Source organism: Procambarus clarkii, unplaced genomic scaffold (assembly GCF_040958095.1).
Source record: "Procambarus clarkii isolate CNS0578487 unplaced genomic scaffold, FALCON_Pclarkii_2.0 HiC_scaffold_124, whole genome shotgun sequence".
NCBI classification, from domain to species: domain Eukaryota; kingdom Metazoa; phylum Arthropoda; class Malacostraca; order Decapoda; family Cambaridae; genus Procambarus; species Procambarus clarkii.
Window position 1 is genome coordinate 9,445 of NW_027189157.1, and position 72,089 is coordinate 81,533.

Below are 72,089 nucleotides of genomic sequence, written 5' to 3' on the forward strand. Positions count from 1 at the left end.
TGTGGTAAATGGTATACAGTCTGTTTTATTTATCTCCCCACAAATGCCCCGCTTTCCCTTCCTGATCTTAAGCACCTCCTGGACTCCTTGCCAGAGCCGGTGCTCCTTCTGGGTGATTTCAACTGTCCGACATTCCCTCTGGGGTGATGTTCTGACAAACACCCGAGGCCGTCTTCTCGAACCGTTCGTCCTCGCTTCTTCTCTATCTCTTCTGAATTCTGGTGAGCTCACTCATGTGGACTCTCGAACTCGCACCCTTTCCCGTCTTGATCTTTCTCTCTGCTCCCCTACCCGCTCAGCTCGTTGTTGCCGTGGCGGGGCTTCGTGGGCGGCTGCCGGAGTGTGATGCTCCTTGGGACAGTCCTCTGTCCTTTTCTAGCCTTGTGCTCCTGCTGCCGTCCTCTCCCAATTATGCTGAGCACCTTTTCCTTTTCCTTCTGTTCGTTTTTCTCCCCCCTCTTCTCCTATCTGCTTGCCGTTTCCTGCCAACCTTTTGCTTGTATTGGTATTTCCTTTGGACTTCTTCTGTTTTGACACCCGGGTGCTTGAGGAGGCATACTCTTGCACCCGTAGAACTGTAGTACCCAACGTCCGAGAGCGAGGGGAACCTTTTATTGTCAATCCCCCTTTCGTCACTGAACCTGATCTCGACGGACTGTCGGTTCTTAAGGTGGCGTTTGTGTGGCGTATACTCACGATGCACCCCTAGGAGGCCCCGGCATGATCGGCAATAGCTTCTTGTTGGGTGTCCTGCCTCTAATTGTGGCTCCGTGGTGGGTGTGGGGGCACATTCGTGAATGAATATTTTTTCTCGTAGCAATGATGTTTACTGGTTCTACTGTTTCTCCTTTACCTTCTCAGGCTCGTGGGGTGAGCGACCAAGCCCCCGAGTCGGTCCGTGTTGGAAGACCGGGCTCTGTAGCCTCCGCTGCATTGGGCCCCGACCTTGCTCCTCCTTTGGCCTCACTGACTCCTCCCCTCGGCTCCCCTCCCTCCTCTGTGGTTGGGTCGAGCCCCAAGCCCCCATTGGTGACTACCTCGTCCCCTGGCGCAGCTCCATCTCTAGTTGTAACTACTGCGCCTCTCTCTGGGGGTTCTCATCGCCGTCCTCGTCACGGCCACCCTCGCTCGATTCCTTCCCGTTCTGATACCTATCAAGCCTTGTTTGGTCCTGCTTCGTGGGCCAAATATTTTGATCTCCTCCCTCTTGATTCTGCACCTCCTGACGGTTGCTCCCTCCATCGACATCTCGTTGATTCCGTGGATGCCTCTGTTACTTTCAACCCCACTCGTCTCGGTACACGTGTCGTTGCTGCTCCTTCTCAGGATGCTGCTTCCCGCTTGGCTGCCTTATCCTGCCTTGGCGAGACCCCTGTTCGGGTCTCGAAGAACGCTCAGTTGAATGCCAGTGTTGGCACTATTCTGCTCCCGCCCCATATTGCGACCGGTGTTCGAGTTCTGTGAGACTGCCACGACGATATTCGACATATCCTTGCTGCCCAGGGCCATTCTATTCTCCAGGTGGACACGTTCACTCGTCCCCTTGTGGTAGTCGCTGCCAACCCCTCCGGGTTGTGAAGATTACCTTTGATGGTAGGACCCTTCCTCCCTCTGTCATTCTTGCTGGTGCCAGGTGCTCTGTCCAGGAGTACATTCCTTCTCCTCGGCTCTGTAACAAGTGCTGGACGTTTGGACATGGTGCCCTCCGCTGCTCCGGGACTGTCTCTCTCTGTCCTTTGTGTGGTGGCGAAGGTCCCTTAAAGTCGGAGTGCACTTCTCCTCAGGCACGTTGCCTCAACTGCGGTGAGGCCCATCCTACCTTCTCCCGTGCGTGTGTCCATTACAAGCTTGAGGCAGCCATCCTCAACTTGAAGCACCAGGAGCGTTTATCTTTTCCTGAGGCGAGACACCAGGTTCACCGGCTCCCGCCTTATGCTCATGTCTCTTATTCTCGCATGTTGCGCTCTTCCTCTCCTCGTCCTTCCCACCTTCCTCAGACTCACAACCGTTTCCGGGCCTTGGACCCTGATACGCCCACTGCCTCCTCCTCTGTTCCTTTGGGTTCTCTCCCGAAGGATCCACCTCCTGGTCCTCTGTCTGGGGTTCCCCTTCTTTCTATCCGGTCTGTCTTGTCTCCTGTGTCTTCTTCCTCGTCTCCCTCCGTTCCTCCTTCCCATCCTTCCCCTCCGTCTCTTGACTCTCCCTGCCGCCTGTCGGTGCAGGCTGATGTCCATCGCTCTCCAAACGGCCATCATGTGTGCTCTCGTTCAGCTTAACCTGTTGAGACGCTAGAATCCGTTGCCCAGTACGTAGTTGCTGGGACATCTGTCTCTTTAAGTCAGAAGCGTAAGCCTGGCTCCTCTCCTGCCTCCTCCCCGGCGGGTAAGAAGGTTTCGCTTTCTTCCTCGAACCCTACTTCTGTCTCTCTCGCTCCTCCCCTCTCATTTCGGTGGTTGCGCCCCCTGTTCCTGCTATGGAGGTTTCTTTAGCCCCCGCTTCCCTCTCGGTTGCTGCCCTTGCTGAGGTGCGCTCCCCTCTTTCTACTCCCCCTCTTCCTGCTGCTGTCCTTAACTGCTCCCCTCCGTTGTCTCCTCCTCTTCCTCCTCCGGTCCCCGCCCGCCCACCTCTGGTCTGTTCTCCCATTTCCTTCCCTCCATCTTTGCTCAGTTTACCCATGCCCCCTAACCCTGACTTTGCTGATCCTGATCCCGACCCTGATATTCTTTAACGTGCTATATTGCTCTTTCACCTTTGTTTCTTCCTTGTTTTCTGTTGTTGTCCTTTCTCTTCTCGTTGATGTCTATTCTTCAATGGAACCTTCGAGGTTATTACGCCAATTTCCTTGAACTCCAACTTCTGATTTCACGGTTTTCGCCCCTTTGTGTCTGTCTCCAGGAGCCGATGCTTGGTGCTCGTCCTGGTCGTTTTCGTGGCTATTCCTTTCTCTCTCCCCCCCCTCTTGATTCGCGCTGATGTTCTCTTTGTTCCTTTACTTTTTCCTTCGCCTCCATTGTTCTGCTGCTCGTATCTTTGTGGGGAAATGGTACACAGTTTGTTCCATTTATCTCCCCCCCGAGTGTCCCGCTTTCTCTTCCTGATTTGAAACACCTCCTAGACTCCCTGCCGGAGCCTGTGCTCCTGCTGGGTGACTTCAATTGTAGTCATTCTCTTTGGAATGACGTTCTGACGAATACCAGGGGCCGCCTTCTTGAGCCGTTTCTCCTCTCTTCTTCCCTGTCTCTTCTGAATTCTGGTGAGCCCACTCACTTGGACTCTCGGACTCGCACCCTTTCCTGTCTTGATCTTTCTCTCAGCTCTTCTTCTCTTTACTTAGATTTCACGTGGCAGGGTCTTGATGACCTCCATGGAAGTGACCATTTCCCCATCCTTGTTTCCTTTTTCTCTTTTCGCCCTTCCCTCTCCTTCCCTAGGTGGCAGTTTGCTAAGGCGGACTGGAACCTATTTACCCTCAGTGCTGCTCTCTCTGACCTCTCCCTTCTGCCTCTCCCTCGTGCTCTCCTTCTTTTTCATGACACTGTCTTCAACGCTGCCCTCCACTCTATTCCTCGCTCCTCCTCTCGGGGTCCGCGGAAGTGCGTTCCCTGGTGGAATGCGGATTGTGCTCGGGCTGTCCGCTGTAAGCGTGCAGCCTGGAAGAGGCACCGCCGTCAGCAGATGGCCGATTCTTTTCTTTTCTTTCAGAAAGCGAGTGCGGTGGCCCATAGGGCCATCCGTACGGCTAAACGTGAATGTTGGGCATCTTATGTCTCAACAATTACGTCCGAAACTCCTCTGCCCCAGATCTGGAAGCGTATCCGCAAGGTAGCGGGTAAGTTTGTTCCCGATGTTTCACCGGTCCTTCACCTCCATGATACTCTTGTGGCGGACCCGTTGCAGGTCGCTTCCGAACTGGGTTCCCACTTTTCTTTTGTTAGCTCTGGTCTCTATCTTCCCCAATCTTTCCTTCTTCGTAAACCCGCCCTTGAGTCTCGTCCTTTAGATTTCTGCACTCGTCTTCAGCTTCCCTATAAAGATCCCTTCTCTCTCTCTGAACTTCGTTCTGCCCTGGCCCTCTGCGGTTCTACGGCGGCGGGCTCCGATGGTATTCATTATGAGATGCTTCGCCATCTCCCTCCGTGCACGTCTCAGTATTTACTGAGTCTGTATAATCGGATTTGGGAGTCGTCGTCAGTCCCTGAGGACTGGCTCGATGCCGTTGTCCTCCCTGTTCGCAAACCGGGGGTCTCTGGGTACTTCCCCTAAGGACTTTCGCCATATTGCCCTCACAAGTTGTGTCTGCAAACTTTTTGAACGTATGGTTAACGTTCGTCTGATGTGGTTCCTGGAACACCATCACCTCCCCTCCCCTTCTCAATTTGGTTTCCGCAAGTGCCGCAGCACGACAGATGTCCTGGTGAACTTGGAGGTCTATATTCGTACTGCTTTTGCTGCGAAGACCTCCGTTGTTGCCGTCCTTTTTGACCTGGAAAAGGCTTACGACACCACTTGGCGATATCATATTCTATCTCAACTTCATTCTTTTGGGCTTCGTGGTCATCTCCCTCTCTTTCTCCACAGCTTCCTCTCTCGTCGTTCCTTTCAGGTGCTCCTTGGTACCGCTCTCTCTGCCTCTTTTCAGCAATACGAAGGTGTGCCCCAGGGTAGTGTTCTGAGCACTACTCTTTTTTCTGATTGCCCTCAATGGTCTTCTTTCCTCTCTTCCTTCAGGTGTCTTCTCTGCTCTCTATGTCGATGATCTTACCCTTTGCTGTCAGGGTGATGATTCGCCTCTCCTTCAGCGCCGGCTTCAACTTGCAATTGATGCTGTGTCGTCTTGGGCCACCGATCATGGCTTCTAGTTCTCTACTTCTAAGACTTGTGCCATGAATTTTACGTGGAAACGGGTCGTTCTTCGTCCCTCTTTGTCACTTTATGGTCATCCCCTTGAATACAAAGATTCCGCGGAGCTTTTGGGGTTATTCCTTGACACTCGTTTGTCTTGGTCTTCCCGTATCTCTTACCTCCGTGTTGAGTGCTCTAAGGCCCTTACCCTCCTTCGGGTCTTGTCCCATACTTCTTGGGGGGCAGATAGGCGCACTCTTCTTGCTTTACATTCCTCTCTCGTCCTGTCTAAGCTCTATTATGGTTGCCCTGCTTACTCGTCTGCTTCTCCTACTCTTCGCTGTCTTGATGCTTTGCACCATACTGGGTTGCGCCTCATTTCTGGTGCCTTTCGTTCGACTCCCGTCCTTAGCTTGTATGTTGACACCGGCTTCCTGTCTCTCCAGGACTGCCGTGATCGCTACTGTCTTCGCTATCTTGCGCGGTCCTTACAACATCCTTCCTCTCGCCTCTGTCGTGCTTTAACTTTTACCCCTACTGCGGTTCCTGTTCCTCTTCACCACCTCCCTCTTTCTGTCCGGTTATCTCGCCTACAGGATTCTCTTTCCGTTCGTATTCCTAATGTTTCTCCTCGTGTTGTTCCTTCTTAGCCCCCATGGAGAGTCCCTCTTCCGCGGTTTTGTACTTCCTTGACCCGTATCACTAAAGCTTTTACCCCTCCTACGGTTCTAAAACGCCTTTTTCTTGAGCACTTTTCTTCTCACTCCCGCTCCGTTTCTGTCTTCACCGATGGGTCTAAGTCTGAGGACGGTGTTGGCTACTCTGTTGTTTTTCCTGATCGCACTTATATGTGTCGCTTACCTCCGGAGACTAGCATCTTTACAGCGGAACTTTATGCTATTCTCTATGCTCTTCGTCTCCTGCTTTCTCGTTGTCAGTCTTCCTTTGTAGTTGTTGTTGACTCTCGTAGTGCCCTCATGGCTCTCGGGTCCTTTAATCTGGTTCATCCAGTAGTTGTCGAGATCCAGCATTGGCTGTTTCTTGTTCACAGTAAATTTGTCGGTTGAGTTTTGTTGGGTTCCCAGCCATATTGGTGTGTCTTTAAATGAGCGTGTGGATGCTGCCGCCAAGGAAGCTGTCTGCTCTTGTCCCATCTCTCGTAAAGGTATTCCATATTCCGACTTTTACCCGGTTATCCATTCCTCCGTCCTTTCCCGTTGGCAGGCTTCTTGGTCGTCTGTTACTGGTAACAAACTACGTACTCTTAAATGTTGTGTTTCCTCGTGGCCGCCGTCCTACCACTGTAACCGGCGATGGGAAACAGCTCTGGCGAGGTTGCGTATTGGCCATACTCGGTTAACCCATGGTCACTTGATGGAGCGCCGCCCTGCTCCTTATTGTCCTAGTTGTATTGTCCCTCTTACGGTCGTGCATGTCCTTCTTGAATGTCCTGACTTCCAGGACGAGCGTGTGTCTTGCTTTCCGACCGCCCCTCGCGGTCACTTGTCCCTCAATAGAATTCTTGGTGACTCGGATACTTTTGATATCGTTTGCCTTATGCGTTTATGTTCTCGTATTGGCATCCTTGGTGATATTTAGTGCCCTTTGATTATTCTGCGCATTTGATGGTGCTACATAGCCTTCCCAGTTTGGTGCCTTCTTTTGATAATTACTTACTTACTTTTTTGGGGTCTGAATCCATATTGACAAGAGCTAATTAAGTATATTGTGTTTGGCTAGATAAGAGTAAAGCTGCTTGTAGATAAGTTTTTCCAATATTTTTGACAAGTTTTGCAGAATTGATATAGGTCTGAAATTGTTAACTTCAGTGGGATCACCACATTTGTGGACAGGGGTTACTCTCGCTTTTTTTTAGAATATCTGGAAAGGTTTGGAGTTCAAGTGACTTGTTGAAAAGCAATGCAATAGCAGGAGCTAATAATCTGGAGGCTTTTTTTGTAAATAAGAGTTGGTATCTCCTCAAGGGCACTAGACTTTGTTTTAAGGGAAAGGATTATGTCAGTAACATCAGTGGAATTAGTAGGCATTAGGTACATAGACTGTGGATAGTTACCTGTAAGATAGTCCTGAATATTAGTACTGGAAGATGGAATATCATTTGCAAGGGATGACCCAATGGAAGAGAAGAACCTATTGAACTCAAAAGCAGTGTCAGAGGCTGAAAGCAGACCATCATTATTTGACAGGAGTATTGGTTTGTTATTTAAAATCTTTGATCCCAATATTTGTGAAATTGTGCTCCATGTTTTCTTAATGTTGCCCTTTGTGTGGGTAAATTTATCTTCGTAGTATTTAATTTTGGCTCTCCTAATTATTTTAGATAGAAATGATGAGTAATTCTTTGAAAATTCTTTGGAGACGATTCCTAACCTATACTTCTTCTCAAGGTCATGTTTTTTATTAATGGATTTAAATATTCCCTTTGTAAGCCAAGGATTGTTGAGCCTTTAAGTTGTGACTTGTTTCATTAGCATAGGACAGTGGGTGATATAAAGGCTGAGAGTTTTTTGAAGAAAAGATTGCACTGCTAGGTTGATGTTCCCTATGTTACCTAATTCGGACTCCCAGTTGACATTAGCAGCAGCAGCTATAAAATTGCCTATGGCAGTTTCATTGTGCAGCCTAAAGCTTATCTCCCTTGTCTCTAGAGGTGGATTGTTAATGTTAGTTAGGAGAAATGTGGGGTAATGGTCTGTAGTGCTATCGATGATTATCCCTGAAGTAAGTGGAGAGGTTATGTTGGTCCAGATGTGATCAAGAGCTGAGGCAGTACTATCAGTGATTCTAGTAGGGTTCGTGATTAAGGGTATGAGGAAGCATGAATTCATACAGTTGAGGATGCTGGCAGCAGTAGGGTTTTCAGGCTCGCAGAGGCCAATATTAAAGTCCCCTGCGATAATTAGATGGTTTTTGCTCAGTCTATTATCTAGTATTAGATTTCTAAGATTAGAGTTGAATTTGGACACATCAGTGTTAGGAATTCTATAGATTGCACCCACAGACAGGACAGACTCGGCACCCTTGATTCTGAAACTGGCGAAGATATACTCCCCACAGTAGTCTCTAGTTCTAATTACTTTTAAGCATGTTAGTTCTTGGTGGTAGTAAAAAGCCGTACCACCACCTCTCTGAATTGGTCGACAGTTGTGAATTGCTGAGTAGTTTGGCATGTTAAAGAGTTGAGTAATATCCTCTTTTAGCCACGTCTCAGTAAGTATAATAAAAAAGAATTTGTTGTCAATAGTTTCAATCAAGGCACTAACATCATCGAAGTGTTCGAAATGTTTGCTAAGTGATCTTACATTCAAGTTAAGTACAGAGATATTGTGATTATGTGTTAATACATTGTTTACATCATGAGCTGCAAAATGTCTGCAATTTTGATCATTAAAGTGATGATAGGTCATAGATAGTGGATAAGAGGTTTAGTTCTGGGTCTATACTTGCTTGCATAAGAAGGCTGGTTGTAGGAAAACAAGGCAAGAATGGCAATTACAAAACAAAATTTTGATATAAAAGGGGGGAAAATAAAAATATAAACAAGACTATACAAGACAAACACAAAATGAACAGAAAAGAAAAGAAAAAGAAAAATGAGGTAGATTGCTTACAAGTACTCTCAAGAACACTAAGTAATAATTTGCATTTTGAGACACAGGCAAAGCCAGGGGTACAATGGAGTAAGGGAGTATGGCGAGGCTAGACAACCTAGATAATAAATGAAAGCAAAGAAAAGTTGAATAATAAACATAGGCAAATTTAATGTAATGATTATTAACCATAAATAGTTTAGTTATGATCCTATAATTAATAAGAACTAGAGAAAATATTAATGCACTCAATTAAGTCCAATAACTGAATAATATAAATTAAGCTAAAATTTACTTTAAAAAAAGGTGTAACAAAGAGACTTTGGATACCTAACCCGCACTAGGTGACAAATGGGGTTAATTATGTTGACTCAATGAGAGGGATACTAAGGTGGGACAAACCACATTGGGAGAGGAAAGTGTTGAGGTTATCTTCATTAGCAATTGTAAACATTTTACCTTCTGAGGTCTTTCTCACTTTAATCACGTCATCTCTAACGAAGCACTGATGTATCGCAGCTGGGTTTTGTTTACGGATTTGACGCAGGCGGTGGAGATGCAGTCTTTTCCTAGTCAAGCACTTGTTGATGTAGATTTCTTTCGTTGGGATGCAGCTGTCCGGACAAGATGCGATTTTGTGGACTGGGAAGCGAGTTTGAGGCAAATTTTTCGCTGGTTTGGATCTGACGAATTCTTTTTGCCCACTCTGTAGGCAGCAATAATGTCTGTTTTCTTTAGAGTGACACTCAACTCATCTTTTATGAGAGCATGAGCTATTTCAATACACTTTTCACCTTCACGTTCCACAGGAATAACTTGGGACAACACAATAACAGAGTCGAGCAGCTTTTGCTGGTCCTGTTCATCCTGGGAGATGGAATGTTGGGCGGATAACGTACCGATACATGCAGTCATTTTGTTGAGAGCTTCCCCCCTCCCCGCTCAGCTCGTTGTTGCCGTGAGGGGGGCTTAGTGGGCGGCTGCCGGAGTGTTTACTAGTGGTGTTTTTACGGGGGTTGAGCTTTGCTCTATCGGCCCGCCTCTCAACTGTCAATCTACTGTTTACTAACTATTTTTTTTTTTTTTTTTTTTTTTCCCACACCACACACACACACACACACCCCAGGAAGCAGCCCAAGACAGCTGACTAACTCCCAGGTCCCTATTTACTGCTAGGTAACAGGGGCACTTAGGGTGAAAGAAACTTTGCCCATTTGTTTCTGCCTCGTGCGGGAATCGAACCCGCGCCACAGAATTACGAGTCCTGCGCGCTATCCACCAGGCTACGAGGCCCCTTCCACCAGGCTACGAGGTCCCGAGGAGTGTGATGCTCCTTGGGACAGTCCTCTGTCCTTTTCTAGCCTTGTGTTCCTGCTGCCGTCCTCTCCAATTATGCTGAGCACCTTTTCCTTTTCCTTCTTTTTCGTTTTTCTCCCCCCTCTTCTCCTATCTGCTTGCCGTTTCCTGCCGACCTTTTGCTTGTTCTGGTTCTTCCCTTGGACTTCTTCTATTTTGACGCCCGGGTGCTTGAGGAGGCATCCTCTTGCACCCATAGAACTGTAGTACCCGACGTCGAGAGCGAGGGGAACCTTTTATTGTCAATCCCCCTTTCGTCACTGAACCCGATCTCGACGGACTGTCGGTTCTAAAGGTGGCGTTTGTGGGGCGTATACTCACGACGCACTCCTAGGAGGCTCCGGCAAGATCGGCGATAGCTTCTTGTTGGGTGTCCTGCCTCTAATTGTGGCTCCATGGTGGGTGTGGGGGCACATTCGTGAATGAATGTTCCTTTTCGTAGTGATGATAACCCCTGTTTCGACTGTTTCTGCTTTACCTTCTCAGGCTCGTGGGGTGGGCGACCAAGCCCCCGAGTCGGTCCGTGTTGGAAGACCAGGCTCTGTAGCTTCCGCTGCATTGGGCCCCGACCTTGCTCATCCTTTGGCCTCTCTGACTCCTTCCCCTGGCTCCCCTCCCTCCTCTGTGGTTGGGTCGAGCCCCAAGCCCCCAGTGGTGACTACCTCGTCCCCTGGCGCGGCTCCATCTCTAGGTGTAACTACTGCGCCTTTTAACCCCTCTCTCTCTGGGGGTTCTCACCGCCGTCCTCACTCGATTCCTTCCAGTTCTGCTACCTATCAAGCCTTGTTTGGTCCCGCTTCGTGGGCCAAATATTTTGATCTCCTCCCTCTTGATTCTGCGCCTCCTGACGATTTCTCCCTCCATCGACATCTCGTTGATTCCGTGGATGCCTCCGTTACTTTCAACCCCACTCGTCTCGGTACACGTGTTGTTGCTGCTCCTTCTCAGGATGCTGCTTCCCACTTGGCTACCTTATCCTGCCTTGGCGAGACCCCTGTTCAGGTCTCGAAGAACACTCAGTTGAATGCCAGTGTTGGCACTATTCTGCTCCCGCCCCATGTTGTGACCGGTGTTCGGGACCTGTGCGACTGCCACGACGATATTCGACATATCCTTGCTGCCCAGGGCCATTCTATTCTCCAGGTGGACACGTTTACTCGTCCCCCTCGTGGTAGTTGCCGTCAACCCCTCCGGGTTGTGAAGATTACCTTTGATGGTAGGACCCTTCCACCCTCTGTCATTCTTGCTGGTGCCAGGTGCTCTGTCCAGGAGTACATTCCTTCTCCTCGGCTGTGTAACAAGTGCTGGAGGTTTGGGCATGGTGCCCTCCGCTGCTCCGGGACTGTCTCCCTCTGTCCTTTGTGTGGTGGCGAAGGTCACTCTAAGTCGGAGTGCACTTCTCCCCAGGCTCGTTGCCTCAACTGCGGTGAGACCCATCCTACCTTCTCCCGTGCGTGTGTCCATTACGAGCTTGAGGCAGCCGTCCTCAACTTGAAGCACCGGGAGCGTTTATCTTTTCCTGAGGCGAGACGCCAGGTTCACCGGCTCCCGCCTTATGCTAATATCTCTTATACTCTCGTGTTGCGCTCTTCCTCTCCTCGTCCTTCCCACCTTCCTCAGACTCTCAACCGTTTCCGGGCCTTGGACCCTGATACGCCCACTGCTCCCTCCTCTGTTCCTTTGGGTTCTCTCCCGAAGGATCCTCCTCCTGGTCCTCTGTCTGGGGTTCCCCTTCTTTCTACCCAGTTTGTCTTGTCTCCTGTGTCTTCTTCCTCGTCTCCCTCCGTTCTTCCTTCCCATCCTTCCCCTCCGTCTCTTGACTCTCCCCACCGCCTGTCGGTGCGGGCTGATGTCCATCGCTCTCCAAACGGCCGTCATGTATGTTCTCGTTCAGCTTCTCCTGTTGAGACGCAAGAATCCGTTGCCCAGTACTTGGTTGCTGGGACACCTGTCTCTTTAAGTCAGAAGCGTAAGCCTGGCTCCTCTCCTCCCTCCTCCCCGGCGGGTAAGAAGGTTTCGCTTTCTTCTTCTGCCCCTACTTCTGCCTCTCTCGCTCCTTCCCCTCCCATTTCGGTGGTTGCGCCCCCTGTTCCTGCTATGGAGGTTTCTTTAGCCCCCGCTTCCCTCTCGGTTGCTGCCCTTGCTGAGGTGCGCTCCCCTCTTTCTACCCCCCCCTCTTGTGGCTTTAGCTTTAAGCTCTTAGTGGCTTTATAAGAGTGTAAATACTGTACTATCCAATATATTCTCACAAACCCAATGTACCTTCTTTTATATATATATATATATATATATATATATATATATATATATATATATATATATATATATATATATATATATATATATATATATATATATATATATATATATATATATATATATATATATTAGTATATTAGTATATTTTGGTAGCAGTCTTTCCTGTAGACATATATTATTAAATATGACCGAAAAAGTAAGATTAATAATTCTAACACGAATTTTCTCAATCTTTCGTACATTACGCTTCACTGTTGGAGGTAAATCAAAAATCACTTCTCCAAAATTCATTTTTATTTCTAGTCTGACGCGACACAGGCACGTTTCGTAAAACTTATTACATTTTCAAAGACTTCACAAATACACAACTGATTAGAATGTATCTCTGATTTTATATCTACATTTGAGTGAGGTGGGAGGGGTGATGTGGCATTAGAACAAGAGGGGATATTAATAGGGTATTAAAAGTATCAACACAAGACAGAACAGAAACAATGGGTATTGAATAGGAGTGTTTGTATAAAGCCTATTGGTCCATATTTCTTGATGCTTCTATATTGGAGCGGAGTCTTGAGGTGGGTAGAATATAGTTGTGCAATAATTGGCTGTTGATTGCTGGTGTTGACTTCTTGATGTGTAGTGCCTCGCAAACGTCAAGCCGCCTGCTATCGCTGTATCTATCGATGATTTCTGTGTTGTTTACTAGGATTTCTCTGGCGATGGTTTGGTTATGGGAAGAGATTATATGTTCCTTAATGGAGCCCTGTTGCTTATGCATCGTTAAACGCCTAGAAAGAGATGTTGTTGTCTTGCCTATATACTGGGTTTTTTGGAGCTTACAGTCCCCAAGTGGGCATTTGAAGGCATAGACGACATTAGTCTCTTTTAAAGCGTTCTGTTTTGTGTCTGGAGAGTTTCTCATGAGTAGGCTGGCCGTTTTTCTGGTTTTATAGTAAATCGTCAGTTGTATCCTCTGATTTTTGTCTGTAGGGATAACGTTTCTATTAACAATATCTTTCAGGACCCTTTCCTCCGTTTTATGAGCTGTGGAAAAGAAGTTCCTGTAAAATAGTCTAATAGGGGGTATAGGTGTTGTGTTAGTTGTCTCTTCAGAGGTTGCATGGCTTTTCACTTTCCTTCTTATGATGTCTTCGATGAAACCATTGGAGAAGCCGTTATTGACTAGGACCTGCCTTACCCTACAGAGTTCTTCGTCGACTTGCTTCCATTCTGAGCTGTGGCTGAGAGCACGGTCGACGTATGCGTTAACAACACTCCTCTTGTACCTGTCAGGGCAGTCGCTGTTGGCATTTAGGCACATTCCTATGTTTGTTTCCTTAGTGTAGACTGCAGTGTGGAAACCTCCGCCCTTTTCCATGACTGTTACATCTAGAAAAGGCAGCTTCCCATCCTTTTCCGTCTCGTAAGTGAAACGCAGCACGGAACTCTGCTCAAATGCCTCCTTCAGCTCCTGCAGATGTCTGACATCAGGTACCTGTGTAAAAATGTCGTCAACATACCTGCAGTATATGGCCGGTTTCAAGTTCATGTCGACTAAGACTTTTTGCTCGATGGTACCCATGTAGAAGTTTGCAAACAGGACACCTAGGGGAGAACCCATGGCGACCCCATCTACTTGCTTATACATGTGCCCATCCGGGCTCAAGAAGGGTGCCTCTTTAGTACAAGCTTGGAGTAGTTTCCTCAGAATACTTTCTGGCATGTCAAGAGGAGTACAGGCTGGATCACGATACACTCTGTCGGCTATCATTCCGATTGTCTCGTCCACAGGTACGTTGGTAAACAGCGATTCTACGTCCAACGAGGTGTTACGGCCCTCTCGGGACGCAACGGGGTTCTTACTCTGATGTAGTTAGAGGAAGATATATATCCGGCCCCAAGCCAGTAGAGGCTATCAAGGGATGCGATCCGTGACGCAAGTAACTTAAAGGGAGTAGGGAAAGAAGGCTAAGAACTTAATATAGTATAATTTTCACCATCACCATTTAAATATATAGAAATAAAACGTACACAAGGGGGAGGGGTATTAACACTTTACAAAGGGGATCAACACTGTAGTCTTCTGCTGGAGACTATGGATCCTCGAAACTAGGTGCAGAGTCCGCGGTGCTTTCTTCGTGGCCTCAAGACGTGTCCTCTGAGAACGCCGAGTCTACCCTGGCCACAGGTCAGCCACAACACAGGTCCACTGGGGGCACCGTCGTGGAGGCCGTCAACCACACGTCCAGCAGGTCTGCTGGCAGGTACTGAGCCACCAAGGCTGGTACGGCCACTCCACGAACGATATAAGGGGTACGCCCTAGACAGGAGTCTCGTGTGATATCACCAATCACCCTCCTGTCCTCAATACCCCAGTGGATTATCGTCTCCAACCGTCGGTCCCGGGTAAATCCTTTCACTGCCACTCCATTGGCAGGCTTAACACACCACAGTGTTCTTCCGGGGGGACGACGTCACAACAGCTGCAGCAAACTTCACAGTATGGAGACTGGCTGCCTCGGGTAGACTGACTCCACCTTCAACACAGTGGTCCCAGGTCGGCTCTGTAAGCAGACACGTCATCAATAACAGGGACACTAAAACACCACACTTACAGCCTCAGACACAATCACCTGACGTATCCAGTCCATAGATGGCGCTGTCGTCGGAGCACCACCTCACCAGAGGTCAGGAGCGGCGGTGTTGAGCGCTGAACCAGACTGGAAACTGGTCCTCGAGGCCAGTACACGCTGTCCTCACTAGGTGTCGTCGTTCGTTTGGCGGGGGTTTCGGGAGCTGACCCACAGATGGCGTGTTTGTCACTGCTCCAGGCTTGGACGCTGGATCCGGGTTCGTAACACCTCCCCACCAAAAAGAATTTGGTTTGGGGTTCTATAAAAAGAAACACAAACCAAATTAGTACGACGACACAACTCCAAATGGACACGCATGCTTTATGATCTGGAATTGCGATACTGTCTCGTCTACAGAATTGTCCTACTGGGCAATTCCGGCTCAATGGGAACTTGCAGATTGAAGGCGATGTCCTGCCTGGCGTAACCTTCCACGTCTTCCACGTCTCCACTGCGATGTCAAGCAGGGGCTTCATCTCACCTCTCTCGAGTACGGATTGGTTTCGACACGATCTGGGGTAACTCGACACTTCCCTATGTCGTGGCACCGATGATGGCTGTCCACAGACGGCATTTCTGGTGCCGGTCCGATGGTCCTTCAGGGAGACAGGAACCTGGAATACAGAGGTCTGATAATTCAGAGTGATAGCGACAGTGGGCAAGGCAGTACTTACTACAGACTCGTCTACTAGGCCCGCACCTAGTTCCAACAGGGCTGCTTGCACACCGAAGATGGCATTCGCTCTGCCTCCGTCAGGTCGACCAACGTTCCGTATAACGCTGTATTGAGGCTCAGCAATCACGCGGGGGGTGTCAACCTGTCGGAAACAGTCACTCATATTATCATTTGTCGTACCTCCTGTATCAACCATCACCTTCCAGGTCCCTCCTTCAACTGCAACACTTGCAGTGCAAATCTCTAATCCCAGGGACCTCTTCTCGATGTTCACGGGAGCCATCATCCTTCGGGTCGTCCACTGATCCTTACTGAGAACACAGAGAGCACATAGGAGAACAAAACAAAATACTGCTAAGAAACATGGGGTCAATTGAGAGATAAGCTTCCCGAGCCAGTCATGTCCATAGCCGGCAACATCCACTAGCCTGGCTTGGACCGAAGAGGGCACTAGACCTGTTGAACACACCGCACATACCTCTGACGTCTGGGGAATCTCTGGCTGGTTCAATACACGCCGTAACTTGCCATACCGCAAGCACACATCCGCCTTCGCTCCAGACTCGTTGGTATCCGTGGGTGCCTGCACACGAGGCCCCTCTTCTAGCTCAGGTACCTCTGCCTTCTTAACCTCATGTTCCTTGTCGAGAGATGAATTAGAAGTCTCTGCTAGAATATCATCGATCTGCGGGTGAGAGGACAAATTAAATATGTTTACATCCGGGTTTGTCTTTACCTGGACATTACCATTGCCTGTTACCTCCGACCTTGCTGTTCTGGTAGACTCGTCCACAACCTTGGGAAGATTGATGCTCCAATCTGTCACCAAGTCGTTGGCTAGTACCACGTCAATCCCAGCCACAGGGAGGGTATCGACTACTGCCAACGCACATGTGCCGCTGAAGTAAGGCGAGTCGAGATGTACCGGCACAAAGGGGGCGATATACTGTGTTCTCGGAAACCCAACCAGGATAACCTCTGGTCTCCCATCCACACTTACTCCCTCGGGTAACGAGCTCTTCACGATCAGGGACTGGGCTGCTCCACTATCTCTGAGCACTACAACTGATCTACCAGTATGATCACTCGTTACATACCCGGTTGAAGTGTGAGGGGCCAACAAACTTGGTCCTTCCTGCTTCGTCGTAGACTGGTTTCCTGCTGGTGGTGTAACACAGCTCATCAACATCACCTCCCTTCGTGCGCTGCCACCTCTTCTACCTCGGCACCTAGCAGCTATGTGCCCTTTCTGCCCACAAGTCCAGCACACCATATTCCTCCTTGGACTACGGTGTTTCGGACTACTGGGACTTGTTCTTCGGGGGCTACTTGGGGGCGTCTTCTTAGCGCTTCGTGGGACGGGAGTCTCTTCATCGTCCTGAGGTCTGTCAAACCGGCGCTGGTAATTCCTCGGGACGTACTTAGCAGACGGCCTATGAGTCAGGATATACTCTTCAGCCATGGTGGCTGCTGCACTCAAGGACTCCACCTGCTGCTCTTCTAAGTATGTCTTGAGGTCTCCAGACAAACAATCCTTGAAGTCTTCGAGCAGAATCAGCTGTTCGAGGTCTTCCCTGGTCTCCACCTTCCGAGAGGCACACCATTCTTGAAAAAGTCGCTCCTTGATCGTGGCGAACTCTGTGAAAGTGTGCTCTGAGGTCTTCTTCAGGTTTCTGAACTTTTGCCTATACGCCTCAGGTACCAATTGGTACGCCATGAGCACAACCTTCTTCACCTTGTCATAATCGCTGGAGTCGTCAAGGGATAACGTAGAGTAGGCGATTTGGGCCTTCCCAGTCAAGACCGACTGTATCATGATGGCCCAATTCTCCCTTGGCCACTCCAAAGAGGCAGCGACTTTCTCGAAGGCTGCAAAGAATTTTGACACTTCCTTCTCATGGAATTTGGGGACCATTTTGATGTTGCGTACCGGATCGAAGCTACTGGTGTCCGTTGTTTGCCTCCGACCACCGCCTAATCGCAAAACTTCTAGTTCATGTTGTCTCTCTCTTTCCTCTTTGTCTCGTTCTCGTTCTTCTCTCTCTCGTCTCTCTTCTCTTTCTCGTTCTTCTCTCTCTCGTTCTCGTTCTTCTCTTTCTCGTCTCTCTTCTCTTTCTCGTTCTTCTCTTTCTCTTTCTCGTTTCTCTTCTCTTTCTCTCTCTGCTTTCCTTTCTTCTAATTCTAAACGTCTCATCTCTAATTCTTTATCTTGTCTCTCTCGTTCCATTTCTAATTTCTTCCATTCTATTTCACGATTGATCTCTAGGGCACGCATCTTGACTGTTAGGAAGCTGATATTAAGCTCGCCTGCATCACTGTCAACGTCGCTGCCCTTATCTTCCTTTTCCATGGAAGCTATGTCTGCACTTTCCTTTGTACTAGGAGTCTCGCCTTCCTGTTTCTCTTCTGCCTTCAGGTGCCGGTGTACCTTGGACAAGATCTCCACACGGGAGTCACTGGCACGGATCTTGATCTCCAGGTAGGCGCTCACTAGTACAAGCTCTGGTTTACTCAGATATTTTAATCTGGCAAGACAATCTTCTCTGTTCAGAAAAGCCTGAACCTTGTCCAGATCATCGATGGTAGCTTTGTCTGCCATTGTCACAGATGGAACACTTTGCACTTAACACACTGCTTACACGTTAGCACTTAACACACCGAGCACTGTTCTACGCCAATATTGCACTTTATCGCACCAAACACTGCACTTGCCAATATTGCACGTAATCACTTCGGGCACCACACTACCCAATATTGCACTGAGTCCAAGCGAACACTTCGCTCTACAATATTGCACTAAATCACTGAGCACCGCACTAGTCAATATTGCACTTAATCGCTTAATCACAGCGAGCACCGCACTGCACAATATCGCGCTTAGTCACTCTGAGCACCGCACAGGACGTATAACGTCGCAATCGTCACACAGGGGGAATTATATACAGGGATTACGCCACTTCACCACCCCTGTCAAACATACTTAACAAGGGGACGGATCCCGCTGGGGATGCCAATTATGTTACGGCCCTCTCGGGACGCAACGGGGTTCTTACTCTGATGTAGTTAGAGGAAGATATATATCCGGCCCCAAGCCAGTAGAGGCTATCAAGGGATGCGATCCGTGACGCAAGTAACTTAAAGGGAGTAGGGAAAGAAGGCTAAGAACTTAATATAGTATAATTTTCACCATCACCATTTAAATATATAGAAATAAAACGTACACAAGGGGGAGGGGTATTAACACTTTACAAAGGGGATCAACACTGTAGTCTTCTGCTGGAGACTATGGATCCTCGAAACTAGGTGCAGAGTCCGCGGTGCTTTCTTCGTGGCCTCAAGACGTGTCCTCTGAGAACGCCGAGTCTACCCTGGCCACAGGTCAGCCACAACACAGGTCCACTGGGGGCACCGTCGTGGAGGCCGTCAACCACACGTCCAGCAGGTCTGCTGGCAGGTACTGAGCCACCAAGGCTGGTACGGCCACTCCACGAACGATATAAGGGGTACGCCCTAGACAGGAGTCTCGTGTGATATCACCAATCACCCTCCTGTCCTCAATACCCCAGTGGATTATCGTCTCCAACCGTCGGTCCCGGGTAAATCCTTTCACTGCCACTCCATTGGCAGGCTTAACACACCACAGTGTTCTTCCGGGGGGACGACGTCACAACAGCTGCAGCAAACTTCACAGTATGGAGACTGGCTGCCTCGGGTAGACTGACTCCACCTTCAACACAGTGGTCCCAGGTCGGCTCTGTAAGCAGACACGTCATCAATAACAGGGACACTAAAACACCACACTTACAGCCTCAGACACAAACACCTGACGTATCCAGTCCATAGATGGCGCTGTCGTCGGAGCACCACCTCACCAGAGGTCAGGAGCGGCGGTGTTGAGCGCTGAACCAGACTGGAAACTGGTCCTCGAGGCCAGTACACGCTGTCCTCACTAGGTGTCGTCGTTCGTTTGGCGGGGGTTTCGGGAGCTGACCCACAGATGGCGTGTTTGTCACTGCTCCAGGCTTGGACGCTGGATCCGGGTTCGTAACACGAGGCTCTTATCCCTGTGGCCCGTGTGCCCCGCAGTAAGTCCACAAATTCCTTTGGAGACTTCAGGCTGAAGGCGCAAGGAACATAAGGAGTCAGCAGGCCGTTGAGTCGCTTTGCCAGTCTGTACGTGGGTGTGGGTATCTGGCAATTATTGCACAACTATATTCTACCCACCTCAAGACTCCGCTCCAATATAGAAGCATCAAGAAATATGGACCAATAGGCTTTCTACAAACACTCCTATTCAATACCCATTGTTTCTGTTCTGTCTTGTGTTGATACTTTTAATACCCTATTAATATCCCCTCTTGTTCTAATGCCACATCACCCCTCCCACCTCACTCAAATGTAGATATAAAATCAGAGATACGTTCTAATCAGTTGTGTATTTGTGAAGTCTTTGAAAATGTAATAAGTTTTACGAAACGCGCCAGTGTCGCGTCAGACTAGAAATAAAAATGAATTTTGGAGAAGTGATTTTTGATTTACCTCCAACAGTGAAGTGTAATGTACGAAAGATTGAGAAAATTCGTGTTAGAATTATTAATCTTACTTTTTCGGTCATATTTAATAATATATATATATATATATATATATATATATATATATATATATATATATATATAATAAATAAATAAATAAATTAAAGGGTAAAACAACTACCCCAAATAAACATCAATCAATTACTCTAACAACAAGTTGCAGAAAATCTGACAATGCAGCAGAATCCTCCAAGCCTACTGTTACTAGTTCACCCAAACCAGTAACTTCCAAACGTGCAGTAGGCTGGGGGACATGTATGTTCTGCAAAAAGAAACATTCAACATACTGTTGTGCTAATTATCCAACCAGAGACACTCGTATGGAGCGACTCCAGGAATTAGGGAGATGTGCAAGGTGTCTCAAGTCACACAACATAGACTATTGTGATACCCAATTCAATACCTGCAACAGGTGTAGAAGAGGTAGGCACTATGCAGCACTGTGCAAACATACGAAATTAACGTATTCAAGACCCAAGGTGTAAGATAGCATTCCCACCACAGCACAGTACTGCAAGGTGCAACAAACGAAGAGTGTCCAATCGGCAAAGTCTAAAGGTAATACGACTTTGCCTACTGCCAAAATTACCATCCTGAATAAGAGGGCCAAGGTCCATACCCGTGGGTTGTTTGACCAAGGGTCCCAGAGAACATATGTCACTAAAAAGTTGGCAGATGAACTACAATTAAGGCCTGTAGCCCAGACGTCATCCAACATCTCAGGGTTTGTAACAGATACAGGACCTCAAGTCTACCAGGTGGTACAACCATCAGTACGTTTAGGCAGGTACGTCTGTCGAGTACAAGCCATTGTGGTGGACAAAATGCCAGTAGACCTACAAGTTCAAGGTCTGAGAACAACAGCCAAATTCCTGAGAAATAGAGGAATAAAATTGGCAGATAATATTAAGTCTGATCACCTCACCGACTTCGGTCTCCTTGTAGGGACAGACTATTGCCATCGATTCATCGGTAGCCCTACTAAATATCAGGGCATAACCATGCTAAATTCTGCAGGAGGCAAATTACTCTCAGGCCCAGTATTAAGCCTGAGGAGACCTATGGCTGCAGATAAACAATACCAGTAGAAATCTAAATTTGTCAGCTGATTATATTTCTCCAGTAGCATTATACTAAGGAGATTACAGCTGACTATAGTAACAGAGGTTGATGTTAATATCATTTAAAGCTGAAGATGAGTTCATGAGGCCTCAGTGGCAAATCAGTGAACAGTAGCCTAAACCAGCTACAAATCACTGCGACCAATGTCACTGAACCCACTGCAGTCTCGGAACCATTCTTTACTTTAATGATGGGCTATTCAATCCTCTGAATCAATTAACTGAATTAAACCCCAATAAATCTGATGACTGATTTTTATACATTTATTATTTAATCAAGATGAATTCCATGGGCCTCAGTGTTTATATATCAGTGACCAGTTACCTGAACAAGCTTCAAGTTATATCTAATGTCACTGATCTCACTGCAGTCCCTGAATCATACTTGACTGTAGTACTTGATCACATCCAGTCTTCTGGGTTAAATAATATGTAATTAGGCTTGAATTTTAGCCTTTCAAGAGTTAACAGGGAAACGAAATCGCATTAGACTTCTAACCCCTGTAACTTGGGTATGGGACATCCGTCCTGTATGAACAGACGCACAAATGTGTGATTACTAACTACTAACATCAAATTAATCTAATAATTCGAAGGAGGAGTATCGGTGTTCGTCTGTTCTAAATAAGACTGCGACTCGTGAGCAGCCCCCAGGGAATTATGTCGGAAAATCTGACACCATTTAATAATATCAGTGCAATTGCAGATAATATTGCTGCCATTGTATAAACAAGTTACCCATAGAAATGTAACTTGTAGTGGAACTTTCTGTCTATAGAAAACGGGATATCATTGCCACATACTATTATAAATTCACCACCTATTATGGTGGGAATTATTCTTAAATACATTAGTCTTTGGACTTTACCATCATAAAAACATCTCATATAAATTAACTTAATTATCAATATTAATATAGAGTAAATGTGACCCTTCTATCACTTTCTGATATCTGGACAATGTAGGCCAGTGGCGTCAGTAGTGAGGGAGTGGTCAGCCATTGTTGTTAGACCAGAGTCGTGGAGCAAATTACGGCTCCTATAAATTCTCTTGGACGAAGTGTTATGGAAGATCAGAGTAGTGATCTGCCATCATCAACACGCTGTCAACAATCTCAAGGGAAGTGTTTTCCGTAACCCGTTTATCTAATAATTTTTGGCCATTAATGTTAGGTAGATATTGGGGAACCGGTTAGAACACGAATGATCGACTCAAAAAAGGTAATTAAGCCTTGGTCCTTATTTGATCTATTGTACAGTGTTTTCTCTGATATACCTGTCATATATTAGGATTCTGGCTTTATAGCTAGCGTTCATTGACAGGTCAAGAAGAGGAAGCAATCTTGGTATATCAGTTACTGGGTGTTGGAAACAGCCTCAAATGAGGATAATTTGGTATCTACATCCTAGTTATACCTGGTGGACTAAGGCCTGCTGTACCATAAGATAAGGAACCTCCTCAATGTTTACTAATATATGTAGTTTATTACTGTAGTTTGATTGGCTGCATATGTGGGATATTTGGGGCTTGAATCTGATTATTTAAATATTAATGTAGTAAATTAAATTACGAAGGACCACCCGCTTTTATAGTAAAGAGGGAAACTGAGAATTTCTGATCATTAGATAATTCCTAGATGAAACCAGTAACTATGGATAAAATACTAGAAATGTGATCATAGAAATAATTAATGGGCTGTATTATTAAATGAATCAAACCCTCAAGCACCTACATTGGGGGTTATTACTGGAGGTAAGTACGTCCAGGAATTAGTGTGGTTCGTTCACTAACTCAATTAAAAATAATCTAATCCTATAAAAATTATATTGAAACTGATATCATTACTATAAATGGGAACATAGATTATGAGTATAGTAATGAGAGTTACAGTAAATCACATATTAATCCTGAGGAATTCTGCACATAAGAAATTGCAATAGAATCATGAAAGAAAATAAAGTCTTAGCTTAATGACAATTCCTTTAGACAAGCCATGGAAGTTCCTCTTATTCTCTGGACTCGGTCGACTGACGAATGGGACGGATTAACATGGGAGAAGGCGGCATGGAGAGTTCTTCTCTCGTGCTGCAAGACAAATATTTACAGTAGCAACTAATTTAACTACTAAATCTATATTCAAGAAATTGAGAGTTACAGGTGACAAAATTTAATCACCTGTTATTAGATGTTATCGTGCGTCATAACGGACAATCACCCAGCTACCAATAAACTCTTTACCTGATGCATCACATAAAGGAATATACTTAGCTGTGGGCACTGTATAAGTATTAAGATTGCCGTGCTTCGCGTCCCAGGCTCCGGTTAGACCTATCCTGGATAGTGACGCGCTTCGCTGGCCGGTCACGTGTCGTCAAGAACCAGGTTAAAAGGTTCCTTATTTGACACCAGCACTAGCTGAAGATATTATCTGCAAGGTTATTCACGCCTCACAGTGGCGACTTTCATCTGAGGATGGATAACGTCTGCCCTAGTGGCTAGGCAATGGCGTCTCCTTGTGAGTACGGTATGCGCAGGTCTGCCTCTGAGCGGCTCTACACGTGTACTGGGTTGGCCTTCCTCTACCCACGCCGCGTCCGCGTTCATAAAACAAATTATTGTCATGAACATTAATATTTCTCGCATTTACGCTTGAAACGTTGAAGACTGGACGGGTTTATTATTTAGAGGAGGAAAATATTGTTATTTACCAATTTAAGAATAGTAAATATATAAGGGAGAGGAATTAATGTCTCCCCATGGCATTCACTGGTGACGTTAACTTTATTACGAGATAGACACTATGACTCCAACGCTCTATTCAGCTTTTAGTTGGAGGTCAATTCATCTGCAATTAGTTATCATACAGAATGCCTTAGTTATAGAGAATCGAATTTAATTCTCACATACATTGGATATAATGTGTTTACTGTAAGGAAATCTGACGCAATACTGGCGTCAGGTGACGTGAGAATTCTAGCCTACTGCACAGATGAAATTATTAGTACATGAGAATTCTACGTGTTGTTAATTTTACTTACTACAATAATTAGTATAGTTAGTAATAAGTAATGAGAATACAACAGTGTTGTATTCGGTGTTGGAAATATCCAACATAACTCCGGGGGGAGGATTCTAGGGTCGTAGTGTACTGTGTTGTACTGACCCAACCCGAAGTGATATTAAGATTAGTACATTAGTATGTTAATATGTTAGTATGTTAGTACACACATAACGAACGTCCCGGATTTATCAAGGACTTACAAGAACTTGAGTCTTGCTATTTACATGTCAAATGAAACATGTGGTTTGTAGCCTACACAATATTTATAGAATTTAACTCTCCCAATTTAAACTAACAGAATCTACGGTGATGCGATATCCTGGGTCATAGTGACGTGTAATGTTTCGTTACGTGATATCACATCGTAGTTTCATCATAGTTATCTCAGGGGGAAGTGAATAAAATTACTCTTCTTCAGAGTTGTAATAGGCTTGCAAATTCCGCCTACATTGTTGAGCTGCAGCTCTAGTGGGGCGGTTGCTTGGAGGAACAAATTCATTGTCCTCTGAAATTACTGGGGAAACTGGATCTGGCTGATATTCTTGTTCAGTCAGTTCAAGGGGAACCAGCTTCTCTAAAGTTTTTAGAGTAGTGTTGCCTCTGCATAAGACTTTAACCACTCTTAGGACACCTTGTCGATCTGGATGAATGGTGATAATTTTACCTATGGGCCATTCGGACCTTGGTCCATCACTGTCGACTAGTACTAGGTCTCCTGGCTTTAATTGCACCTTATTGTAAGGACTTGAAGCTCCGTAGTGGTACTCTCGTAGAGCTGTGAGGTACTCTCGAGTCCACACCTCATTCCACCTGTTAATAACTCTAAAAAGATGCTGGTAGCTTTCCACCAAGTCTCCTCCGGTCACATGGGACGGGTCTACAGGGTCCTCTTCGGCTAAAGGGATGAGAGGGCTCAGTAGACCTCCATGGATCAAGTGCGAGGGGCTCAGTGGTTCTCTCTGGGTGTAATCATCAGACAGGTAGGTGATTGGGCGGTTATTGACTCGCGCCTCGATTTCCACAACAATAGTTTGGAGTTCTGAGTAACTGACCTTTTGTCGGTGTAAAGTTTTCCTTAGACACTTCTTGACTGTGCCTACCATTCGCTCATAGAACCCACCTTGCCAAGGGGCTCTCGGTGCTATGAATTTCCAGTGACATTGTCTTCTTTGTAAGACTGACTGTACTTCAGGGTGGTTCCAGACTTCTCGCAAACAACTTTCTCCTGCCACAAAATTAGATCCGTTGTCTGATATCATTAATCTAGGACATGATCGGCGGGCAGCAAATCTGCGGAAAGCTTGAATGAAAGCTTCAGCACTCATGTCTGGGGTGACCTCTAAGTGCACGCCTCTGGTTGTAGCACATGTAAAGAGACAAATGTACGCCTTCACTGGTATATTATCTGGGTTACCAGTGAGGAGTAGGGCTCCTGTATAATCAACTCCAGTGGTTTCGAAAGGACGAAGATGAACCACTCGCTCTTCTGGGAGTGGGGGAGGTCCTGGGTAAGGACAGACTCTAGCGTCGTATCTCTTACAGATTACACAAGATTTAATAATGGTCTTAACAGTCTGACGACCTTGAGGAAGCCAGTACTTTTGTCTAAGGTCGGTGAGAGTATCTAAAACTCCACCATGCAGTGTACCATATTGATTTTGATGTAAGACAAGAAGTTTAGTTATGATGTGGTGACGAGGTAAAAGAATGGGATTCTTAGTGTCTAAGTCAATCTTTGCATGTAGCAAACGTCCTCCACATCGTAGTATGTTATGAGTGTTGACATCGTACCAGATGCCCAGAGACTTAGTGAGTTTATCCGGAAGATTCTCAAATTCGCTTCCGTAAGTCTCTTTCTGTGCACGCTTGATCCAATAGTGGACAGGTTTGGGAAATTTATGTCGAATTCCTACTTTAGCAAGGAAATCAAACACGTGCGCAGTCACTCGTAACAATTTGCTTAAGTTAGAATAATGATGAGGATCAATGGCTAATATTCGCTGAGGTTCTGGTTCCTTCATGGGAGTGGTGATATTGGTCACTATGACTTGTGGCTTTTGTTTGGGCCACTGACCACCAACAAGCCATGAAGGTCCATTGAACCACAGCGAAGACTTGACAAGTTGTTTTAATGTCAATCCTCTTGATAAATAATCTGCAGGATTGTCCTTAGTAGGGACATGTCTAAACTTATATCCTGCGGATAAATCATGAATCTCCCTGACGCGATTACTGACGTAAGGAGTTTTGTTGTTATTGTTTCTTACCCATTGTAAGACTGCCTCGTTGTCTGACCACACTACAATCTCACCAAAGTGGATATTACTGAGTGTCTTTGCCAGGCAATGGGCCAATAATACTCCCACTAGCAATGCAGTCAACTCCATCTGAGGTAAGGATCTCTTCTTGATGGGAGCAACTCTTGCTTTAGATGTGAGTAAAATTGATTGAGCACTGTTAACTAAATAGGCTACTGCGCCATATGCTTTGCCAGAGGCATCGCAAAAAACGTGCAAATTGGTGGGTAAGTTTGGTCCTGAAGCATTGCGAGGAAATTTCAAAACGCCTAACTGATTAAGATCCGTTGAGAGTATTTGCCATTTGGCTTGTAACTCACTTGATAACGGATCATCCCATCCCATATGTTTCTGCCAGCACTCCTGCAATAGGAGTTTGCCCCTTATTAATATAGGACTAAGTAGGCCTAAAGGGTCAAATGGTTGACTGACAAATGAGAGCAGTGTTCTCATGGTAAGGGTTGAATTATCAGTTTGCACTGACTTGACATTCATCTCGTCAGTGCTGGTGTTCCATTCCACGCCTAGAACCTTTAATTTACTGGGTACCTGATAATCTGGAAATTCTTTCTCGATTAACTGGTTAAGCGGTTTATTATTTGAGGCCCATGACTGTAGAGGCATATTGGCTCCTAACAGTTCTCGGTTAGCCTCATGGTAGATTTCTACCAGATCAGCTTGATTATTAGTTGTCCCCTGGAAATTGTCGACATACAAGTTGTCGCTAATGGTTGCCTTATAAGGGCTGTCTGATTTCCTCAAATGAGTGTCTAATGTTGCTTGCAAAAGAAACGGTGAGGACGTAGCTCCAAATAATACGGAGGCAAACCGATAGGTGATTAATTCACTATTAGGATCCAGTGGATCCTTGAACCAGAGGAATTTTGTGTAGTCACGATCTTCCTCCTGTAATCCTACTCGGAGAAAGGCTTTGCTGATGTCAGCTGTATAGGCAAAAATGCCTGTGCGAAATCGTAACAACACGTCATGTAGCCTTTGTGTTAGGCTAGGTCCCGTTTGGAGACATTCATTTAAAGACACACTGCTCGGTTTTACTTTAGCACTGCAGTTAAAGACAATATGAATAGGTGTTGTCAATGAGTCTTTCACCACAGCATGGTGAGGTAAATAATGACCTGTTTTCCGGTCATCGTGTTCAACAATTTCAATGAACTTATTGTTAAGTTGTTGTTGGATAAGTTGGTGATACATGGTTAATTTGTCTGGCTGCTTCTGCAGTCGTGTTAATTGAGACTGCAATTGTGAGGCTGCCATAAAATAATTCACTGGAAGTTGTGGATGATCTAACTTCCATGGGAGTCTTACCCAGTATTGTTTATTTGAGTAGACAACTGTATCCAGATATTGCTGGTAAGTTCACGTATCATCAGGACTTGGTTGCTCAGGGATGATGCCTAACGTATCTAAATCCCACAAACGATGTATTGGTGGGTCAGACTCAATGTCCTCGGCTATTTCCCTGAAGCGTAGGGGTGACTGCTCTAAGCCTAGTCACGCCACAATTACATTATTGGTTTGTTGGTTTGTGGACGCTGGACCTTGTCTGAAAAGCACGGGTCCTGTGAGCAATTTGCCCCCTGCGGACGACAACAAATTCATACCATGTTGTCTAGTGCATCCAGTTATAAACTTGTAATAATGATTCGCGCCTATTAATATTCCAATATCTGTGAGGCAATCGGAATTTATTTTATGATCCGCTAGCCTCATGCGGTTTCGCTTAAGGTGTCTCGCAGTGCGAGCTAATCCTGTGACCTGCAGGTCCGTAGGAATCTTATCCACTAACACCGCATGGATTGGGCTAGTAGAAGATCCTAATCTAACTAGTAATTTAAGTACCTTGTAGTCACGAGGTCCACTATTTGACAGGAAACCAGAAATGTTTAACTTCACACTTTTGGTAGGTTTTAAATTTAACTCATCTACCAACTGTTGTGTAATGAAGGTTTTCTGTGAACCTTGGTCAAAAAGACCCCTAGTGTTAATTCTAGATCTTCGGTTTATTAATTTAAGTTGAGCTGTAGGCAAAGTAGTATTATTGCCTGACTCAGTAGCAAGTACATTTACTTTGTGATGTACTTTACAATATTGCACTGCAGTAGAATTAGTAAAATTCTCTCCAGTGGTCATGGTTGGTGTAGAAGATTTCCTACATAAGGTGTAGTGGTGTACACCTTGGTTACAACGGTTGCAGGTACGTAGTGGTACTGCCCATTTCTTGGGATCATGAGAACCCATGCATTTGGTGCATTTGTGCAATTCCTGTAACCTTTTAACTCTAGCATTATACGTAGGATAAGCAGAGCATTGGTAAGTGGTGTGTTCCTGATTGCAGAACAGACACTTTCTCTGGTTAATAGACTTAGTCTCTTTAGTAGATAAGTCATTGGTTATCTCTGAAGGAGATACTGAATATGTACCTACATTTCCACTTCTTTTCCTAGTGGATGGAGTAGGTTTGGATTTATATTTATTAGACTTACTTGGAGTCTGTTTAGGTTTGACTGAAATATCAGCACTAATTGGTTTAGACTCAGGTTTAATTTTGTCATGAGTCTTTAACCTATTAACTGTGATCCTCAACCCCTCGAAAATTTGATCGAGAGTAAGAAACTCAGTATTATAATGTGAGCAGAGCTCTGTCAAGACATTTCGAGGTAATTTCCTCTATAACAATAGCTTGATAGACCATTCAGAACTAGGTATATTGACCTTGGTACCTAAGGCCTTTACTAGAGACTCTACTTCTAGTCTGAAGCTTTGAAGTGACTCTGGTCTACTGTTTGGTGCATTCAGATCTAGCAATTGATAATAAAGGGTAGCTATACTTAACTCTTTGTTGCAATAGTTCAACTTCAGGAGTTTTATAGCTTCCTCATAATTACTCTCATTAAGAGTAAGGTTATGGATGATCTTTTTAGCCTCTCCTGTGAGAAGACTAAGTAGGTATGAAAATTTAGAAACCTTGTCTAGAGACTGTTTCTTATGGATGTAAACTTCAAAGGAAGTCCAAAAATTGTCCCAATTTTCTGTATCTAATCCTGAAAATGTAGGCAAGTCTAGAGTTGGTAAACGAACCTCGGGTAAGTGATTATTGAAGTGAGACCCATTGTTACTGGTATTGGATCCAGATTGTTTGGCTAATTTAGATAGCCTGATAATTTTATCGTGAGTCTCATTCTTCATATTGGGAGATGTCGTCTACAAGTTTGACTTGCTTCTTCAGGATCAGTTTCTACAGTATTTAGCAGATCAAGGTAAGATTGACCTGCAGATCTGACTTGATCAAATTTCAGATCAGCCAATCTAACTGATGCCTCTAAGTGATAAGAGTCAATGGGATTATCTTTAGTTAAGCCCTCAGCCTTATTAATTAATCTGGTCAAGTGACCTTTAAGGCCAATGTAGGTTCTCCTCAATTGCTCGGGAGTAGCCATGTTGGGCTTAGGTTCAAACTTCACAGTGTTAGTATATGTATTACTAATGAAGCTTGGTTACTTGTTCATTAGTGAACAGGTAACATTAATTGTAGCCTAATTTAAGGTGACTACTTTATATTTTACCTCACTTGAGGTTGAATGTACCTACCTACCTAACAACAAATAGCTAGATATTTTGTGCACTGTCTGAACTTCACCATTAGTTCTCGTCCGGTTAGCTCATCCATATCACCATCAGAGTTAATGGAGATTATCCAGCAATACACAAAATAGATACACAAAATAATGCATACAAGAGAAATATTATGGAGACACTCCAATCAGAGTTATCTCAAATTTAATCCCACCCTGTATAGGGTCAGCACAAATAATATAATACATACAACACTGACTAGCTTAGATCTAGTCGTAATAATTCCTAACTAAGAACTATAAAATTATTTAGTCTGGGCTTGTACCAAATTCAGCACAATCTCAGCCTAAATTCTACCTAATAACATGGGTAAAGATTATTGTGGTGCAGTAAGGTGAATATAGTTGTGCTGTATTTTTGGGTTTTTTGTTTTATAAGAGTGCTCTTGCACATACAGGTGAACAATTATGTACAGTTAAGTTTGGCTTGCTAGCCACAGCCTTTTGTGATGGTTGATGGTGTTAATTAACTTGTCAACCACATGCAACCTAAATTCCCCTGACAAATGTACACCATCTCTGGTCAGGTTCTGTCTGTAAGGCCTGGCTGTAAATTGGATATATGTGGCATCCAATCTCACTCGTTTTTTCAGCCTGAAATTTATGTACTTAGCAGCTCTCAGGTAGTATTCTGGGGTTACTCCCCAACGATTATCTTGACTTGGTTGGCGAGGTTCCACTAATGTGAATACTACCGATTCACTGATGAGCTTGAAAGAAGAAATTATGGCTTTGAGGTGTTTGATCACCTCGGCTGGATGACGAGTGGGGTGGATGTCATTACCACCTAAGTATATAATGGTTAGATGGTGAGGCCACTCTAACGCAGGTGTTAGGGTGGGGTTATTGTAAAAGTTATGAGCTGTTGCTCCTGGTGACCTAAAGATTCTCACCTCGGTGTGAGGTATAGGTCTAAGTGTTGTGGGTAATTGGCTATGACCCACTAAAGCTACCTTATACATGAGGTGAAAGTAGCAATATGTTAGTGTGATCTAGGCTAACTGATGTGTTACAATGTTAGTTGACACAATTAATTAAATAGTTAGTCTAGCTTCTATCACACAAGGATTAGTTATTAATGGTTAATATTTTAATTATAAATTTAATGCCTATCCGGTTCGATAAGGACCATAATGTGGGATATTTGGGGCTTGAATCTGATTATTTAAATATTAATGTAGTAAATTAAATTACGAAGGACCACGCCGCTTTTATAGTAAAGAGGGAAACTGAGAATTTCTGATCATTAGATAATTCCTAGATGAAACCAGTAACTATGGATAAAATACTAGAAATGTGATCATAGAAATAATTAATGGGCTGTATTATTAAATGAATCAAACCCTCAAGCACCTACATTGGGGGGTTATTACTGGAGGTAAGTACGTCCAGGAATTAGTGTGGTTCGTTCACTAACTCAATTAATAATAATCTAATCCTATAAAAATTATATTGAAACTGATATCATTACCATAAATGGGAACATAGATTATGAGTATAGTAATGAGAGTTACAGTAAATCACATATTAATCCTGAGGAATTCTGCACATAAGAAATTGCAATAGAATCATGAAAGAAAATAAAGTCTTAGCTTAATGACGATTCCTTTAGACAAGCCATGGAAGTTCCTCTTATTCTCTGGACTCGGTCGACTGACGAATGGGACGGATTAACATGGGAGAAGGCGGCATGGAGAGTTCTTCTCTCGTGCTGCAAGACAAATATTTACAGTAGCAACTAATTTAACTACTAAATCTATATTCAAGAAATTGAGAGTTACAGGTAACAAAATTTAATCACCTGTTATTAGATGTTACCGTGCGTCATAACGGACAATCACCCAGCTACCAATAAACTCTTTACCCGATGCATCACATAAAGGAATATACTTAGCTGTGGGCACTGTATAAGTATTAAGATTGCCGTGCTTCGCGTCCCAGGCTCCGGTTAGACCTATCCTGGATAGTGACGCGCTTCGCTGGCCGGTCACGTGTCGTCAAGAACCAGGTTAAAAGGTTCCTTATTTGACACCAGCACTAGCTGAAGATATTATCTGCAAGGTTATTCACGCCTCACAGTGGCGACTTTCATCTGAGGATGGATAACGTCTGCCCTAGTGGCTAGGCAATGGCGTCTCCTTGTGAGTACGGTATGCGCAGGTCTGCCTCTGAGCGGCTCTACACGTGTACTGGGTTGGCCTTCCTCTACCCACGCCGCGTCCGCGTTCATAAAACAAATTATTGTCACGAACATTAATATTTCTCGCATTTACGCTTGAAACGTTGAAGACTGGACGGGTTTATTATTTAGAGGAGGAAAATATTGTTATTTACCAATTTAAGAATAGTAAATATATAAGGGAGAGGAATTAATGTCTCCCCACTGGCATTCACTGGTGACATTAACTTTATTACGAGATAGACGCTATGACTCCAACGCTCTATTCGGCTTTTAGTTGGAGGTCAATTCATCTGCAATTAGTTATCATACAGAATGCCTTAGTTATAGAGAATCGAATTTAATTCTCACATACATTGGATATAATGTGTTTACTGTAAGGAAATCTGACGCAATACTGGCGTCAGGTGACGTGAGAATTCTAGCCTACTGCACAGATGAAATTATTAGTACATGAGAATTCTACGTGTTGTTAATTTTACTTACTACAATAATTAGTATAGTTAGTAATAAGTAATGAGAATACAACAGTATTGTATTCGGTGTTGGAAATATCCAACAGCATATATATAAATTCAATATAAACCCCCATATTGTGTAAGGATCGATTTGTGAGATTATTGCCGAAATACAGTCCACTTAACATCATACAAATTGCTATCGAAATATATAAATTAACGTAAATATAAATTCTATATAAATTCATATAAATTAAATATAAATCTCACAGGTCGGTTCCCACACTCGTGGCTTTAGGTATTGTATGTACTACCTCTATCTTTAAATCTAACAGAATGTTTGTACTGTAACGCTGCAACTATGTATGTACTGTTCCTAAATAAATTATTATTATAATAATAATAATAATAATAATAATAATAATAATAATAATAATAATAAGTGTAATAGGGGACTGTGGATCGAGAAATTAGTAATAGAGAATGCTATTGCAAGTCGGAAATAAAGCAGAAAATCCTTTTGGTAATACAGGCGAATTAATATATCAGTGTTATAACTCAAGTAACTGGCAACTGACGGCATCCAGTCGGCGGCCTGGGACAACACTGTCTCAACTGTACAGCCTCTGGGACCCTCACCCTCGACTTGACCGTGTGATAAGTACTGCCCATACAGTAGAACAAATAAACATATATATTATTACAAATATACGGTATACATATAATATTATAAATATATAAATATATACAACAAAACAAGGCAAAATGGGAGTAAACAAACAAATTTGTGGCCACCGTAACAACTCCCTAAATTTGAAGGCAACGGGAATTGAATGTTATATCTGTAAGAATAGATTTCATTCAGCTTGTACAGGAGTGAGTAACACCACGGAACTGAGAGCTGGCCTCTTGCTCTGGGTATGTAAAAATGACCTGCCAGCTTGGAATATCCTATCGTCCCTCTTTGTCACTTTATGGTCATCCCCTTGAATACAAAGATTCCGCGAAGCTTTTGGGGTTATTCCTTGACACTCATTTGTCTTGGTCTCCCCATATCTCTTACCTCCGTGTTGAGTGCTCTAAGGCCCTTACCCTCCTTCGGGTCTTGTCCCATACTTCTTGGGGGGCAGATAGGCGCACTCTTCTTGCTTTACATTCCTCTCTCGTCCTGTCTAAGCTCGATTATGGTTGCCCTGCTTAATCGTCTGCTTCTCCTTCTACTCTTCGCCGTTTTGATGCTTTGCACCATACTGGGTTGCGCCTCAGTTCTGGTGCCTTTCGTTCGACTCCCGTCCTTAGCTTGTATGTTGACACTGGCTTCCTGTCTCTCCAGGACCGCCGTGATCGCTACTGTCTTCGCTATCTTGCGCGGTCCTTACAACATCCTTCCTCTCGCCTCTGTCGTGCTTTAACTTTTACCCCTCCTGCAGTTCCTGTTCCTCTTCACCACCTCCCTCTTTCTGTCCGGTTATCTCGCCTACAGGATTCTCTTTCCGTTCATATTTCTGATGTTTCTCCTTGTGTTGTTCCTTCTTTGCCCCCGTGGAGAGTCCCTCTTCCGCGATTTTGTACATCCTTGACCCGTATCACTAAAGCTTTTACCCCTCCTACGGTTCTAAAAGCCTTTTCCTCGAGCACTTTTCTTCTCACTCCCGCTCCGTTTCTGTCTTCACCGATGGGTCTTAAGTCTGCGGATGGTGTTGGCTACTCTGTTGTTTTTCCTGATCGCACTTATATGTGTCGCTTACCTCCGGAGACTAGCATCTTTACAGCGGAGCTTTATGCTATTCTCTCTGCTCTTCGTCTCCTGCTTTCTCGTTGTCAGTCTTCCTTTGTAGTTGTTGTTGACTCTCGTAGTGCCCTCATGGCTCTCGGGTCCTTTAATCTGGTTCATCCAGTAGTTGTCGAGATCCAGCATTGGCTGTTTCTTGTTCACAATAAATTTAAGTCGGTTGAGTTTTGTTGGGTTCCCAGCCATATTGGTGTGTCTTTAAATGAGCGTGCGGATGCTGCCGCCAAGGAAGCTGTCCGCTCTTGTCCCATCTCTCGAAAAGGTATTCCATATTCCGACTTTTACCCGGTTATCCATTCCTCAGTCCTTACCCGTTGGCAGGCTTCTTGGTTGTCTCTTACTGGTAACAAGCTACGTACTCTTAAATGTTGTGTTTCCTCGTGGCCGTCATCCTTCCACCGTAACCGGCGGTGGGAAACAGCTCTGGCGAGATTGCGTATTAGCCATACTCGCTTAACCCATGGTCACTTGATGGAGCGCCGCCCTGCTCCTTATTGTCCTAGTTGCATTGTCCCTCTTACGGTCGTGCATTTGTGGACAGGGGTTACTCTCGCTTTTTTTTTAGAATATCTGGAAAGGTTTGGAGTTCAAGTGATTTGTTGGAAGAGCAATACAATAGCAGGAGCTAAAAATCTGGAGGCTTTTTTGTAAATAAGAGTTGGTATCTCCTCAAGGGCACTAGACTTGGTTTTAAGGGAAAGGATTATGTCAGTAACATCAGTGGAATTAGTAGGCATTAGCCCTTACACTGCTCAGGGGTCATATGGACATTTACACCCCTGTGCGCAAGAAAAAAAAAATTCAAAATTTTTTTTTCGTCTTCTAAACATGTTAATTTGTGTCCCCTGAGCACGGAAAAAATAAAAAAAAAATCGTAGGTGACATATTTTGGGCGCAATGGACCGAGGAAGTCTGGCAAAAAGTGGGCGTTGACAGAGCGGTCGTCAGACCCGGTCAGCGTCACCCGCGTTGACAGATGGGAGTTGCCACAAAGATATTATTACCTAATTGTTTTAATGTCTCCGATTGATTTTTTCTTAGTTTTTTTGCAGTAATATTATTCAATAGTGTGTATTGTAATATATTTATATAATAAAAGTGGTTAATAATCGCTATACTCAAAAGTATGATGTGCATATTAGTGATTCAATTATTATGTTTATAAAACAATAAACAAATAGTTTTGCTGCTATTACACTCTATACACAGGTTATATATAAGTATTGGCATGTTTTGGTCACCATAACAAACCACTAAGTTGGTATTGAGAGTCGAAAAGCAACGAGGAGTTACCGCCACACACCAGCCAGCCACTCGCTGCCACTCCCTCAACACACGCACTAAACTTTCTCCCCCAACAATACCAGTTGTGGTGTTATTACACTATATACAGACATTATATATAAGTATGTGTATATTTTGTTCACCACAACTGTACAGCTAAGCTGATATAGTTAGTTCAGGCACTAAGAGTCGTCGCTATACACAGATGGCGGCTGGCGGCTCCCTCACTCTTTCAAGGTCACACGCACTAAACTTTCTCCCCCAACAATACCTTTTGCAGTGTTATTACCCTATATACACATATTATATATAAATATCTACATGTTTTATGCACCGTAACTGTACACCTAAGCTTGTAGAGCGCCCAAAGAGCATAGTGGCCACCCTCTAAACAGCTAGAGAAATCGTGCAGATGACGTCACCTCCGTCACCCATATGGCTCCTCCCAGCATAATCCTTTTGCTGTTATTACACTAATACACACATTATATATAAGTATCTACATTTGTGTTCACCATAGAGAACCACTGACCTGGTATGGTGAACGCAAACAATAACAGGTGGCTACCAGTTGGTATACAGAATTATATGAACATGTTTGCTGATGATGCTAAGATAATAGGAAGGATAAGAAATTTAGATGACTGTCATGCCCTTCAAGAAGACCTGGACAAAATAAGTATATGGAGCACCACTTGGCAAATGGAATTTAATGTTAATAAATGTCATGTTATGGAATGTGGAATAGGAGAACATAGACCCCACACAACCTATATATTATGTGAGAAATCTTTAAAGAATTCTGATAAAGAAAGAGATCTAGGAGTGGTTCTAGATAGAAAACTATCACCTGAGGACCACATAAAGAATATTGTGCAAGGAGCCTATGCTATGCTTTCTAACTTCAGAATTGCATTTAAATACATGGATGGCGATATACTAAAGAAATTGTTCATGACTTTTGTTAGGCCAAAGCTAGAATATGCAGCTGTTGTGTGGTGCCCATATCTTAAGAAGCACATCAACAAACTGGAAAAGGTGCAAAGACATGCTACTAAGTGGCTCCCAGAACTGAAGGGCAAGAGCTACGAGGAGAGGTTAGAAGCATTAAATATGCCAAAACTAGAAGACAGAAGAAAAAGAGGTGATATGATCACTACATACAAAATAGTTACAGGAATTGATAAAATCGACAGGGAAGACTTCCTGAGACCTGGAATTTCAAGAACAAGAGGTCATAGATTTAAACTAGCTAAACACAGATGCCGAAGAAATATAAGAAAATTCACCTTCGCAAATAGAGTTGTAGACGGTTGGAACAAGTTAAGTGAGAAGGTGGTGGAGGCCAAGACCGTCAGTAGTTTCAAAGCGTTATATGACAAAGAGTGCTGGGAAGACGGGACACCACGAGCATAGCTCTCATCCTGTAACTACACTTAGGTAATTACACACTTAGGTAATTACACAGTCAGTAAACGATGCTGTCTCCCTCCGTCTCTCAGCATCACTCCTCACACAGCGCTAATTATTACAACAATCCTGCTATTATCACAACCCTGGTTATTTATATCACAGTCATTGGTCATCTGTAATATTGTCATCGCTAAATAATAACAATTATATATTTATTTTGACATTTTTCTGCGATGCTGTGGTCACAAGCTGAACATCAATGCTGTTCGCTCATGCTGCGTGCGCCGGCCTTGGTTGCTCCAACAGTACTGTGCCTCTCACACCTGAGAATATTGCCCACGATTTTTTTTTAAAATGGCATCTGTTTACAAGAGCCCTGAGGAAGCTACTGTGAACCCCGTGTAGCCGCGGGCCATATGAATCAGGCCTGGCACCCTATGGCGTATATATACGCCATGCGCACCATGGGACATGTTACTCAGGGCGTATATATACGCCATGCGCAGTTTAAGGGTTAGGTACAGAGACTGTGGATAGTTACATGTAAGATAGTCCTGAATATTAGTACTGGAAGATGGAATATCATTTGCAAGGAATGACCCAATGGAAGAGAAGAACCTATTGAACTCAAGAGCAGTGTCAGAGGTTGAAAACAGACCATCATTATTTGACAGGAGTATTGGTTTATTATTTATACTCTTCTTTGATCCCAATATTTGAGAAATTGTGCTCCATGTTTTCTTAATATTGCCCTTTGTGTGGGTAAATTTATCTTCGTAGTATTTAATTTTGGTTCTCCTAATTATTTTAGATAGCAATGATGAGTAATTCTTTGAGAATTCTTTGGAGACGATTCCTAACCTATACTTCTTCTCACGGTCATGTTTTTTATTAATGGATATAAGTATCCCCTTTGTAAGCCAAGGATTGTTTAGCCTTTTAGTTGTGACTTGTTTCGTTAGCATAGGACAGTGGGTGTTATAAAGGCTGAGAGTTTTTTGAAGAAATGATTGCACTGCTAGATTGATGTCACCTATGTTCCCTAATTCGGATTCCCAGTTGATATTAGCAGCAGCAGCTATAAAATTGCCTATGGCAGTTTCATTGTGCAATTTAAAGCTTATCTTCCTTGGCTCTAGAGGTGGTTTGTTAATGTTGGTTAGGAGAAATGTGGGGTAATGGTCTGTAGTGCTATCGATGATTATCCCTGAAGTAAGTGGAGAGGTTATGTTGGTCCAGATGTGATCAAGAGCCGTGGCAGTACTGTCAGTGATTCTAGTAGGTCTAGTGATTACAGGTATGAGGAAGCAGGAATTCATACAGTTGAGGAAACTAGCAGCAGGAGAGTTATTGGGCTCGCAGAGGTCAACGTTAAAGTCACCAGAAATAATTAAGTGGTTTTTGTTCAGTCGGTTCTCTAATATAAGATTTCTAAGGTTTGAGTTAAATTCTGTCACATCAGTGTTAGGAACCCTGTAGACTGCTCCCACAGTCAAGACAGCATCGTTACCCTTGACTCTGAAACAGGCAAATATATACTCTCTATAAGAGTCTCTAGATTTAATTACTTTTCTGGGGGGAGCCCCGTCGGCTCCCCGGAGCTTTACCGGCTGATATGCTAATGTCAGACTTTGGCATCAGTCATGTGTATGGAGTTCTAGGGCCTACCGGGGACCACGAGCCAGAACCTGGCCCCCTCAGAGAGGCAAGGGAAGCAATGGCCTATAGAAACCCCCTTGTGGTTGGAAGCATTCTATGTCTGCCATCGACCGGGTCAAGCATCCAGAAAGGTAAGCATTCCAAAACAAACCCCTATTCTGGTGAAAATTGCTACAAAAAAGCCGAACTAGTGGATAGAACTCTTCAACAGAAAACAAGGAAACTAGTATGACGTCATACGTCACCGCGCCGCTGTCTGCGCAGCTTCCCCCTCCCCGGGAGGGGGAAGGGGGAGCCCCAGACCTCCCACGCCGGCTATCCACCCATCAGTTCTTCGGCTGATGCTATAGGCAATGGTTATGTGCTCCGGCTCCAGTGGTTGTTTCAGCACTGTACCTAGAGTGTGGTGTCTGTTTTCTAGGTGGTGCGTGAGCCGGGAGTGATTCTTCAGTACTCGGGCTGCATGCGCCTAGGGTTCCCTTCCCTAGGTGCCCTGTAAGTACTGCCCTTGGGGCTTGGGGCCACCTTCCACAAGTTCCTTGGGTCCTGCCCCTGCTTGGCCGTTTACTGCTTGGTTTTCGGCCGCTCTTTGTGTGCTCGGGGGTTCTGTCTCCCTTGTTCGCCTTAGAGTAAGGGGCAGAGTTTGCACTGGTGGGGCGCGGGGTACTGTGCAGCTTGTCTTTACCAATCATAGCGGCCGGCTCTGTTCCGCTTGGGTACGCTGTCCTCTTGCGGGGTTTTCTTTTTCTTTTTGTTTATCTACCTGGTGGGGGGGTCTGCCTTCGTTCTTGCCCCTTGTGTCCCTTGTGTTCTGAGTATTTTCTGGTGGTGCCCCCTGCTAGGTCCCCGTGAGTGTACACGTCCCGGGGGTTCAGCTCTTAGAAAGTTGTTTGGTAGCTTTGGGTGCCGGTTAGCAGTACCCTGCCTGGGACTACCTGAGCGCGAGTCCTCTTAAAGTAAACGCTCGGGACCCTGGGAAACCCCTGGGGGCGCGCGGGTCCGATGGATGTGACCCCAGAGCCCCCCCCCCTCGCTTCCAGCGAGTTTGAGGGTTGCTCTCACCTTTTGTCTCTGGGTGACTCTCTGTTTTGCCTCCGTCTGCTGCCTGTGGGGTCGGTGACACCTTCGACCCGGAGTCCTGCGAGTTTGGTTGCTCGTTGTGGCTCGGTTACCCAGTTGTGCTAACACAGCGGGTGCAGGCAGCAGGGGCGTTGCACTTGAGCCTTGGTGGTGGCAACGTTCTCGTGGTTTCCTCCCCGGGAGCCCCGGGGCTGCCCCGTTGTAGTTCGTTTTGGGACTTGGGGGTGTTGGTTGCTTCGGTTCCATCCACGCCCCCTTGTCTTTTCCCCTGGTTCACCCTTCCTGCCTGCATCCGGTTCCTTACGGTCTGTAGGTTCGGGGCGGGGTTTTTGCTGGTGTTGAGACTCGGGCAGTCTCGGGGAATTCCCCTTCCGGGGTAGTGACGGGGGCATTTGAGCCTGCCAGTGGGCTCCCTTCCTTAGTGTTTTCACGGCTGCCCCGGTTTTTTGGTACGGCCGGGGCTTTGGGGGAACAGCTCGGCCCCGGGGCCTGTCGTGTAGGTTCCCGGGGCTGGGGAGGGGCTGACTTGGGGGGGCCTTGGCCCCGTTAGACCCCGTGGGGGTTTTTATTCCCTTCTAGGCGGGACTTGTGGTTACGCGGAGTGGGGTCTTTCCTTCCCACTCGCCGTACGTGCTGTTGGACGTCGGCCCCTCCCCGGGCTCGGTTCCTTGGCCTTTGAGTCGGTTGGTTCCGTCCTGTGGGTGGATGTTTCCTCTCCCCCCCTTTTTGGGACGGTGTTTTTGTCATGTTTCCCCGTTCGATGAGGTTCTGCGTGACTTCTGATCTCGGGAGCGCCTTCGTGTGCCTTCGGGACTAGTGTTGGCTTCTGTGTTCTCGAGGGTACGGGAAGGTTTTTCGCTACTTCCCGCATTATTGGAACGTCTGTCGGCTCCTCGTACTTGTCGCCCTGTTGGGCTACTTGTCGCCCGGTTGGGCTACTTGTCGCCCGGTTGGGCTACTTGTCGCCCGGTTGGGCTACTTGTCGCCCGGTTGGGCTACTTGTCGCCCGGTTGGGCTACTTGTCGCCCGGTTGGGCTACTTGTCGCCCGGTTGGGCTACTTGTCGCCCGGTTGGGCTACTTGTCGCCCGGTTGGATTCCTTTTTGGGCTCTTTGCTTCTTTGGCCGGTTTTCTTGTTCCTGCTTCCTCTTTTGGCTCCTTTTCTCGTGCAGTAGTCCTGGCTGGCGCCTTCCCGCAGGGAGGGTGTGCGGTTCGGCCAGCGTGTTATGCGCATGCGCTGTGGAGTTTGTTTTGGTCTGGGCGGTGTTTCAGTGCTGGGGTTTTGCGTCCTTTTTTGCTACAGTGCTTCGCCTCTCGTTCTTGCGATGTCTCGCGTCGGACCCGTCGTTTCTGAACTCCTGGCGGGCTTGCATGCTTTGGGGAGTTTTTCTGTTCGGCAGACGTTCCATCTCCTTGTGCCGCCTGGGTTTCGGTGGTCGCGCCCGAGATCTTCTCGCGGCTCCGCCTTTTTCCTGGGCTCGGGGGGGCCTTGTCAGGGCTGCTTATGTTCTGCCTTGTGGTCTTGCCTCCGGTTGGTGGTCGGATGGCTTCGTGGTAGGTGTCCCACCTGCGTGCTTCTCTTGGCGGCAGTATGGGGTATTTTGGCGGTCCTTCCTTTTCCTGTCCCTTTTAGGTGGTTACTCTTGTTGGCTTGGTTTACTCTCGGCTTGGTTTTCTCGTGGGGGTTGGGGGCCGTCGTCTTGCCACATACTGTCGCCTCTTTTCGTGCGGCGCAGGCGGAGCCGCTTCAGCTTGCTTTCGGTCTTGGTGTTGCTTCTGCACCGTTAGTCAGCTGTCTTGTGCGTCGTTTCACCTCCGGCCTGTTCGTGCGCCGCTTGCACCATCCTGGTCTCTGGTCAGCGTGCTCTGTCTTCTCCTCGGTTGGTAGTGCCCCTTCGGTTCCGGTGTGTTTTTTCGTCGGCTCTTTCCTTTGGGCCTTTGCCTCTGGGGGTCGGTTCGCTGAGTTTTCTTGCTCCTTCGGTTTTAGCGTTTTGGTTGTTCGGTGACAGCAGTCTCCATCTTTTCTGGCGCGGGGTGGGGCTGCTGCATTCTGGAGGGGTCCAGGGTTTGTTGGTGCTTCGTTGGTCGGGCCGGGGGTGTCGTTTGTGTGTTCAGTGGCGGCCCTCCGCTGTTGTTTGCGTGCCACGGCGTTTGGGTCCGGAGCGCGTTTTGCGTTGATCCGGTTCTGTTCTTCCCGGTTCGCGGGTGATGGTGTCCCGGGTGGTCAGCCGTGTTCTTGCGGCTAAGCTGGTTGTGTTCTTCCCTCATGCCTGTGGCGTTCGTGGCTTCGCTGCTCTCGCTGCCGTCTGGGCGACGTGGCCTTGCAGTCTTTCGGGCATGGATTTTTGGTGTTCGTGCAGGGGCCTTGCTGCTCGTGGTTCTCGTGTTGTTCCCAGGATTTTCGGGGCTGTGGCGCCTTGGGTTGGCATTTGCTGCCAGTTGTCTCGCCTCCTTGGGGGGTGCGTGGTGTCCGCCTCCCGGTTTTGTCCCTTTGACTTTCCTCTGTGGGTAGTTAGCTCCGGGGAGCCGACGGGGCTCCCCCCAGAAAACCAGCGTTGAATGTAATGAAACGCCATTTTCTGGGTGAGACCCGGAGGCTCCCCGGCAACCCTCCCTCCCTCCGGTCGGCGTTTTTCGCGTGTTTTGACATCCAGCCTCAGAACTGATGGGTGGATAGCCGGCGTGGGAGGTCTGGGGCTCCCCCTTCCCCCTCCCGGGGAGGGGGAAGCTGCGCAGACAGCGGCGCGGTGACGTATGACGTCATACTAGTTTCCTTGTTTTCTGTTGAAGAGTTCTATCCACTAGTTCGGCTTAGGTAGCAATTTTCACCAGAATAGGGGTTTGTTTTGGAATGCTTACCTATCTGGATGCTTGACCCGGTCGATGGCAGACATAGAATGCTTCCAACCACACGGGGGTTTCTATAGGCCATTGCTCCCCTTGCCTCTCTGAGGGGGCCAGGTTCTGGCTCGTGGTCCCCGGTAGGCCCTAGAACTCCATACACATGACTGATGCCAAAGTCTGACATTAGCATATCAGCCGGTAAAGCTCCGGGGAGCCTCCGGGTCTCACCCAGAAAATGGCGTTTCATTACATTCAACGCTGGTTTTATGCAAGTCAGTGCATGGTGGTAGTAAAGAGAAGTACCACCACCTCTTTGTATAGGATGACAGTTGTGAATGGCTGAGTAGTTTGGTATGTTGTAGAGTTGAGTAGTGTCCTCTTTTAACCACGTTTCAGTAAACACAATAAAAGAGAATTTGTTGTCAACTGTTTGAATCAGGGCATTAACATCATCAAAGTGCTTGCTAAGAGATCTTACATTCAAGTTAATTACAGAAACATCGTGATTACACGCTAAAACATTGTTTACATCATGTGCTGTGTAATATATATTTATTTATTTATTTATTTGTATACAAGAAGGTACATTGGGTTTGAGAGGATACATAGCATAGTATTTACAATCTTGTAAAGCCACTAGAACGCGCAGCGTTTCGGGCAGGTCCTTAATCTAACAGATAATTTTAAGTAGGTAAATTCTAGCAGAATTAATAAAATGATAACAGATACATTACAAAAAAAAAAATGAGATGAGAGAGATTAGTAAGCATAGTAAAGCACATTGGTATATTAAAGCTCTGATTGATTACATTGACAACTTGATTGGTAATTTAAACAAGATTAATAGACACCATACAGCAGATTGATAGCACATATAAGAAGACAGTAATGATCACAATGGTAAAGATGTTCAGATTGGGTACATAAGGATTGGGAGATTGGGCAGCAATAGATACAGTGAAATTTTAAAGCAAAAGGTAAAAAACTATGAAGATGAAAGTAGGTACTTTTTAGTATTGTTTTTGAATGACGCAAAAGTTGAACAGCTTTTAATTCATTAGGGAGTGAGTTCCATAGACTGGGTCCCTTTATTTGCATAGAGTGTTTTCACAGATTAAGTTTGACTCTGGGGTTATCAAATAGATATTTATTTCTGGTGTGGGGATAATGGGTCCTATTACATCTGTCCAGGGAGAGTTTCAGAGCAGGATTTGCGTTTAAGAACAGGGTTTTGTAAATGTAATTGACACAAGAAAATTTGTGGAGTGAGATTATGTTTAGCATGTTAAGGGAGTTAAACAAGGGGGCTGAGTGTTGTCTGAAAGCAGAATTTGTTTTTATTCTGATAGCAGATTTTTGCTGGGTGATGATGGACTTGAGGTGGTTTGCAGTGGTTGAACCCCATGCACAGATACCATAATTAAGATAGGGATAGATTAGTGCATAATATAGAGAGATGAGAGCAGAGTTCGGTACATAATATCTGATTTTGGAGAGTATCCAAACTGTTTTAGAGACTTTCTTAGCTATGTGTTGTATGTGGGTGCTGAAGTTGAGTCTCTTGTCTAGGAATAGGCCAAGAAACTTTCCATCATTTTTATTGCTAATGTTTACATTATCTTTCAGAAGCAGAATTGCATTTGTAGATTTGCATCCAAATAAAATGTAGTAGGTCTTTTCTATGTTAAGTGTTAGTTTATTGGTTGACATCCATAAGTGAACCTTTTTTTAGTTCATTATTAACAACATTATTTAGTGTATGTAGGTTGGGGCTAGAGTAGATGAGGGTAGTATCATCAGCAAACAAAATAGGTTTCATAATGTTAGAGACATTAGGCAGATCATTGATGTATATAAGAAATAGGAGAGGCCCCAAGATGCTGTTTTGTGGCACTCTAACGGTTATTGGTAGAGTGGGAAAGGTTATATTATTTATGGTTACACATTGGAGTCTGTCACTAAGATAGGATTGGATATAGTCCAGTGCATGGCCTCGGATTCCATAATGATAGAGTTTATGTAAGAGGTAATTGTGATTAACAGTATCAAAGGCCTTTCTCAGGTCAATGAGAGTCCAATCGGAAACTCATTTTTATCAAGGGCTGAGTAAATTATATCAAGGAGACTAATAATTGCATCGTTGGTACTCTTTTGGGAGCTGAAGCCAAACTGACGGGGGCTAAGAATGTCGAATTTTACGAGACAGGAGTAGAGCTGTTTTTAGATAATTTTTTCAAATATTTTTGATTGTATGGGTAGGTTTGATATTGGTCTATAATTGTTTATGTCTGCCGGATTACCTCCTTTATGAACTGGCGTTACTCCTGCTTTTTTAAGGATATCAGGGAAGGTATGACACTCAAGGGATTTGTTGAACAGCAGAGTTGCAATTTTGATCATTAAAATAAAAAAAAAAAATAAAAAAATCAAATGTTTATTTAGGTAAGGTACATACATACAAGAGATTTTACAAAGAGTGCTGGATTTATAGATAGGGCTAGTACATACAATGCCTAAAGCCACTATTACGCAAAGCGTTTCGGGCATGAAAAACTTAAATGACTAAAGCTTAATACTAATTGAGCATAAAGAATAAAATGAAAACATGGAATGAAAACATAGCTGAAAAAGCAGCACAAATACAATTCTGTCGACAAACAGTGCTCTTTAAAAAAAACAGACATTGGTTGACAATAGAGGGGTAAGGTAGGTTACAGGGAATTTATTAGGTATAGCTTCGTTTTTATCTTAAACGGGTTGAGAGAGATACAGTCTTTAACATGGTTGGGAAGGTCATTCCAAATTCGCAAACTAAACCCTGGTCTTATCAAGCAGTGCTACACTAGGAATGGAACGATTATTGCGAAGAAGGAAAGTGCAGGAAAAAGATATGAAATAAAATGTGACCAACAACTCCTGGCCTTCTTAAGTGATTGTGGTATATCTGAAAACCTGAACCCGACCAATGCCAGTACTTAAAATAACTCTTTCAGTGCCTGAGCCTAACCTAACTTAATCTAACTTTGTCCAAGGTGCTGTCTCTGCCTTACCATTTACCTAATGTTCTCTCATTCATATAATTTCCTAAATAATCCGTCAAGTCTCCATGCACTTATGCAAGCATCTACCTCAGTTTCACTGTAAAATTTTACTCTTAAATCTAATCTTACCCTATTCCATTTAAATTTTAAATTTAATTGTATTGATTTATGTCCTTTATTGAAATCAATTATTGATCTCATTTTGTTCTTTTAATTAAGTTCATACTAATTATAGGTTAAAAACTAAGCTAAATAAAATTTATTATCTTTAAGATTATTTTACTTTACAATTATCATTTGTCAAATTTTTTATATATTCATCTTGACAGTCTCTACTGATTTTTTGTTCTCTCCACCAAACTTGTGTATCCTCCATGGCTATCTTGTGACCTTTATTCTACCTCTAATTGTTTCAATTCTTTTGTTTACTTGCATTTATTGTTGTGTTTTGCTATAATTATTCTCTAATTTCAGCAGACTTAATACTTTGTAAGCTCTTATTGTATTGTTATATTATTGTATTGTTGTGTTTTGTTATAACTACTTTCTATTTTACAGCGGATTTAGTATTTATCTGTTCCTGTAATTGCTTATCTTATTGTATCGTGACATTATCTTATCCATATGCTTACTGATATTGATCCTGATCGAAATCTTCTGTCCCATATCCACACAAATCAGCACATTGATCATCATTATTGCAGGTATTACACAGCAAATCTTGCAAAAAACAAACTCCTAAATAGCACCTGCTTATCAGTTTACAACCAAAATGTTAGGTCACTTGGTAAACATTTTGATGATATAAATGCACTACTTACAGCACTAGGTACTAAATTATCATTCATCATTTTAACAGAAACTTGGCTAAGTAATGACTATACCCAACTCTACAATTTAGCTGGTTATAAAGCCATTCATAACTGCAGGCCTAATAAAAAAGGTGGTGGTACAGCAATATATTACAAAGATACCTTCATTTGCAATAGTGTTATTAGTGATAGAGATGACTATTGTGAATATACCTTTGCCAAGTTCTTCAGTAAATCCCTTAAATCCTCCCTGACTATCGGTGCCATCTATAGATTTCCTAACACCAACATAGCTTTATTCTCTGACAATGTAAGGAATCTTATCATAAATAACAATCTCAACAAAAATCACATCATTCTGGGAGGTGATTTCAATATTGACCTGGGTCTTCAAAACAACCCTCAAGTTGACTATTTCCGTAACAGCATGCACTCCTGTATGCTAATCCCCACAATCACCAAGCCCACCCGAGTCACTCAAACATCTGCCACTACCCTGGATCACCTATGGACTAATATAACAGCTCCCCTTACATCTGGGGTAATTTATGACAGAACAACTGACCACTATCCTACTTTCCTCATAGCAAACATTGACACGTCACCACCAGAAACCAAGAAACTTTCATTTAGGCTACATAGTGAATCAGCTTTAGGCAATCTCTCTAATGCACTTCACAATATTAACTGGGAATCTGAATTTAATAATTCACAGGATATAAACTCATCAACTAACCTCTTTCTCTCCAAAACTCTAAGCCTCTACAACACTCACTGTCCCCTCCTTACCAAACAAGTAACTGATAAAAGAAAAAATAACCCGTGGCTCACAAGTGGCATAATTAAATCAATCGACAAAAAACATGAATACGAAAAGAAATTCAGGCGTGGCCTAGTTTCAAAGGAAGTAGTTAAAAGGTACTCATCAGTGCTTACCAGTATCATAAGAAAAGCAAAACTTTCATATTATGAGACTAGATTCAAAGAAGCAAAAGGCAACATGAAAAGCACATGGAATACCATCTCTAATATCCTGGGAACTAAACAACACTCCCACAACCAGATAACACTCACTAAGGATGGCCTTACACCGTCATCTGACTTAGAAATGACGAATGAATTTAATAGCTTCTTTTCATCGATTGGTGCTAACCTTGCAAGTACAATCCCACAGACTCAGACACATATCAACACATATCTCTCAGGCAGCTATCCAAACTCTCTTCTCCTCTCACCAGTCAGCCCGACAGATGTTGTGTCCATCATACACTCACTAAAAACCAAAGGTGGGAACATCAGTGAAATCCCATCCATTGTATACAAGAGCGCCTCCCATGCCCTTGCGCCACCTATAGCTCTGCTGTTCAACAAATCCCTTGAGTGTCATACCTTCCCTGATATCCTTAAAAAAGCAAGAGTAACGGCAGTTCATAAAGGAGATAATCCGGCAGACATAAACAACTATAGACCAATATCGAACCTACCCATACTATTAAAAATATTTGAACAAATTATCTACAAACAGCTCTACTCCTATCTCGTAAAATTCGACATTCTTAGCCCGTCAGTTTGGCTTCCGCTCTCAAAAGAGTACCAACGATGCAATTATTAGTCTCCTTGATATAATTTACTCAGCCCTTGACAAAAATGAGTTTCCAATTGGACTCTTCATTGACCTGAGAAAGGCCTTTGATACTGTTAATCACGATTACCTCTTATGTAAACTCCATCATTATGGAATCCGAGGCCATGCACTGGACTATATCCAATCCTATCTTAGTGAAAGACACCAATGTGTAGCCATCAATAATATAATCTCTCCCATTCTACCAATAACCGTTGGAGTGCCACAGGGCAGCATCTTGGGACCTCTTCTATTTCTTATATACATCAATGATCTGCCTAATGTCTCTAACATTCTGAAACCTATTTTGTTTGCTGATGATACTACCCTCATTTACTCCAACCCCAACCCACATACACTAAATGATGTTGTTAATAATGAACTAAAAAAAGTCCACTTATGGATGTCAACCAACAAACTAACACTTAACATAGAAAAGACCTACTACATCCTATTTGGAAGCAAATCTACAAATGCAATTCAGCTTCAGATAGACAATGTAAACATTAGCAATAAAAATGATGGAAAGTTTCTTGGCATATTCCTAGACAAGAGACTCAACTTCAGTACCCACATACAACACATAACTAAGAAAGTTTCTAAAACAGTTGGTATACTCTCCAAAATCAGATATTATGTACCTAACTCTGCTCTCATCTCTCTATATTATGCACTAATCTATCCCTATCTCAACTATGGTATCTGTGCATGGGGTTCAACCACTGCAAACCACCTCAAGTCCATCATCACCCAGCAAAAATATGCTATCAGAATAATATCAAATTCTGCTTTCAGACAACACACAGCCCCCTTGTTTAACTCACTAAACATGCTAAACATAATCTCACTCCACAAATTCTCTTGTGTCAACTACATTTACAAAACCCTGTTCTTAAATGCAAATCCTTGTCTGAAACTCTTCCTGGACAGATGTAATAGGACCCATTATCACCACACCAGAAATAAATATCTCTGCGATATCCCCAGAGTTAAACTTAATCTGTGTAAACACTCTATGCAAATAAAGGGACCCAGTTTATGGAACTCACTCCCTACTGAATTGAAAAGCTGTCCAACTTTTACATCATTCAAAATCAATACTAAAAAGTACCTAATTTCATCTTCATAGTTTTTCACTTTTTGCCTTAAAATCGCACTGTATTGCTACCCAATCTCCCAACCTTTATGTTCCCAATTTGAACATCTTTACCATTGTGATCATTGCTGTCTTCTTATATGTGCTGCCAATCTGCTGTATGGTGTTTATAAATCTTGTTTATCTGTATCTTTTGCTACCAGTCTCCCAATCTTTATGTACCCAATCTGAACATCTTTACCATTGTGATCATTGCTGTCTCATATGTGCTGTCAATCTGCTGTATGGTGTCTATTAATCTTGTTTAAATTACTAATCAAGCTGTCAATGTAATCAATCAGAGCTTCAATATAACAATGTGCTTTAATATACTTACTAAGCTCTCTCATCTCATTTTTCTCTTGCAATGTATCTTCATCATTTATCAATTCTGATAGAAATTACCTACTTAAAATTATCTGCTAGATTAAGGACCTGCCCGAAACGCTGCGCGTTATTATAGACTGTGGGTTGGTTGGTGTAGTCGTCGTTGATCCTCCTCTACGGACAACCCAACCCACAACTCGGTAGAGTGCTTATACTAGGAGATCACCCTTGGCGCTTCTGGCTCTTGGAGAGGGGCTCAACGTCACACGTTCAGGGGATGCGGCTCCAACACTTAGCCTCGTCGTCACGTGCACACACCCACTCGAGCCGCTGTGACTCCCCACTCTCTCCTTATGAGATATGATCTCCTCAATCCCCCTATGACTTACTAGTATTACCTCCTACCCTGTCCACAGCAGTGGTTCATGGTTCTTTCTCTCTCTCTCTCTCCTTCTTTACTACCTCCTGGGAAGCCTCACTAGGACAAGGGCAAACACCAGCGAATTGTGACACATTTACTGGACAAAGCACATACACGATACATACACACATATAATAATAATGAATCCTATACTCGATAATCACAATCAGGTTGCACTCCAACACCATCAGAACTCTATTATCAGCTTATCCAGTGGTATCCTATCTCCTGGTTCACCACCTGATACTATTAACTTCCTCAAATTGGTCAAGCCTACACACTGTTGCACCATCAACAAGATAACATATATATATAGAAAATCAGCATTTGAATGCAATAACATATACCAGTATAAATGTTCATTGATACTTCAGTATAAAAAAAACTCCTTGACGCAAGAATGCCAACAGTCACTCACCTCTCACTGCGTCTTGCACGCTAATGACAACCAAACACTATCAACTCCCTATAAGTAATCCACCAGAACTTCCCCTTCCACCTCTGGAAGTTCACAACCCTAATATCCTTAGGTTCTTCCGGGCTTCACTACCAGGATCCTCTGCAGCTCCTCCAGGCTGCTATCATGAAGTTTCCTTGAGCAACTAAGGTGCTTCACCCTTCTGCTAGGGTCCTCCACAGCTCTCTTGGCTGCTACACCATGAAGTTTCCTCGAGTAACTATGGTGCTTCACCACCTCTACAGAAGCACGTGACACTCCTCTTCACTGCTGCTTCTCCTCACAGCTCGAGGTCCTCTGCTCCACTACCTTGGAGTCTCATCAGCTACATCATCTGCTGGCTTCGAAGTTCTCAGCAACTTCTTCCCCAAAGAACAAACCTGCAACCCATCGACGTTCCAATAAAATGTTCCCCTTTAACACATAAACAAAAATAACCACACAATATGCTTGCCTCAAACCTCTATCTGTCCTCTACATACAGTGAGAGTGGACTCCCCCGTTTTGGGCGGGTCCATACTCCACCTCGCCTGGCGGCGTCCTCACTCGCTGGGAGGGTCTTCCTCCATCCGGAGCCAGGCTCCCTCAGTCGTCCGCCAGCGCTCAGAGAGGACGGACGTCGCTCCGTGTTCCTCCCTCTCCACTCTCTTATTTCAGGCTTTCTGCCTTATTAAAACATGTCTAACCTATAAATAAACATCGCTACTGTCGCTGGGCACACGACCAACTACAATGCAATCACTATGAACTGGCGTTTATCGTGCTTACCACAGATTAATTGGTCGAGGGCGCTTTCCCTCTGACGGCGTCTGGTCAGGGCGCTCCACACAGCCCACAATAATGCTTCTGGGCGACTTAATATCTGCTCGTCGACCAGGACTTGAGACCACAACGTTCCCAGCTCGATTCCACAGCTGGTACGTCCGCACACTTCTCTTCTCCTCGAGATATATCACTAGGGGTTCCCTTCTGGCGGGAGCTCAAATGGAGCGCGGCTTCCCCCTGCGATGTCTGGCACTCAAGTGATGTCAAGGTCCTCCGGAAGCGAGCCTCACGCCTCCAGCAAAATGTCCACATCTCCTAGCCAGTCATTTATCTATTTCCTTACTTACTGCCCATAATCTTAAATTGTTTTACATATCCAACCAGCCATTTTTCATATGGGTTATCACCTCAATATTTGCTAGACCTTCTAGTTAGGTCAGGCTTGCTGAATAACTCTCAAGGAGGGAGACTCGTTTCTCCTGTAGGCTGAGATCATAACACTCCCCTCCCCTTATTTTTGAGAGTTATTCCAGTGGCAAAGCTCGGGATAATACATCCGCCACCACACTGTCTCGTTCTTCACCCCATATACTCTCTTAGGAGTCTACAATTAGTTCGTTGCTCCTTGCAACATCTGGCTCACCTCTCCAGGAACATGATCTTCTCACAAATGATCTGACCTCTCTGGCACCTCTTGGCTAGGCTGTCCTCCTTGGACGCCTGCACTCCATCGGTCCACTCTACTTATTGTCTCCACCCTCCGTTTCCTTGTCTTCTTCTCTTCACGTCCAGAGTCAGACATCTACTGTCTGTACCTCCTCTGTCGTCTTCACTCTTCCATCTACTGCCATCATACTTTCGTCTCCTGTCATCATACTTCACTCCCTCGTCTTCACCGACTATCCTCCCTTCCGTCTCCTCGTTTATCCGAGAGCTCATCCTGTTTGACCTCCATCGAGTCCTCGGCTTTCTTCTATTCATCCATGCTTGCATCATCATCCTCTTCTCACACCTCTCACCTCTATACAACTCCCTTTCTTCTCCTTCAACTCTTCTTCGTTCCCTAAAAGTTTCTTCGAGCACTGCACTACATCCAACAGCACTCGACCATACATGTCGCTTTGCCTCTCCCAGAGTGCTCATAAGCATCTCTCCACACATGCTGTCTCTTCTCCTTTCACTTTCTCGGCTACTACTTTTCTTCATTATCTTTTCTCCACGTTTTCTGTGAAACATGTCAACTCCTGACATCTCAAACAACTTAACTCCACTATCCATATGCCTCTGTGCTCGTGGACCACTTGACGATCTACTCCCGTCCTCAGTATGTCCACATCCTTCCTCATTCCTACTCAGCACAGTTGCATTCGCCTTCCGACTCTTAATTTCAGCAGTCTGGGCTCTACTCAGGTCAACTCTCTTCACAGTATTCTTCTTCGGCTGGGCCATCTTCACTTTTGACCTCACCGAGACTTCATTTTTCTGGGCTGGACCTTCATCAAACAGCCACGCTATATCTACGTCGATATCTTCCAACGGCTGAATCGACACTGTCTCACCTTCTCCAGTGTCTTCCTCGTCGGCCACCTCTCCCTTCATCACTACCGAGACGGGGTACTCAATGGCTTGGCGGTCTCCTGACTCATTTCCTCGGATGTCAGTCAGGTTCACACTCTCAGGTGTCCCACCCGTGCCGTGGCCTTCTGGGCACTCCTCTGGCACAGTTTCCACTATGACTCTTGGCAACACCTTTGTCCCGCACAAGTCATTCCCCAGGATCACTTGGACTCCTGGAACAGGTATGTCGGGGCACACTCCCAACATCACCTCCGCCGACACATATTCCGACCTTAGCTGGACAGTACATACGGGCATGTCACTCTCAGACAATAACCCATATACTCTCATCTTACTCCTGCCAGCTAACCGTCGATCATTCCCAATCAGGCTTCTCGCAATCAAGCTCTGATTAGCTCCGGTATCTCTTAAGATACCAACTTCTACCTCAGGTTGGCCTCCTACACTGATCCAACCTTTGCTCATGAACGGCCTATACCTCTCGTTCACTAAGTTCGCTCTCTGTGGTTTGTCTTCGAACACATTAGTATATTTACCTCGGGGGTCACACATGGCCAGGGTCACAACTCTCTTGCCCTGCCGACAATCTCGCATCACGTGACCCAATCCGTTACAATTGTAACATCTCATCTGGGAAAAGTCTCTTCTATATGTGCCAGAGTAGCTCTGACTCTGCCCACTCGTATTGGAGTTCCTCGGGCCAGACGTACTACTCGCACTCTGTGGAGCTTTACTGGACTCTTGATTTCCCGGATAACGATTAGTTCCTTGTTTAGCTCCTCCATCTTCACTTTCAGACGAAGTGCGCGACCTACTCTTCTGAGTTTTAGGGTACTTACTTTTATCTGCCCATTTATCAAAAATTTTCTCACCCCAGACTCTTCTGGGTCTTTCATAATTTCTTCCTCCCCAGACTCCGTTGGATCTGCCATTGCTGCGTCTCGCCTCGCTTCTCACTCTGTTCTCCCTCAAGCTCTTGTATGCTTCAGTAATCATATCCGCCCTATCTGCGGCATCTTTCACCTCCATTATCCCTGCTTCTTGGATCTTGAACTTTGTTTCGGGATGCATCATCTCCAAGAACTTCTCCATGACCATCAGTTGCTTCAGGTCAGCATAAGATCCAACTCCGGCAGCTTCAATCCACTTCTGGAATCGTCTTTCCAGATCTCTTGCTGTCTCAGCAAACGTACATGCTCCAACTTTCACCATCTCTCTGAAGCGCTTTCTATAAGCTTCTGGGGTTAACTGAAACGAGCGCAATATGCTGCTCTTTACTGTGGCATAATCCTGGCACTCTTCCAGTGACAATTGGGTGTATGCCTCCCTGGCTGCACCGGTCAATCTTAACTGGACCAGCTGGGCCCATTCCTCCTGTGGCCACTCCTTGATGCTGGCTACTTTTTCAAAGTGCTCGAAAAAGCTCTCTGCCTCTTCGGGAACAAACAAGGGAATGTCCTTCTCCCTAACCCTAACATCTGGTGGGTGTGATACCTGGGTGGTGCTCTCTGGCAACCCATGTTCAATCCTTTGCTCAGCCAAGGTTCTGTTCGCTTCTATCTGCATTTGTTTTGTTCTCTCTTTTTCTTTTTCGACCTGGGCTTTTTCTTTTTCTTGTTCCAACTCCAGTTCCCTTACTCTGGTTTTCTCTTTTTCTTTCTCCACCTCTAGTCTTGCTTTCTCTTTTTCTTTCTCCTGTTCCAACTCCAGTTCTCTTACTCTGGTTTTCTCTTTTTCTACTTCCAGTCTGGTTTTCTCTTTTTCTACTTCCAACCTGGTTTTCTCTTTTTCCTTCTCGGCTTCATTTTTCATCTGGAGTTCTAATTTCATCTTTTCCAGCTGGAACTGTCTCTCCTTGTCCTCACGCTGCATCTGGAGCTCTAACTGGAATCTCTCCAAGCTCCTATTCCGGCTACTCCTACTACTGCGGCTACTCTTGCTGCTCCTACTCGATCCCTGGGATCTCACGTCATCCTGCCCATCATCCTCCTTTCTACTTTCAGCTCCTTCCTGGGCTCCTTGTTCTGCCGCTTCACTTCTGGCTCTCAACTGCCTCAGGATCTCATCCTTCATCCCAGCTACTTTAGATGCTTTCAACCTGATGCCACATTTTTCTGCTATTTGTTTCAATTGATCCCTCGTGCAACCTTCCAAGTCCTCGGGCTTGCCTGACTCCACAAACGTTTGCACCTTATCCATCTTTGTCCTGTGAGTCTTCCCAAGAGAGAGAGTATACACCTGCGGTCACACAGTTTATCTCAGCAAGGGTGTACAAATCCACTCTTGGACAGGGTGTGGGTGTGTCAGTTCACTCTCCCGGACAGGCCCCCAATTTATTATAGACTGTGGGTTGGTTGGTGTAGTCGTCGTTGATCCTCCTCTACGGACAACCCAACCCACAACTCGGTAGAGTGCTTATACTAGGAGATCACCCTTGGCGCTTCTGGCTCTTGGAGAGGGGCTCAACGTCACACGTTCAGGGGATGCGGCTCCAACACTTAGCCTCGTCGTCACGTGCACACACCCACTCGAGCCGCTGTGACTCCCCACTCTCTCCTTATGAGATATGATCTCCTCAATCCCCCTATGACTTACTAGTATTACCTCCTACCCTGTCCACAGCAGTGGTTCATGGTTCTTTCTCTCTCTCTCTCTCCTTCTTTACTACCTCCTGGGAAGCCTCACTAGGACAAGGGCAAACACCAGCGAATTGTGACACATTTACTGGACAAAGCACATACACGATACATACACACATATAATAATAATGAATCCTATACTCGATAATCACAATCAGGTTGCACTCCAACACCATCAGAACTCTATTATCAGCTTATCCAGTGGTATCCTATCTCCTGGTTCACCACCTGATACTATTAACTTCCTCAAATTGGTCAAGCCTACACACTGTTGCACCATCAACAAGATAACATATATATATAGAAAATCAGCATTTGAATGCAATAACATATACCAGTATAAATGTTCATTGATACTTCAGTATAAAAAAAACTCCTTGACGCAAGAATGCCAACAGTCACTCACCTCTCACTGCGTCTTGCACGCTAATGACAACCAAACACTATCAACTCCCTATAAGTAATCCACCAGAACTTCCCCTTCCACCTCTGGAAGTTCACAACCCTAATATCCTTAGGTTCTTCCGGGCTTCACTACCAGGATCCTCTGCAGCTCCTCCAGGCTGCTATCATGAAGTTTCCTTGAGCAACTAAGGTGCTTCACCCTTCTGCTAGGGTCCTCCACAGCTCTCTTGGCTGCTACACCATGAAGTTTCCTCGAGTAACTATGGTGCTTCACCACCTCTACAGAAGCACGTGACACTCCTCTTCACTGCTGCTTCTCCTCACAGCTCGAGGTCCTCTGCTCCACTACCTTGGAGTCTCATCAGCTACATCATCTGCTGGCTTCGAAGTTCTCAGCAACTTCTTCCCCAAAGAACAAACCTGCAACCCATCGACGTTCCAATAAAATGTTCCCCTTTAACACATAAACAAAAATAACCACACAATATGCTTGCCTCAAACCTCTATCTGTCCTCTACATACAGTGAGAGTGGACTCCCCCGTTTTGGGCGGGTCCATACTCCACCTCGCCTGGCGGCGTCCTCACTCGCTGGGAGGGTCTTCCTCCATCTGGAGCCAGGCTCCCTCAGTCGTCCGCCAGCGCTCAGAGAGGACGGACGTCGCTCCGTGTTCCTCCCTCTCCACTCTCTTATTTCAGGCTTTCTGCCTTATTAAAACATGTCTAACCTATAAATAAACATCGCTACTGTCGCTGGGCACACGACCAACTACAATGCAATCACTATGAACTGGCGTTTATCGTGCTTACCACAGATTAATTGGTCGAGGGCGCTTTCCCTCTGACGGCGTCTGGTCAGGGCGCTCCACACAGCCCACAATAATGCTTCTGGGCGACTTAATATCTGCTCGTCGACCAGGACTTGAGACCACAACGTTCCCAGCTCGATTCCACAGCTGGTACGTCCGCACACTTCTCTTCTCCTCGAGATATATCACTAGGGGTTCCCTTCTGGCGGGAGCTCAAATGGAGCGCGGCTTCCCCCTGCGATGTCTGGCACTCAAGTGATGTCAAGGTCCTCCGGAAGCGAGCCTCACGCCTCCAGCAAAATGTCCACATCTCCTAGCCAGTCATTTATCTATTTCCTTACTTACTGCCCATAATCTTAAATTGTTTTACATATCCAACCAGCCATTTTTCATATGGGTTATCACCTCAATATTTGCTAGACCTTCTAGTTAGGTCAGGCTTGCTGAATAACTCTCAAGGAGGGAGACTCGTTTCTCCTGTAGGCTGAGATCATAACAGCGTACTAGTGGCTTTACAAGAATGTAAATACTGTACTATCCAATGTATTCTCACAAACCCAATGTACCTTCTTGTATATATATATATAAATAAATAAATAAATAAATAAATAATTTCTGGGTCCCTTGATTTGTAGAGCATTTCTAGTTTGATTAAGTCGTACTCTAGGAATATAAAAACTGTATTTATTTCTGGTGTGGTGCTCATGGGTTCTGTTACAACCTTCTATGAAGCTTTTGAGATCAGGATTGGCATTATAGTTTAGCATTTTATATATGTATAATACACATGAGAGAATGTGCAGTGACTTAATGTCTAACATATTCAGAGATTTGAGTAGGGGTACCGAGTGATGTCTGGTGCCAGAGTTGGATATTGTCCTAATAGCAGCTTTGTGTTGAGTAATTAGAGGACGTAAATGATTTTGGGTAGTAGAACCCCAAGCACAAATACCATAGTTGAGATATGGATAGATGAAAGTGCTGATTGTCATAGATACTAGTTAAGAGGTTAAGGTCTGGATCTATAATAGTTTGCATAAGAGGGCTGTTTTAAAGAAAAACAGCCAAAAAGACAATGATAAAAGAACTAGCTATAAAAAAAAAAAATATATAAAACTATACACAAAAATGAGGTAGGTTGCTTAAGAGTACTTTCAGGTACACTGTAGGTAATTATTTGCACTATTGATCAAAATTGCACAGGCAAAGCAAAGATTACAATGGAGCAATGGTGGTTGGGCTAGGCAACCTGGGTTACAAAGAAAAAGTAGAATAAAAATTCTAAAGTAATATAAACTAATGGTAATTTAAGTAATAAAAACTTAATGGGAACTTAGGAATATAAAAAAGGAACTAGAATAATTAATAACAATAGATGACCAAAAAAGTAAAAAAGCAATTATGAAATCTATAAAATGAAAAGCTTACTTACCTTACTATTATAAGTACACTATAGTTGAATACTAAAGTTACACTAAAACAAACTGAGGTAGTTTAAATAGAGGTACACTCAGGAACACTGGATAATGAAGTTTATACTAGAGGACACAGGCAAAGCCAGTGTACTATGGAACATGGGAGTAAAAAGAAAAGACAATAATAAAGATGACAATTTTTTTTTTAAATAAAGTTAAAACCTTTTGAGATGAAAGGCAGAGCTAAAGTACACAATGGTAGTTAAATGAGATTATAATTTGAATTCTGGCTATACAGCAGCTATCCCACAGTCACTCAGGAAAGAATTAAGGTGAGGTTCAGTGGTTATTGAATAGGTTTTTCTAGTGTCAGTCCTCCTAGCTATTATTTTACCATCTCGCACAAAACAATGTTTAATTATAGGGGAATTTTTGCAGAAACCACGCAGTTTAAAAAAGAGATTTTGCCTGAACCTGGTCAGACATTCATTCACATAAACAATGGATTTACTAGCGACTGCAGATGTGATAAGATCACACTCGCGGGAGCAGCTATCTAGATATACCAAATCGTGTAGCTATCTAGATGATTTGGTACCCACTCTATAAGCTGATTAGATGTCACTTTTTTGGATTGAATACCTTATCTTATCCTGCAATACCTTGATCACGATGGCAGCACAGTCTTCTCCGTCAGTTACATGGGGAAAATCACGTGAAGAGATAACTACAGACTCAAGTGGTTAATGTTGGTCTGTTTCGTCTTGGGTAACAGTGTGTTGCTGTTGTAGGTTGTTCAGATGGTTCTCAAACTTTTACAACATTTCTTCCTGTTTTCTAGTGGTTTCATCTGGATTGAAGTTAGTAACTGTGTTCTTGAGAAGGCTTAATTCTTGTTCTAGGTGGACGCTTTTGGTAGATAGATCTTAATTATTCTTGAGTAAGGCTCCAGCTTCATCCTGCAAAGATAATAATGAACCTTGCAGGTTCATTATTAAGGACGACTGCTCTTTGATTACTGACATTTGATCTTACAAATACAAATATTTATTCAGGTAAAGTATATACATACAAGGTAAGATACAAAAGTTGATGGATTTATAGATAGAGCTAGTACATACAATACCTAAAGCCACTATTATGCAAAGCGTTTCGGGCAGGAAAAACACTAAGACTAAAACTTAATACTAATTGAGATTAAAGTATAAATTGTGTTGAGAAAAAAATGGAAAAAAGGGGGGGGGGGAAACATGGCAGAAAAAAAGTAAAAATACAATTTGGTCGACAAACAGCATTGTTTAAAATAGAAGACATGGGTTGACATTTTGGGGGTGAGGTAGGTTACATTGAGTTAATTAGGTAGTACTTAGTTTTTATCTTAAAAAGGTTGGGAGAGGCACAGTCTTTAACATAATTGACAAGGTCATTCCACATTCGAGGTCTCTTCATTTGTAAAGTATTTCTAGTTTGACTAAGTTGTACTCTTGGAATATCAAATAGGTATTTGTTTCTGGTGTGGTGCTCATGGAATCTGTTACAACCTTCTAGGAAGCTTTTAAGGTCAGGATTGACATTACAGTTCAGAGTTTTATATATATAAAATACACATGAGAGGATGTGCAGGGGACTTAATATCTAACATATTCAGAGATTTGAGTAAGGGTACCGAGTGATGTCTGGGGCCAACCCGTTCTCGCACTTTCTTACAGTCAATATTGACTTATTAAATAAATGCATATGTGACATACTAATTTATTGTGAATATTTTAGTTTACCTTGAAAAGCTTCATAGAAAACACCGACCTTACCGAACCTTCTTAGTATGTTAAGACAAGCATCTTATTGCTTCGTAATTACAATTATTACTTAACCTATACCTATAATAGGTTAAGTAATAATTGTAATTATGAAGCAATAAGATGTTAAGATAAGCATCTTATTGCTTCGTAATTACAATTATTACTTAACCTATACCTATAATAGGTTAAGTAATAATTGTAATTACGAAGCAATAAGATGCTTATCTTAACATACTAAGAAGGTTAGGTAAGGTCGGTGTTTTCTATGAAGCTTTTCAAGGTAAACTAAAATATTCACAATAAATTAGTATGTCACATATGCACGTATTTAATAAGTCAATATTGACTATACGAAAATGCGAGAACGGGTTGCTGGGGCCAGAGTGAGATGTTGTCCTAGTAGCAGCTTTGTGTTGAGTAATTAAAGGACGTAAATGATTTTGGGTAGTAGAACCCCATGCACAAATACCATAGTTGAGATAAGGATAGATGAGAGAATAATAGTGTCACCAGGGCAGGGCAAGGTACATAATATCTGATCTTAGAAAGAATGCCAACAGTTTTTGAAACTTTTTTTTATATATTTAGAATGTGTCCCTGGAAATTTAGCTTGGGGTCAATGAGAACGCCAAAGAATTTGCCATCTACTTTGTTACAAATTTGGGTATTGTTAATCCTGAGATTTATTTTATTTGAGGATTTATTGCCAAACAAAATATAGAAAGTTTTGTCAATATTGAGGGTGAGTTTGTTGGCAGTTAGCCGTGATGGACTTTATTTAGCTCAGTATTCACTGTAACATTAAGAGCAAGGGGGTCAGTACTGGAGTAAATGAAGGTCATGTCATCAGCAAATAGAATTGGTTTGAGAAGTTGGGAGGCATTTGGAAGGTCATTAATGTAGATGAGAAAGAGGAGAGTGCCAAGTATGCTGCCCTGGGGAACACCAATGTTGATGGGTAGGGTGGGAGAAATTGAATTATTCACAGAAACATACTGGAGCCTGTCAGTAAGGTAAGACTTAATGTACTGCAGGGAATGACCTCTGACTCCATAATGTTGTAATTTAAGAAGAAGGTTTTGGTGGTTGACAGTGTCAAAAGCCCTACGCAAGTCTACAAATAACCCAACAGGGAACTCATTTTTATCAAGAGCTGTATGTATCAAGTTAATCATACTAATAAGTGCATCATTAGTGCTTTTTTGGGGTCTGAAGCCATATTGACAAGAGCTAAGTATATTGTGTTTGGCTAGATAAAGCAGGATATGTATATGTACAAGTCTTCATGTACTTGGTTTAATAACTTGAGCTAACGGTTATCAGCAAGGCGCTTGAATTCAGAACAGGGGCAGCAGCTCGTTTAAGTTGATCCATATGGCTACATAATAGTTGCATGGCCCGAGTCGGAGACGGTGCTCCGTCCAGCTGAGATAGTTTGTTATTGTTGACGAGGGAAGAGTCGGTACCCCCCACGGCGGCCAACGAGGGGGAGATAACTGAACTAATCATGTTGCTAGCCTGGCTAGTAGGGTTATTCCTGATTGGTGTGCTTCCTTTCTTAAGGGCCTTATCGGTCTTGTTATGCATGGTAGCAGGATAAATGTGACCATGGCGTGATAGCACACAAAATAAAGTCAATGGGAATAACCGGTAAAATAGGACGCTGGATACTCAGTTTTCTGTCAAACAGGACTCGGCGAGTATCAGTCAACCATATAAAATCTAGTCCAAGCGCAGTTAAAAGCTCTGTCCCTCAGGGTACAGTCTTTGCACTGCTGCTTTTCCTTATTCTCATATCAGATATAGACAAAAATATAAGTCACAGCTTCGTATCATCCTATGCAGATATCACAAATATCAGTATGAAAATTACCTCGGCTGAAGACATTGAAAAACTTCAAGCTGATATTAATAAAGTTTTCGACTGGGCATCAGAAAATAACATGATGTTTAACAGTGATAAATTCTAGGTACTCGGTTATGGTAAAAATGAGGACCTTAAACATAGTACAAGGTACAAAACACAATCAAATATGCCCATAGTAGGAAAATAGCATGTAAAGGATTTGGGAATAATGATGTCTGATGACCTAACGTTTAGGGAGCATAACAAAGCAAATATTGCGGCAGCCAGAAAAATAATAATAATAATAATAATTTATTTAGGAACAGTGCATACATACAAAAATGACCAGATGGATTACGAGAACTTTCAAATCCAGGGATCCCAGGGTTGTACTCTTCAAGTCACTTGTATTGTCCCGTCTTGAGTACTGCTCAGTACTCACGTTCCCCTTCAGAGCAGGAGAGATTGCTGAATTAGAGGGAATACAGAGAACGTATACGGCACGCATAGACGCGATAAAGCAACTAAATTATTGGGATCGTCTCAAAGCCCTCCAAATGTACTCACTAGAAAGAAAACAAAAGAGATCTAGTGATCTGTATCAAGTGTTACCCAATCTCCCAGTCTTTATGACCTTAATCCAAGCAACTTTATCATTGTGTTCATTGCTGTCTTCTTTTATGTGCTAGCCATATGCTGTATTGTGCCTGCTAATTTTTGTTAAACTACCATTCAAGCTGTCATTGCAATCATTCTGAGCTACCTATGTGCTTTAATATACTTACAATTTTTCTCTCATCTTTTATTTTTTTTCATGCCAAGTAACTTATCATTTTTATAAATTTTGCAAGTATTTACCTACTTATAAGTTTCCTAGATTAAGGACCTGCCCGAAACGCTGCGCGTACTGGTGGCTTTACAAGAATATTATGACTATGCTATGAATCCTCACAATCCCAATGTACCTTCTTGTATATATATAAATAAATAAATAAAATCAATAAGATATCAAATAATATACACGTGGAAGATACTGGAGGGACAAGTACCAAATCTACACAGTAAAATAATAACGTACTGAAGTGAACGATAAGGAAGAAAATGCAGAATAGAACCAGTGAAGAGTAGGGTTGCCATAGGCACAATCAGAGAACACTGTATAAACATAAGAGGTCCACGGTTGTTCAACACACTCCCAGCGAGCAAAAAAAATATTGCCGGAACAACCGTGGACATCTTCAAGAGGAAGTTAGATTGTTTCCTACAAGGAGTGCCGGACCAACCGGGCCTGTGGTGGGAATGTGGGCCTGCGGGCAGCTCCAAGCAACACCTTAGTGGACCAAAGTCTCACAAGTCAAGCCTGGCCTCGGACCGGGCTTGGGGAGTAGAAGAACTCCCAGAACCCAATCAACCAGGTATCAACCAGAGTAATATAACTGCCAGAGTCAGAATAATATGACTTCCAATCAGACTAATATAACTGCCAGTCAGACTAATATAAATACCAGAGTCATAATTAATAACTGCCAGTCAGCATAATATAACTGGCAGAGTCAAACTAATAAAACTGCCAGTCAGAATACTATAACGGCCAGTCAGAATTAATATGACTGCCAGAGTCAGACTACTAATATAACTGCCAGAGTCTGACTAATACATCTGCCTGAGTCAGACTAACATCAATGCCAGTCAGACTAATATAATTGCCAGAGTTAGCCTAATATATCTGCCAGTCTGACTAATATAACTGCCAGAGTCAGTTTAATATACCTGCCAGAGTCAGACTAATATAACTCACAGAGTCAGACTAATATAATTGCCAGAGTCAGACTAATGCAATTGCCAGAGTCAGACTAATATAACTGCCGGAATTAGACAAATATAACTGGCAGAGTCTGACTAATACAACTGCCAGAGTTAGACTAATATAACTGCTAGTCAGCCTAATACAAATACCAGAGTCAGCTTAATATAATTGCCAGAGTCTGTCTAATATAACTTCCAGAGCCTGACTAATATAACTGCCAGAGTCAGACTAATAACTGCCAGAGTCAGACTAATAACTGCCAGAGTCAGACTAATATAACCAAGAGTCAGACTAATATAACCAAGAGTCAGAATAATGTAACTGCCAGAGGCAGTCTAATATAACTGCCAGTCAGATTCAAATAACTGCAAGAGTCATCCTAATATAACTGCCAGTCTGAATAATATAATTGCCAGTCAGACTAATATACTGCCAGAGTCAGATTAATAAAACTACCACAGCCAGACAAATATAACAACCAGAGTCAGACTAACAACTGCCAGAGTCAGCGTAATTTAACTCTCAGAGTCATAATAATATAACTACCAGAGTCAGACTAATATAACTGCCAGAGTCAGACAAATATAACTGCCAAAGGCAGTCTAATGTAACTGCCAGAGTCCGCATAATACTGTCAGAGTCAATCTAATATAAATGCCAGAGCCAGACTAATGTAATTGCCAGTGAGCTCACAATAACTGCCATGGTCAGACTAATATACTGCCAGTGGCAGACTTATATAATTGCCAGACTAATATAACTGCCAGAGTCAGACTAATATAACTGCCAGAGTCAAACTAATATAACTGCCAGAGTCAGCCTAATAAAACTGCCAGAGTCAGACTAATAACTGCCAGAGGCAGTCTAATGTAACTGCCAGAGTCAGACTAATATAACTGCCAGAGTCAGGATAACATAACTGCCAGAGTCAGCCTAATAATACTGCCAGAGTCAGACTAATAACTGCCAGAGGCAGTCTAATATAACTGCTAGAGTCAGACTAATATAACTGCCAGATTCAGATTAATATAACTTCCAGTCTGAATTTATATAACTGCCAGAGTCAGAATTAATGTAATTGCCAGTTAGCATAATATAACTGCAAGGATCAGGCTAATCTAACTGACAGTGGCAGACTAATATAACTGCAAGTGTCAGACTAATATAACTGCTTGAATCTGACTTATATAACTGCCAGTCAGCATAACATAGCTGCCAGAGTCAGACTAATATATCTTCCAGAGTCAGAATAATATAGCTGCCAGAGTGAGACTAATATAACTGCCAGAGTGAGACTAATATAACTGCCAGAGTAAGAGTAATATAACTACCTCTCAGAACTAATATAACTGCCAGATTCAGACTAATATAACTGCCAGAGTCAGACTAATATAATTGCCAGAGCCAGACTAATATAACTGCCAGTGTCACACTAATATAACTGCCAGAGTCAGATTACTATAATTTCCAGAGTCAGAATTAATATAACTACCAGTCAGAATAAAATAACTGCCAGAGGCAGACTAATATAACTGTCAGGGTCAGCATAATATAACTGCCAGAGTCAAACTAATTTAACTGCCAGAGTCAGACTAATATAACTGATTTAGTCAGACTAATATAACTGCCAGTCAAAAAAATGTAATTTCCAGAGTCAGACTAATATAACTACTAGAGTCAGACTAATATATTTACCAGAGTCAGGCTAATATAACTGCCATTGTCAGCCAAATATAGCTGCCAGAGTCAGACTAATATAACTACCAGAGTCAGATTTATATAACTGCCAGAGTTAGTCTAATGAAACTTCAAGAGTCAAACTAATATAACTGCCAGAGTCAGACTAATATAACAGACACAGTCAGACTATTATAACTGCCAGAGTCAGACTAATATTACTTACCAGAGTAAGACTATTATAACTGCCAGAGTCAGCATAATATAACTGCCAGAGTCTGACTAGTAACTGCCAGAGTCAGTCTAATAACTGCCCGAGTCAGTCTAATACAACTGCCAGAGTCAGACTAATATAACTGTCAGATTCAGAATAATATAACTGCCTGAGTCAGAATAATACACCTGCCAGAGAAAGACAAATGTAACTGCCAGAGTCAATCTAACATAACTGCCAGAGTCAGACTAATGTAATTGCTAGTGAGCTTAATATAACAGCCAGGGTCAGACTAATATAACTACCTGTGGCAGACTGATATAACTGCCAGGGTCAGTCTAATATAACTACCAAAGTTAGACTAATATAACTGCCCGAGTCCGACTAATATAACTGCCGAAGACTATCTAATATAGCTGCCAAAGTCAGACTAATATAACTGTCAGTGTCAGACTAATACAAATGCCAGAGTCTGAATAATATAACTGCCAATCAGACTAATATAACTGTCAGCTCAGACTAACATAACTGCTGGATTCAGACTAATATAACTGGCAGGGTCTGTCTAATATAAATGCCAGAGTCAGAATAATATAACTGCCATAGTCTGACTCATAACTGCCGGAGTCAGGCGTATATAACTTCCATTCAAAATAATGTAACTTCTAGAGTCAGACTAATATAACTACCAGAGTCAGACTAATATAACTGCCAGAGTTGATTAATATAACTGAAAGAGTCTGACTAATATAACTGCCTCAGTCTGTCTAATAACTGCCTCAGGCTGACAAATAACTGCCAGAGTTAGACTAACATAACTGCCATTGTCAGCCAAATATAGCTGCCAGAGTCAGACTAATATAACTACTAGAGTCAGATTTATATAACTGCCTGAGTTAGTGTAATGTAACTTCCAGAGTCAGCCTAATATAACTGAAAGAGTCTGACTAATATAACTACCAGAGTCAGTCTATTATAACTCCCAGAGTCAGACTAATATAACTGACAGAGTCAGACTATTATAACTCCCAGACTCAGACTAATATAACTACCAGAGTAAGACTATTATAACTGCCAGAGGCAGAATTAATATAAGTGCCAAAGTCTGACTAATAACTGCCAGAGTCAGTCTGATATAACTGCCAGAGTCAGACTAATATAACTGCCAGAGTCAGACCAATTTAACTGCCAGGGTCAGGCTAATGTTACTTCCAGAGTCAGTCTAATATAACTCTCAGTGTCAGCTTCTTACAACTGCCAGAGTCAGATTAATATAACTGCCAGAGTCTGACTAATAACTGCCAGAGTCAATCTAATATAACTGCCAGAGTCAGCCTACTGTAATTGCTAGTGAGCTTAATATAACTGCCAGGGACACACTAATATAACTACCCGTGGCAGACTAATATAATTGCCAGTCAGAATAATATAACTACCAGTTAGACTAATATAACTATCAGAGTTAGACTAATATAACTGCCAGAGTCAGACTAATATAACTGCCAGATTCAGATTAATATAACTGCCAGTCAGACTAATATAACTGCCAGTCAGACTAATATAACTGCCAGAGTCAATCTAATATAACTGCCAGAGTCAGACTACTGTAATTGCTAGTTAGCTAATATAACTGCCAGGGTCAGACTAATATAACTACCCGTGGCAGACTAATATCAGAGTCTGATATTCCAGACACAGTTTGGACTCTGGCCAGAGTCAGTCTAATACACGTACCAGAGTTAAACGAATATAACTATCAGAGTTAGACTAATATAACTGTCAGAGTTAGATTATTATAACTGCCAGTCAGACTAATATAACTGCCAGAGTCAAACTAATTTAAATGCCAAAGTTTGATTATTATAACTGCCAAAGTCAGCGTAATATAACTGACAGTCTGACTAATATAACTGCCAGAGTAAAATTAATATAACTGCCAGAAGCAGAATAATATAACTGCCAGTGTCAAACTAATATAACTGCCAAAGTGTGACTAATATAACTGCCAGAGTAAAAATAATATAACTGCTTGAGTCAGGCTAATATAACTGCCAGAGTAAAACTAATATAATTGCCAGAGTCAGTCTAATATAACTGCCAGAGTCAGATAATAACTGCCAGAGTCAGAAGTATAACTGCCAGAATCAGACTAATATAGCTCTCAGATTCAGACTAATATAAGTTTCAGAGTCATAATAAAATAACTACCAGAGTCAGGCTAATTTAATTGCCAGAGTCAGACTAATATAACTGCCAAAGTCAATCTAATGTAACTGCCACAGTCAGAATAAGATATCTGCCAAACTCAATCATATATAACTGCCAGAGTCGGTGTAATATAACTGCCAGTCAGAATTATACAACTGCCAGAGTCAGACTAACGTAATTGGCAGTGAACTTAATATAACTGCCAGGGTCAGACTAATATAACTGCCAGTGGCAGACTAATATAACTGCCAGAGTCAGAATAACATAACTGCCAGAGTCAGACATATAATTGCCATTCAGACTAATATACCTGCCAGAGTCAGGCTAATATACCTGACAGTGACAGACTAATATAACTGCCAGAGTCAGACTAATAGAACTGCCAGATTCAGACTAATGTAATTGCCAGCTAGCGTAATATAACTGCCAGGGTCAGGCTAATATAACTGTCAGTGTCAGACTAATATAAATGCCAAAGTCTCAATAATATAACTCCCAATCAGACTAATATAACTGTCAGAGTCAGACTAATATAACTGCCGGAGTCAGACTAATATTACTGTCAGAGTCTGTTTAATATAACTCAGTCAGACTAATATAAGTGATAGAGTCAGACTAATATAACTGCCACAGTCTGAATAATAACTGCCAGAGTCAAACTAATATAACTCCCAGTCAAACTAATATAACTTCCAGAGTCAGACTAATATAACTACTAGAGTCAGCCTAATATAACTACCAGAGTCAGCCTAAAATAACTTCCAGTCAGACTAATATAACTGCCAGAGTTTGACTAATATAACTGCCACTGTCTGACAAATACCTGCCAGATTTAGCCTAATATAACTGCTATTAGCAGCCAAATATACCTGCCAGAGTCAGACTAATATAACTACCAGAGTCAGATTTATATAACTGCCAGAGTTAGTCTAATGTAACTTCAAGAGTCAGGCTAATATAACTGCCAGAGTCTGACTAATATATCTACCAGAGTCAAACTATTATAACTCCCAGAGTCAGACTAATATAACTGCCAGAATCAGTCTAATGTAAGTTCCAGAGTCAAACTAATATATCTGCCAGAGTCAGACTAATATGACAGACACAGTCAGACTATTATAACTGCCAGAGTCAGACTAATATAACTTACCAGAGTAAGTCTATTATAACTGCCAGAGTTGTAACACGGGGAGGGTTTCTCGAATTATCTTTCCTTCTTTCCCCTCTACCCGTATTCTTACTTTTTATTCTCTACAAGGGACTCCAAAACTTTTACTAAAGCCGACTCCACGGCACGTGGTCCTAAGACGATTGACCGACTTAGGATTCTACACCCCGTATGACGTGACCTAGGCTTTGAGCAAAACCCTAGAGTCGCCTCCGCCGACACCACCAGACCAGTAACACTGAGCAATGATCGAGGTCTGGATCGATCATGCTAATTAATCAACCTTGGGGCTTGATCCCCACTATAACATAACCTTGGGAACTTGAGTGTGGAATTAATTACACGGTAAAGATGACTTCCGATTTGGTGTTAGAATCAGCACCCAATTCAACTCTGCCTCGTAGGGACCACGTGACCAGGACAAATTCATATACCTATACATACACATGGAAATAATAAAAATGCAAATTATTAACTAATTAATTTATTAAAAGAAAACTAAAACAAAATCTAAATGGTTATCACTCCCTACTTGACCTGAACGGCAATGAATTGACTATCCCTATAAGAACTCATAAAGCAACTCTACCTTGGGCGACCAGCTCAGATGTTGGGGGCTGGTCTTGGGGGAGGTAAGATGGTTGACCTCTCCCAGTTGTTCTGGAGTCCACACTGATCTCTCCTCTCTCTGATCTTCCCCAAACTAGAGTATTGTATTGTTCCGTATCGCTTACCACGTTACTTAGCAAGGTTTAAGTTATAACAATTAACCTCTGTTGTACTTAATTGATCCAGACTGGTTGAATTATTTTACTGAAGTTAAATTACACAAGCATCTAACGGCAGAGCCTTTCCCGATCACCAAAATGGTTATTTGAACTTTGAGAAATAGTGAACATATCAACTCTGATGACCTATGACCGCCGGTCACTCGCGCCTTACAACTTAGATCTGATTCGTGACGTCACTGATGGTGACTTAACTCAAATCTCCTAATAATTAGAATACTCTTGGTACTATAACTAGGAATATTATACAATACAATTTTAATACAAAATGAATAAAGGCTAATTTCTCTAAATTACTGAATACTATAGGATGATTCATTATACGCAACTATGAACAGAGACGCCCGCCATTTGTGACTCAGACCTGCTAATCCCCAGGAGAACGTGCGTTGTTGAGGTCAGGTCCCTACACGAAACTTCTGGAACCTTCTGGAATAATTCTTACAACAGCCTAGTTTGCTACAGAGTCAGCATAATATAACTGCCAGAGTCTGGCTAATAACTGCCAGAGTCAGTCTGATATAACTGCTAGAGTCAGACTAATATACCTACCAAAGTCAGACTAATATAACTGCCAGAGTTAGGCTAATGTTACTGCCAGAGTCAGTCTAATAACTGCCAGAGTCAGTCTAATACAACTACCAGAGTCAGATTAATATAACTGCCAGAGTCAGAGTAATATAACTTCCACATTCAGAATAATATAACTGCCAGAGTCAGAATAATATAACTGCCAGAGTCAGACTAATGTAATTTCTAGTGAGCTTAATATAACGGCCAGGGTCAGACTAATATAACTACCCGTGGCAGACTGATATAACTGCCAGAGTCAGTCTAATATAACTACCAAAGTTAGACTAATATAAGTATCAGAGGTAGACTGATATAACTGCCTGAGTCCGACTAATATAACTCCCTGAGACTATCTAATATAGCTGCCAGAGTCAGACTAATATAACTGTCAGTGTCAGACTACTATAAATGCCAGAGTCTGAATAATATAACTGCCAGAGTCAGACTAATATAACTGCCAGGGTCTGTCTAATATAAATGCCAGAGTCAGACTAATATAACTGATAGATTCAGACTAATATAACTGCCATAATCTGACTTATAACTCCCCCTCCCCGCTCAGCTCGTTGTCGCCGTCTGGGGGCTTAGTGGGCGGCTGCCGGAGTGTGATGCTCCTTGGGACAGTCCTCTGTCCTTTTCTAGCCTTGTGCTCCTGCTGCCGTCCTCTCCAATTCTGCTGGGCATCTTTTCCTTTTCCTTCTGTTTCGTTTTTCTCCCCCCTCTTCTCCTATCTGCTTGCCGTTTCCTGCCGACCTTTTGCTCGTTCTGGTTCTTCCCTTGGACTTCTTCTACTTTGACGCCCGGGTGCTTGAGGAGGCATACTCTTGCACCCGTAGAACTGCAGTACCCGACGTCGAGAGCGAGGGGAACCTTTTATTGTCAATCCCCACTTCGTCACTGAACCCGATCTCGACGGACTGTCGGTTTCTTAAGGTGGCGTTTGTGGGGCGTATACTCACGACGCACCCCTAGGAGGCCCCGACAAGATCGGCGATAGCTTCTTGTTGGGTGTCCTGCCTCTAATTGTGGCTCCATGGTGGGTGTGGGGGCACATTCGTGAGTGAATTCGTAATTTCGTCAAGATGATAACCCCTGTTTCGGCTGCTTCTGGCTTACCTTTTCAGGCTCGTGGGGTGGGCGACCAAGCCCCCGAGTCGGCCCGTATTGGAAGACCGGGCTCTGTAGCCTCCGCTGCATTGGGCCCCGACCTTGCTCCTCCTTTGGCCTCTCTGACTCCTTCCCCTGGCTCCCCTCCCTCCTCTGTGGTTGGGTCGAGCCCCAAGCCCCCAGTGGTGACTACCTCGTCCCCTGGCGCGGCTCCTTCTCTAGTTGTTACTACTGCGCCTTTTAACCCCTCTCTCTCTGGGGGTTCTCACCGCCGTTCTCGTCACGGCCGCCCTCGCTCGATTCCTTCCAGTTCTGCTACCTATCAAGCCTTGTTTGGTCCCGCTTCGTGGGCCAAATATTTTGATCTCCTCCCTCTTGATTCTGCGCCTCCTGACGATTTCTCCCTTCATCGACATCTCATTGATTCCGTGGATGCCTCCATTACTTTTAACCCCACTCGTCTCGGTACGCGTGTCGTTGCTGCTCCTTCTCAGGATGCTGCTTCTTGCTTGGCTGCCTTATCCTGCCTTGGCGAGACCCCCGTTCGGGTCTCGAAGAACGTCCAGTTGAATGCCAGTGTTGGCACTATTTTGCTCCCGCCCCATGTTGCGACCGGTGTTCGGGACCTACGCGACTGCCACGACGATATTCGACATATCCTCGCTGC